We start from the raw sequence: 69,432 nt of genomic DNA, 5'->3' as shown, positions 1-69,432 counted from the left end.
AGCATATCACCCTGCATCCCACTGCTGGCTTGCTTCTGAAGCTAAGCAGGGTTGGTCCTGGATGGAAGACCAGATGCTGCTGGAAGTGGTGTTGGAGGGCCAGTAGGAGGCACTCTTTCCTCTGGTCTAAAAAAATATTCCAATGACCCAGGGCAGTGATTGGGGACACTGCCCTGTGTAGGGTGCTGTCTTTTGGATGGGATGTTAAACGGGTGTCCTGAGAGGTCATAAAGATCCCATGGCACTTATCGTAAGAGTAGGGCTGTTAACCCCGGTGTCCTGGCTAAATTCCCAAGCTGTCCCTCATACCATCATGGCCACCTAATCATCCCCAGCTTACAATTGGCTCATTCGTCCCCCTCCTCTCCCCTGTAACTATTTTTAGACAGGTGGGGACACCATTGAGACCAGGGTCTCATTCAAGGGAGCCCTCTGAGCCTGAACACACAACTCAGTACAACATAAAGCAAAATAACAACATCAATAAGATTAATCAAAACAAACACAATGATCACATCTCCCTCAAAATTGATCTAAACTGTCCAATGGTGACCAGCGACTCCAGCTTCAAGGTGGCCTGAAAGTTATTCCACGAGCTGGGGGCATAAAAACTCAAAGCATTTCCCCCCCCAGCTCAGTGGAGACCCGCGGGACCTCCAGAACCAGCCAGTCCAGAGACCTTGTCTGAACATTTCTGGATCTCCAATTAATATGTGAGCTGAGGAAGTAGGGGAGTCTCTGAAGAACTGCTTTATATACAAAATGTAGCCAATGCTGGCCCCTTCTGGTAGTCAGAGACTCCCAGCCAACAGAACTATACAAAATGCTGTGATATGTATGAAAATGGTCCCCAGTGATAAAAAGCAGTGCTGAGTCATTGACTGAGTCTAAAGGTTTTAAAACGGAGGCTGCCGCATGCATGCATGCAGAATATATCACCATAATCAAGTACTGGGAGAAGTGTTGCTTGAACAATCTTCCTTCTACTTTCCAAAGTGAGTCAGGATGTATTTCTACAAAAGAAACCAATATTAATTATCTGCTTTTTTTTCTCCGTTTTTCAATGTGTGTTTTAAAAGAGAGTTTATCGTCAATCAAAAACCCAAGTACTTATAATGGGGAACATGCTCAATTTGGGCTCCCTTTAAATAAATCAGATTTGACCTTTCAGACACAAGTCATATGATTTGTATCTGATTTCAACCCACCTACAAAGGTGTTTTGAAATAGCCGATTCGAATAGGATATGCAAAAAAATTGGATTTGAGTCACTTCACACCAATGTAAACAAGGCTTGAGTCGTTTGAGGAATGCCATCTCCATCCACATATAAATTCATTTGTAATAGACTAACGAATTATCAAATAAGCATCACGTAATTCAGCACTCTCTTAGACCTCCATACAAAAAAGGCTTTCGCGGACATATTTAGGACGGAGTAAGTCCTCTCGCTTTGCCTCTTTCTCTCTGTCCATACAATATTTTTCTCTCATTCAGACGTGAAGTGAAAAGTATGGAAGCATTTTATGACATTTCGATGTGCATGTGATTTGTATCCGGTCATGTAAAATTGTAGTTCTAGAGTGGCTATGACTGCAGAAAATAGTCAGATAGATTCGTCCTCAATCAGTAGTTTAGCTAGCTAACCAGTTAAGCTTGTTTTAAAAACCTGCGTCTGGGTTCGAATAGCTAATCATAGTGGGATAGATGTGCAGTAGCAACAATGATCGTGTGAGATGGGCTTTAAATGAATAACATTATTTAACTTTGAATCAAATCTAAGTGAAAGACGAGCAGACAAACGGATGTGTATACAATAGCACAGCAGACTTCGTTGGTTTTCAGCTTCTGATTTCACCCGCACCCCTTTCGTTTGGGATACAAAAAAAGAAAATGGCATTTGAGGACCAAGTACTGCTCCAAACAATGCAGTAGAACCGAGATGAAGAGGAGCCCCAAGATACTGATGACTACGCCAATCAAGATGCAAGACAACGCACGTTTCGAGGAAAAGCTCATTGAAGAGGGAAGAAGGTACATAAAGAAGACTACTTCTACGAGGAATGTCGAACGTTAAGGCAGCTGCACACTGGTAGTAGTGGGGAGTCGACTCAAATAATCAATTATTCGACTCCTAGCCTGTCGACTCCAATTTCTGCGTGTCAAGCTTTGATTCCGCTAGGCATCACGCCTTAACATTAATTATTTTTGCCATGCAGGTAACGATTCTATGAGAACACCATTTCTTCGTATCTTTCACAGCAAATAAATAAAAAGATGGTGGAGAGAGAGATGGGAGGGGCATAAGTAGGCATGTTGGCCACCAGGCAGTCAGTCAGAATTTAATCAAAAGATGTAGGCTATAGGCTATCGCAATGCTGTATTTCGCTGAGCTATTCTACACGCTACAGACCGAAGACCCAAACACACACTAGAGAGAGGATCGGGGCAGGCAGAGAGACACCCAGACCTGTGGATATAGGCTATATCTTGGTAATCTGTATCTATCAATGCCTTGTAAATTCACCAAAAGTATATTAAAGTATATATTAGGCTATCAATGAGTACGGCTAAGCTATTCTTCATAGTGCCAGTGAATTGAAGTTGAACATTGCCAAATGCATCAGTTTAATTAGGTCTAAATGTGCAATAACAATAATTGCCTAAAGCTTATGTAATGAAACCCTGGCTGGTGGTTGATGCCCTATGTCAGGGCTCTCCAACCCTGGAGAGTTACCTTCCTGTAGGTTTTCGCTCCAACCCCAGTTGTAATTAACCTGACTTCAGTTTATCAACCAGCTATACTGAACTAAAATATAAAAAGCAACATGCAACAATTTCAAAGATTTTGCCAAGTTAGTTCATATAAGGAAATATATTAAATTAATTAATTAGACCCTAATCTATGGATTTTACCGGGGCACACCCACGGGTGAGCCTGGGAGGGCATAGGCCCAATCACCTGGGAGCCAGGCGCAGCCAAGGATAATTAGTTCTCTCCCAAATCAAATGTATTTATATAGCCCTTCTTACATCTGCTGATATCTCAAAGTGCTATACAGAAACCCAGCCTAAAACCCCAAACAGCAAGCAATGCAGGTGTAGAAGCACGGTGGCTAGGAAAAACTCCCTAGAAAGGCCAAAACCTAGGAAGAAGCCTAGAGAGGAACCAGGCTATGGGGGGTGTCCAGTCCTCTTCTGGCTGTGCTGGGTGGAGATTATAACAGAACATGGCCAAGATGTTCAAATGTTCATAAATGACCAGCATGGTCAAATAATAATAATCACAGTAGTTGTCGAGGGTGCAGCAAGTCAGCACCTCAGGAGTAAATGTCAGTTAGCTTTTTATAGCTGATCATTAAGAGTATCTCTACCACTCCTGCTGTCTCTAAAGAGTTGAAAACAGCAGGTCTGGGACAGGTAGCACGTCTGGTGAACAGGTCAGGGTTCCATAGCCGCAGGCAGAACAGTTGAAACTGGAGCAGCAGCGCGGTCAGGTGGACTGGGGACAGCAAGGAGTCATCATGCCAGGTAGTCCTGAGGCATGGTCCTAGGGCTCAGGTCCTCCGAGAGAGAGAATTAGAGAGAGCATACTTAAATTCACACCGGATAAGACAGGAGACGTACTCCAGATATAACAAACTGAACCTAGCCCCCCGACACAAACTACTGCAGCATAAATACTGGAGGGGTCAGCCCCACAAAAGGGCTTTATTACAGACAAAATACTCAACACCCCGCTCCCCCTACCCTCAGACATTTCCGCAGGTGAAGAAGCCGGATGTGGAGGTCTTGGGCTGGCGTGGTTACACGTGGTCTGTGGTTGTTAGATTACTTGTGGAATTGTTAGATTACTTGTTACATATTACTGCACTGTCAGAACTAGCTACACTCACATTAACATCTGCTCACCATGTATGTGTATGTGACCAATCAAATGTGATTTGATTTGAGGCTGGATGGGCATACTGCTAAATTTTCTAAAATTACGTTGTATGTGGCTTATGGTAGAGAAATGAACATTGAATTCTCTAACAGCTCTGGTGGACATTCCTGCAGTCATCATTCCTCTCTCTGTGGGTCTAACTCCCAAGAAGTTCTGGAAAAAGGTTAAAGACCTGGAGAATAAACACTCCTCACAGCTGCCCATGTCCCTTAATATTGATGATGTGGTTGTTACTGAAAAGAAGTACATGGCTGAGCTCTAACTAGCAAGCACATGGTGTCGCTAACTATCAAGCTAGTTAGTACACGTGTCGCCCCAGCCACCCACTTGTTGTGCTAGCGGGAGGCAGGAACAACCTATAGACAGTGTCCTTCACCTCCACCTGTTCTGTTAACGACGGTGCCAATCAAATTTATGTTGGTTTCTGTTAAAGACAGTGAGGGCAGGCGGGAGCCAAGGACACCGTCTACTGGTGTCGCTAGCTAGCAAAGAGGACTCCGGTACACAGCAGGCAGGGGCGACACCGTCTGCTAGCTAGCTAGTACAGGTGTCGCTGCAGCCTCCCACCTGCTATGCTAGCGGTAGGCTGGGACAACGACCATGTCCTTCGCCCCGCCAGTCGGGCACAGTTTTCACCGGTACACAGCAGGTGGGAGCGACACCGTGTGCTAGGTAGCTAACTAGGGATGCGTGGGCGACCGGTACACTGTACTTTGCCTCAGCCTGTTGGGCAGAGTTTTTCCGCAGTTCTGTTAACAACAGTGAGGTCAGGTGGGAGCGAAGGACACTGTCTACCACTAGCGAGCAAGGAGGACTGTGCACAGCAGGCGGAAGGTGGGGGCGATAAGCAGTTTTGTTAACGACGGTGAGTGTTGGCTGGAGCGAAGGACACTGTCCCACTAGCTATCAATGAGGACTCTGGTAGGCAGGGGTGAAAACTCATACTTTTATTTCCCTTTTGAACCACATTCAAAAGTGTCACACAAGCATGAAGATGTCGTGCTTGGGGGGGGGGGGGGGGGGTGTTAATGAAGGAACCAATGGGATGCTCCGAGGGGGGCTTTTGGACTTTCTATACTCGGCGTTCAGACAAAGTGAAAACGTCTGCAAGCACTTTACAACATTTCAACGTGCATGACATTTGCATATCCGATAATGTTTATTTTACCTTGGTCACCACCACACAGTTGCGCACACACACCATAGAAGTATTTTTGTGCATAGGATAGACTTGTGGTTCTGAAAGGTAAGAACAAATAAACAACGTAAGCTATGCAATAGGAATATCTACACAGGAAAGAATGGCATAGCATCTATACAAGGATATTCACATAACAGCATACATACAGTATTTACAGCAGTATACATGTAAACATCTCGCAGAGAGCAAGAGAACTAATTACTTCGACAGGCGAGATTTGTGGCACACTGGTGGAGCGCTGATCTGTGTCTGGTGCCACGGAGTAATACATTTTACTGTGCATGCGGGAGTGATGAGGACAGTCTAAAACTTCTAGAATCTCTGGCCATTGCTTAACAGTAGTGTAAAGTGTGCATACAGGCTACAGGAATGAACCATCTCTAAACAACATCTACTGCAAAACACATGCAATCAATGAAATATAGGCACTTATAAACGACATGGAGTATCTGAAGTGTACATAAGCTGCAGCAGTACTATACAGCTAGAAATGTAACTACACAGGAGGATGGTGGCACCTTAATTGGGGAGGACGGGCTTTTGGTAATGGCTGGAGCGGAATTAGTGGAATGGTATCAAATAAATCAAACACCCGAGCTGTGTTCGAATACCCGTACTAACATACTGTATACTACATATTTAATGAGTATATACTACATACTATTAGTTAATTTTAGTATTCTGTAAAGGAACGGTATCGTTTCAATTGAGCGTACTAGAACTTCTCCTGTCTACCAGAGGTTGATGCTGTTGCTATGCAACCTCTTGCTAGCTTGTTAGCATAACAAATGACTAGCTAACATTTTAGGAATCGGAGTAGAAAGGCAGAATGTACAATGTCCATTGAAACGCACAACGACTATACCACGTAGCTAAGAATGATGTGAATAATCAAGTCAATAAACGTTGGGTAGTTAGTTAGATAGCAGATAGTTAATAATACTGTCTAGCAAGCCCGATGTATTAGTAGCCAACTAACGTTAGGTTGCTAGCTAACATACCAGTACCTACTGCTGTAATCCTATGCCACATATGTCAGAGTCAAGGCCCGCGGGCAAGAAGGTTTTTTACGGCCCCTGGGATGATCTTGATTTATTATTAGAACCGGCCCGCAGCAAGCCGGCAGCCCGCAGATCTTTTACACGCACCAATACTACATTTCCCACAATGCAAAGGTGACGCACCGAGCAGTAGGCTGCTTCATTTCAATATTTATTGGCACAGCAGTCGTCAGCATCACAGTAAAATTAACTTTCAGATACCCATCAAAAATGGCAAAACGGAAGGTGGATACTGAGAACCGGGGGTTTCAAACAAGGTGGGAGTCGGAGTATATGTTCACGAAGGTAGCTGGAAAACCTGTGTGTCTTCTGTGTGGAGAAAGTGTGGCGGTACTGAAAGAGTATAATCTGAGACGACATTATGAAACGAAACACGCGGACAAAAACAAGAATATGGACATGGAACAAAGGCTACAAAAGGCAGAGGAATTAAAACGAGGCCTCAAATCTCGACAGGCTCTGTTCAAAAAAGCCAAATCACAAGGCCAGGCTGCTGTCAAGGCCAGTTTTATTTTGGCAGAAGAGATCGCTAAATCAGCCCGGCCATTTACGGAGGGGGATTTCATCAAAAACTGCATGATTAAAGTTTGTGACGAAGTTTGCCCAGAAAAAAGGCAACTCTTTTTAAATGTGAGTCTGAGCAGAAACACCATTGCCGAGAGAGTAGACCAGTTGTCCATCAATCTAAAAGAGCAGCTTGTGAAAAAGGGAAAAGATTTTATTGCATATTCCTTGGCTGTGGATGAGAGCACCGACATTTCTGACATTGCCCAGTTGTCAATTTTCATCCGCGGAGTGGACTCCAACCTAAGCGTGACAGAGGAGTTTTTGGCTTTACGTCCTATGCATGGCACAACTACGGGGCATGATTTGTATGAAGAGGTGTCAAGATGTGTAAATGAGATGGAGCTGCCTTGGGAAAAACTCGTGGGTTTGACAACCGACGGAGCACCTGCGATGTGTGGACACAGGAGCGGACTGGTGGCGAAGATACGGGAAAAGATGCAAGAGGAAAACGCGACAGGTGAGCTGACAGCTTATCATTGTATCATACACCAGGAAGCGTTGTGCGGTAAAGCCTTGAAAATGGAGCATGTAATGAGCATCATCACGCGCACAGTTAACTTTATCAGAGCCAAAGGTTTGAATCACCGCCAGTTCAAGGCATTTCTGACGGAGTTAGAAACGGAGCATGGTGATTTGCCTTATCACACAGAGGTGCGATGGCTAAGCCAGGGAAAGGTGCTTCAAAGATGTTTCGAGCTTCGTGAGGAGATTTGTCTGTTCTTGGACAGCAAAGGGAAAGACACAACACAACTCCGAGATGAAATGTTTCTGTGTGAAATGGCTTTTCTGTGTGACATTACGAGTCATCTGAATGCAATAAACTTGCAGCTGCAGGGTCGGGATCGTGTCATCTCTGATATGTACAGTACAGTGAAGGCATTTAAAACCAAACTGACTCTGTGGGAGACGCAGATGCGGAAAGAAAATTTGAGCCACTTTCCCAGCTGCCAGACCATGAAAGAGAAGCTCTCTACCAGTGCGTTCCCGAGCACACAGTTGGCTGATAAAATAGGTATGCTTGCCGCTGACTTTCGACGCCGATTTGCTGACTTTGAAGCACAAAAAAGCAGGTTGGAACTGCTCGGTAACCCATTTGCTGTTGACGTGGAAAGCTCACCACCAAACCTCCAAATGGAGTTGATTGACCTCCAATGCAATGATGCACTGAGGGCAAAATATGCGGCAGTGGGTGCTGCGGAGTTCGCCCGTTTCCTCCCCGGCACAATGCCCCAGCTGCGCATCCAGGCTGCTCAAACGTTGTCTATGTTTGGCAGCACATACCTGTGTGAACAACTGTTTTCTTTGATGAACCTGAACAAAACATCACACAGAAGTCGACTTACTGCTGAACACCTCCACTCAATTCTGAGGATTTCTTCAGCTCAGAGCCTTACCCCGAACATTGATGAACTTGTGGAAAAGATGGGACACCACCAAGTATCACCCTCAACCTCAAACAAGTGAACATTACTGTGCAATCACATATTTAGAGTTTTTACTCAGTTCAAGTTTAAAAGTTAAAATTTAATATTTGTTTTCACTGCATGTTACTTCTCCTTAAACAAAGTGTTGTTTTTGATTAATAGATTTTTGCACTTTATTTTTTTGTATTTCAATCCAATTATATTTTAAAAATATTTCAGTTGAGTGGATGATAGAAAATTGCTATTATTGTTTTTTCTTTGAAGTAAATTTAGCCCACTTTTGCTAAAATAGAAAATATAGTCTACTGATGGTGCCTTGAATACCGGTTTCTTTCATTTAATGTTCATGTTATGGGGATATTTATATAAAGGAAATTTGTCTTTTGTGTCTGTTGAAAATTAAAGATTACTGACAGAGCCATAAGAAAATATTGCTTTATTTATCTGATCATATTGTAATATATTTGTTAGGTTTTCAGTAGGTTCAATTAGGTTCACTAGACTATATGCGTCATTTAAAATTTTTTCAATGAACATTCGAACAGTCCGGCCCTCGTCTTGTAGCTGATTTTTTTATTTGGCCCTCCGTCCATTTGACTTTGACACCCCTGTCCTATGCGGTTTGTAAGGATAACGTAGCTAACAAATTGTCAGCCAAAATAATGTGTAACGTAACTTATTTGAAAAGTCATTACTTTATCACATTGCTCAACATTTTCTTAACATTTTTCATAATTAGTTAAAGCAATGAATTTCTATCTGCTTTCGTCAGACTTCGGCTGCATATTTTCCACCATTTTCTTCAAATCTGAAAACGTTGTGAAGCCACTCCCATTTTCGAAAGAATTGCATTATGGGCCCTAAAAGCACGGAAATAATGTCCACTGCATGTATACTTCATATTTCGACGTATTTAGTACGACATCCGGGCATACTAAATATATCCATACTATGACCAATAAGCATACTAAACTCAGCAAAAAAAGACACGTCCTCTCACTGTTAACTGTGTTTATTTTCAGCAAACTTAACATGTGTAAATATTTGTTTGAACATAACAAGATTCAACAACTGAGACAAACTGAACAAGTTCCACAGACACCTGACTAACAGAAATTGAATAATGTGTCCCGGAACAAAGGGGGGGTCAAAATCAAAAGTAACAGTCAGTATCTGGTGTGGCCACCAGCTGCATTAAGTACTGCAGTGCATCTCCTCCTCATGGACTGCACCAGATTTGCCAGTTCTTGCTGTGAAATGTTACCCCACTCTTCCACCAAGGTACCTATAAGTTCCCGGACATTTCTAGGGGGAATGGCCCTAGCCCTCACCCTCCGATCCAACAGGTCCCAGACGTGCTCAATAAGATTGAGATCCAGGCTCTTCGCTGGCCATGGCAGAACACTGACATTCCTGTCTTGCAGGAAATCATGCATAGAACGAGCAGTATTGGTGGCTGGTGGCATTGTCATGCTGGAGGGTCATGTCAGGATGGCCCTGCAGGAAGGGTACCACATGATGAAGGAGGATGTCTTCCCTGCAACACACAGCATTGAAATTGCCTGCAATGACAACAAGCTCAGTCCGATGATGCTGTGACACACCGCCCCAGACCATGATGGACCCTCCACCTCCAAATCGATCCCGCTCCGAGGTACAGGCCTCGGTGTAATGCTCATTCCTTCGGCGATAAACGCGAATCCGACCATCACCCCTGATGAGACAAAACCGCGACTCGTCAGTGAAGAGCACTTTTTACCAGTCCTCTGGTCCAGCGACGGTGGGTTTGTGCCCATAGGCAACATTTTTGCCGGTGATGTCTGGTGAGGACCTGCCTTACAACAGGCCTACAAGCCCTCAGTCCAGCCTCTCTCAGCCTATTGCGGACAGGCTTAGCACTGATGGAGGGATTGTGCTTTCCTGGTGTAACTCGGGCAGTTGTTGTTGCCATCCCCTACCTGTCCCGCAGGTGTGATGTTTGGATGTACCGATCCTGTGCAGGTGTTGTTACACGTGGTCTGCCACTGCGAGGGCAATCAGCTATCCGCCCTGTCTCCCTGTAGCTCTGTCTTTAGGCGTCTCACAGTACGGACATTGCAATTTATTGCCCTGGCCACATCTGCAGTCCTCATGCCTCCTTGCAGCATGCCTAAGGCATGTTCACGCAGATGAGCCTGGGCATCTTTCTTTTGGTGTTTTTCAGTCAGTAGAAAGGCCTCTAGTGTCCTAAGTTTTAATAACTGTGACCTTAATTGCCTAAGCTGTTAGTGTCTTAATGACCGTTCCACAGGTGCATGTTCAATAATTGTTTATGGTTCATTGAACAAGCATGGGAAACAGTGTTTATTAAACCCTTTACAATGAAGATCTGAGAAGTTATTTGGATTTTTACAAATTATCTTTGAAAGACAGGGTCCTGAAAAAGGGACATTTTTGTTGTTGTTGCTGAGTTTAGTTAATGTACTAGCAAGTTTTATGTATTAGTAGCCAAGTAACGTTATACTACCAGTACGTACTGCTGCAATTATATGCTGTGTGGTTCATAAGGATAGCGTAACTAACAAATTGTCAGACAACATAATGTATAACTTATTTGAAAAGTAGATTTTATTTTATTTTTTTTTGCAATGGGGAAAGTCTACTTAATTTAGTCCACTCTATTTATAACAGATGCTATTTTTTTGGAACAGAAAAGAGTATTGAGATCAAATATTTAATTGATGAAAAATCCAAAATAAGCCAAAATCCATCTGGTTCCATCTTCTCCCGCTGCCCGGCAGTGGGCTTCCACTCACTACCATAAATGCCAGGGGAATGCTAAAAATAACATTAGGCAAATCAACAACTGAAAATCATTTAGTTGACGTTGGCACAGCAGATCGAATGGTAATGGGGTTCGGCACAACAGCAGTCCTTGCATAAACTGCATCATTAACACCAATCACCTGAGGCTTGTCGGACAGGAAGAATGGATGTATTACAGGAAGAGTCTGGACAAGGCCCAATAGCATCTCTTTCTACATCTGTCTTAGCTACCGAAACATGTGGCAACCTCAACTAAATAAATTCAACAAACTGTTCTTTAGTCAATTTAATACTGAGTGAGTGCAAAATTTGTGGAGGCATATCAGTTCCCAGCTTGGATTTGTCACGTTCTGACCTTAGTTCCTTTGTAATGTCTTTGTTTTAGTATGGGTCTGGGCGTGAGTTGGGTGGGTTGTCTATGTTCCGTTTTCTATGTTGTGTTTTTGCGTTTGGCCTGGTATGGTTCTCAATCAGAGGCAGGTGTCGTTAGTTGTCTCTGATTGAGAATCATACTTAGGTAGCCTTTTCCCACTTGTGCTTCGTTGGTGTTTATTTTCTGTTTAGTGTTGTGTTGGTCGTTTGTTGTTTTTTTTCTCCAGTGTTCATTAAAATATTTAAAATATGAACACTTACCACGCTGCGCATTGGTCCGATCCTTGCGACTCCTCGTCAGAAGAAGAGGACGAGCGTTACAGGATTGGAATTTGTGACTTGCAAGCAGTAATAGATCTCTGCATGCAGGCAGCCTGCTTGCTGGAGTGCATCAGTCAACATTCCATACAGCAGTTGGAACAGATCACAGGTAGTCGACACAACAAAACAGCTGGAAAGCAAAGACAGTTTCTCAAAATGTACACAAAAAACGAAGAAAAGATTTGACTGCTGTGACAGTCCATGTTCTCCTGCAATCTTGTTTTACATTTGTAAGTAAAGCAGCGTCATGTTGGGGAGAAGAACATCAAGGGAAGATGTTCTAAACAGATATCGAAATGGATTATGTTCATTGTAGTTAATTACCACGTTTGAGTTAGACTAGATTGAATATTTGCTTAATAAAAACTACAACTCAGCATCCCAAAGTTCCTGACTTGATTTCTGACTTGAATTATTTGATATCTTTAGAGAAACAGTGCGTTGGGCTCACATACACAAAAAAACTAACTGCTTGTAGTGTATATCCATTAGGTGGCTTGGTGAGCCAGAGTAGCTTACCAAGCAAGAGGGGACGAGGTACTATGTTTTTACTCTAGCTAGCGACAATATTTGAACCTCTGGATCCGGTGTTATATACTTTTTTATACAACGGGTGGTTCTAATCCTGAATGCTGATTGGTTAAAACCGCATTCCAGCCAGTGTCTATTCCACAAAATGATCTTCTCTGCAGATCTGACTCTTCAAGAGGGCCACTATGCTCCAGATCGCCTTCTGTGCTCAGAGGTCCTTGATGACGATCTACCCCATCACACCACTCCTATTAATCCACTAAAACAATGGGCATTTATATACTGTGTCCCAGTATTTCTATGCATGTAATGTCTGTGAGTGAATTATGAAACATTTACTATATGCAGATGTGCAAAAAATTGTGATGTAGATTTGTTCTTGCCATTGCTTGATATATTTTGAATAAGAATATGTTGCAGACTATGGTTGCTATGGAAACACATAGAAATGTAACGAACAATGTTGTCAATATCCAAATATAATCTGCAATACTTTTTACAGTACACTCTTAGAAAAAAAGGTGTCATCTAGAACCTAAAGGGGTTATTCGGCTGTCCCCATAGGAGAACCCTTTGAAGAACCATTTTTAGTTCCAGGTAGAATCCCTTCCACAGAGATTTCTACATGGAACACAAAGGGTTTACGTGGAACCGAAAAGGGTCCTCTTATGAGGACAGCCAAAGAACCCTTTTGGAACCCTTTTTTTCTAAGAATGTTGATAATAGGTTGTAGTCAGGTGGTCATTACCAGATTATGATTATGTATTTACTATGATGACGTCTTATCTATGACCAGTAAGCTACATAATATAGTGGTCAGAATTATCACAAACTGGTGGTCGTAAAAAATTAAATGTAGTTTTCAACCAGAATAAGACATAGTAAAAAAAACATCATACTGAGGTCTTTTTAACCAGTTTTTACCCACTGGGTCGTTCTCCCCTGTTTTCTCTTCTGCACACTTTTTGGGGTTGCCACTAGTTACCACAGCCACAAATTCAAATTGTCTAGAGTTAAAATTCATAAAACAAAATGTACTTTTTGGTCCTATTTTATGGTTAGGTTTAAGCAAAATGTTGTAAGTGTGGTTAAGTTTAGGTATAAAATCAGATTTTAAACATATAAATGTTTTAAATAGGCGGGGTTTAGACATCATTTTGACTTTGGGTGTGGTAACTAGTGATGACACACTTATTGGCCCCTTTGACTTTCCATACTCGGCATTGAGACGTAAAGTGAAACGTCTGCATGCCTTTTACGACATTTCGCCGTGCATGTGATTTGCATATCGGATCATGTAAAATGCCAACTCTCAAGTGCCAATGATTGCAGAAAATAGTTAGCTAGAGTCGTTATCGTTTTTTTTTTTAGGTGCTTGTGTTTGTCTTGTTCCTTTCTAAACCTGATCACACTGCGTCTGGTGTGGAGAGAGGAATAGCAGACCGTAGACAGTGGGATAGGTGTGCAGTTGCAACAACAAGCTTTGGATCGTGTGAGATGTTTTTTTTCTCTTTATATCAAATCAAACCAACAGCTTCAATTGCTACCTGCAGAAGCAAACAAAACTGTTGTTCATAGAATAACATAACAGACTTCGTTGGTTTGCATCCTCTGGTTTACACCGCACCCTTTCTGTTCAGATACAGTTCAGAGAAAATGGCGGAACTTGAGAAGGAAGGACTGAACCAAACAATGCATGAGAACCGAGATGAAGATGAGCCCCATTATACTGATGACTCTAAAACAAGCAAGATTCAGGACGACGCAAGTTTCGAGGAAAAGCTAATTGAAGAGGTCAGAAGGTACAATCATTTGTACAACACCTCATTGAAAGACTATAAAGACTTCACAATAACCAGCAACAGCTGGAAGGAGATAGCCCAAACTCTGAGAGTAGAAGAACAGGTTTGCAGGACGAAATGGAAGAAATTGAGAGACAGATATGTCAGACTGAGGAGGAAAATTAAGGGGAAGAGTGGGGGTGCAGCATCAGGAATACAAACACAAATACTCACCACACTGTCCTGGCTGTCTGGCTTCATAAAACACAAGGAGACGAAGTCAGACTATCCACAGGTAAAGATACTACTTCTATTGTCAATTAACCTTTTCTAGCCTAGATCACTACCCAGTGGGCCAAACCTGGATGAAAAGACTATGACGTCTTATTCTGGTCGCAAACTGAATGTTTTTTTTGTTACGTCTTTTTGCTGACCATAGTATGACGTATTTTACTGACCACCATAGGACCAGTTGGTCATAAATATGACCACTATATTATGTGCTATAGTTAAAACCATCAACCTGGTAATGACCACTTGACTACAGTTTATTACCTACTGTAAAAAGTATTTCTGAGGATAAAGTTGGATTATTTTTTTTGTTCATTACATTTCTATTTGTTTCCATAGGCACCAATTAAAGTTAAATTCTGCAACATATTCTTGCATTTTAAATTAGATCAAGAAATGGTGAAAACAGATCAATTTTTTTGCAAATCTGCATACAGTAGTTGTATCATAATTCACCCACAGACATGAGTAGAACGACTGGGACACAGTATATAAAGGCCCATTGTTTTATCTTCTTAATGATTAATAAGAGCTGTGTGATGGGGAAGATCCTCATCAAGGACCTCTGAGCACAGAAGGCGATCTGGAGCGTAGTGGTCCTCTTGAAGAATCGTGTGATGGGTCAGATCTGCAGTGAAGAGAATCAGCACATTACAACTTTATCCATTTGAGATTTAAAAATAACTAGAAAAGGACCTTTCTGAATAAACTTTGTAAACTCAGCTGGCTAAAACTATTTCCATGGGACTAGTTAAAGACGTTTGTGGCTGTTATAGCTTAGTGAGAAAGAAAATAGCAACTTTGCGTCCTACTCCACCACGGAGGTCAGTGGCACATTTTAGGACTTTCCAGAGGGCCGGCAACACATCAACCTTGTGAGTTTTCTGGCTTTTCATGACACTTACTGTAAGCATTAAACGAGATGAAAATAAATGAACGATTGGCATAATGTGGGCATGCAGGACAGAACAGTAACACCCAGTAAAATATCTTTAACAGGCAGAATCTGCTAAACCTGTCTTGTTGTCTATGTCAATGTCTCAACTGCTCACATTGTCTTACCAACTACAATGGAACACACACAAGTGGTAGCAAAGGCTTGTTTTCTCCTCTGTCCATTCATATTGAAGTGGGACGTTCATTCATTGGTCATCAGTCTGAAACATTTTAAAAGAGGATATCAAAATTAGACAGTAGTTGGATAATAAATGTGTACCTCATCTCTAAAGGATGAAATTGTGCTTAATCCTCCTTATACATGTTGTAATATTCAAACAACTTTTTCTAAACACAGCGCTCCATTAATCCTGAGGACATTGTCCCGGATGGAGGTTCCCCCCAATTGTGGACAGCTTGGCAGTCTTAAAAAAAAGAAGGGTAAATGCAAAACTTTAAGTATGTGTAAAGAGACAATAAAATGTTTTTTCTTTTATATTTCAGTGAAGTTTATTCTCAGTGTCAATACACACACACAAATCCGCATACATTCCTTCTCACTGAGGGATCCACAAACAAAACACTACTGAAAACATTTAATCCCAAAACAAACTGCTATTCAGAAACAACAACACAGAAACATAACACCCGCTATGCAGCACATTTTCTAAGATGGTCAACATACGGTTTCCAAATTCTGTCATATGTCTGGTTTATGTTTTGATTTTATAATATATAGCCTAGTCTAATGGGATGTAGCTAAATAGTTCAGTCCTCCAGTTTGTTACTGAGGGTGGATGTGAGGCTTTCCAATTAATGGCTCTAAATTTTCAGACCTAGATTACAAAACTTTCTGATATTGATCACCAATATTAAAATTTACCAACGGACTTAATGGAGATGTGAGACCTGATGCAGAGAAAAAACGTTAATGATCATCAGCATAGCTAGTACAAGAGGTGGGACCAAGTCACTATTATTCAAGTCACAAGCAAGTGATAAGGTCCGAGTCCCAAGTTTAACAGGTTTTTTCAAGTCAAGTAAAAAAGTCGAAGTTTACATACACCTTAGCCAAATACTCAGTTTTTCACAATTCCTGACATTTAATCGCCCAAAAAATTCCTTGTCTTAGGTCAGTTAGTATCACCACTTTATTTTAAGAATGTGAAATGTCAGAGTAATAGTAGAGATAATGATTTATTTCAGTTTTTTTTTTCTTTCATCACATTCTCAGTGGGTCAGAAGTTTATATACACTTAATTAGTATTTGAGATTCTGAAAGATTGGAAAGCTGCCTCTTCAAAGGGGGTGACACTCTAGACCCAAACTGCTACAGACCTATATCTATCATACCCTGTCTTTCTAAGGTATTCGAAAGCCAAGTTAACAAACAGATTACCGGCCATTTTGAATCCCACCGTACCTTCTCCGCTATGCAATCTGGTTTCAGAGCTGGTCATGGGTGCACCTCAGCCACGCTCAAGTTCCTAAACGACATCATAACCGCCATTGATAAGAGACATTACTGTGCAGCCGTGTTCATTGACAGAGTCGAAAGCCTTGGCCAGGTCGATCACCACATCCTCATCGGCAGACTCGATAGCCTTGGTTTCTCAAATGATTGCCTCGCCTGGTTCACCAACTACTTCAGTGTTCAGTGTGTCAAATCGGAGGGCCTGTTGTCCGGACCTTTGGCAGTCTCTATGGGGGTGCCACAGGGTTCAATTCTTGGGCCGACTCTCTTCTCTGTATACATCAATGATGTCGCTATTGCTGCTGGTGAGTCTCTGATCCACCTGTAGGCAGACGACACCATTCTGTATACTTCTGGCCCTTCTTTGGACACTGTGTTGGACACAACCCCCCAGACGAGCTTCAATGCCATACAGCTCTCCTTCTATGGGCTCCAACTGCTCTTAAATACAAGTAAAACTAAATGCATGCTTTTCAACCGATCACTGCATCACTACTCTGGACAGTTCTGACTTAGAATATGTGGACAACTACAAATACCTAGGTGTCTGGTTAGACTGTAAACTCTCCTTCCAGAATCACATCAAACATCTCCAGTCCAAAGTTAAATCTAGAATTGGCTTCCTATTTCGCAACAAAGCATCCTTCACTCATGCTGTCAAACATACCCTCGTAAAACTGACCATCCTACCGACCCTCGACTTCGGCGATGTCATCTACAAAATAGCCAATACCCTACTCAATAAGTTGGATGCAGTCTATCACAGTGCCATCTGTTTTGTCACCAAAGCCCCATATACTACCCATCACTGCGACCTGTACGCTCTCGTTGGCTGGCCCTCGCTTCATACTCGTCGCCAAACCCACTGGCTCCAGGTCATCTACAAGACCCTGCTAGGTAAAGTCCCCCCTTATCTCAGCTCGCTGGTCACCATAGCAGCACCCACCTGTAGCACGCGCTCCAACAGGTATATCTCTCTGGTCACCCCCAAAACCAATTCCTACTTTGGCCGCCTCTCCTCCCAGTTCTCTGCTGCCAATGACTGGAACGAACTACAAAAATCTCTGAAACTGGAAACACTTATCTCCCTCACTAGCTTTAAGCACCAGCTGTCAGAGCAGCTCACATATTACTGCACCTGTACATAACCCATCTATAATTTAGCCCAAACCTCTTCCCCTACTGTATTTATTTATTTTGCTCCTTTTCACCCCATTATTTATATTTCTACTTTGCACATTCTTCCACTGCAAATCTACCATTCCAGTGTTTTACTTGCTATATTGTATTTGCTTTGCCACCATGGCCTTTTTTTTGCCCCTACCTCCCTTCTCACCTCATTTGCTCACATTGTATATAGACTTATTTTTCTATTGTATTATTGACTGTATGTTTGTTTTACTCCATGTGTAACTCTGTGTTGTTGTGTGTGTTGAACTGCTTTGCTTTATCTTGGCCAGGTCGCAATTGTAAATGAGAACTTGTTCTCAACTTGACTACCTCTTTAAATAAAGGTGAAATAAAATAAATACATTTGGTAGCATTGCCTTTAAATTGTTTAACTTGGGTCAAATGTTTCGGGTAGCCTTCCACAAGCTTCCCACAATAAGTTGGGTGAATTTTGTCCCATTCCTCCTGACAGAGCTGGTGTAACTGAGTCAGGCTTGTAGGCCTCCTTGCTCGCACATGCTTTTTCAGTTGTGCCCACAAATATTCTATAGGATTGAGGTCAGAGCTTTGTGATGGCCACTCCAATACCTTGACTTTGTTGTCCTTAAGCCATTTTGCCACAACTCTGGAAGTATGCTTGGAGTCATTGTCCATTCGGAAGACCCATTTGCAACCAAGCTTTAGATGTCTTGATGTTGCTTCAATATATCCACATACTTTTCCTGCTTCATGATGCCATCTATTTTGTGAAGTGCACCAGTCCCTTCTGCATTAATGCACCTCAACAACATGATGCTGCCACCCCCGTGCTTCACGGTTGGGATGGTGTTCTTCGGGCTTACAAGCCTCCCCCTTTCTCCTCCAAACATAACAATGGTCATTATGGCCAAACAGTTCTATTTTTTTTTTCATCAGACCAGAGGACATTTCTCCAAAAAGTACGATCTTTGTCCCCATGTGCAGTTGCAAACCGTAGTCTGGCTTTTTTTATGGCGGTTTTGGAGAAGTGGCTTCTTCCTTGCAGAGCAGCCTTTGAGGTTATGTTGATATAGGACTCGTTTTTACTGTGGATATAGATACTGGAGGAAACGGGTACAAAAGTATCTTCACAAGGTCCTTTGCTGCTGTTCTGGGATTGATTTGCACATTTCGCACAAAAGTCTGTTCATCTCTAGGAGACAGAACGCGTCTCCTTCCTGAACGGTATGACGGCTGCGTGGTCACATGGTGTTTATACTTGCGTACAATTGTTTGTACAGATGAACGAGGTACCTTCAGGCGTTTGGAAATTGCTCCCAAGGATGTACCAGACTTGTGGAGGTCTACAATTTTTTTTTTCTGAGGTCTTGTTTGATTTCTCTAGATTTTCCCATGATGTCAAGCAAAGCGGCACTGAGTTTGAAGGTAGGCCTTGAAATACATCCACAGGTACACCTCCAATTGACTCAAATAGCCCATCAGAAGCTTCTAAAGCCATTACATTATTTCTGGAATTGTCCATGCTGTTTAAAGGCACAGTCAACTTAGTGTATGTGAACTTCTGACCCACTGGAATTGTGATACAGTGAAATAATCTGTCTGTAAACAATTGTTGGAAAAATGACTTGTGTCATGCACTAAGAAGATGTCCTAACCGACTTGCCAAAACTATAACTTGTTAACAAGAAATTTGTGGAGTGGTTGAAAAATGAAATTTAATGACTCCAACCTAAGTGTATGTAAACTTCAGACTTCAACTATATGCAATGACTTGTTCAACGACAAATCTTTGTTTATTTATTGACCTGACAGCCCTTTTCATTATTTTGTTTACAACACATTTTGATTATGTAATTGTCAAAAATAAAATAATATGGACCATGTACCAGTCTTAAGGGGCATGAGATCAGCATGGCAGGTTGATGGGCTCAGTGTACATTTATTTACAGGTTAAAGCACCATATTATACCAAATATACAAGTAGATTTATCAAATGTACACAGGCAATAGCCCAAAATAAATAGGACAGGTTAAGCTTGATACAGAGGCTATCTGAACGGACACTGGAGGGCAAGACTGCACAGCCTCCCCTTGAGAAACCAAATAGAATCTTTCTAACAGCAGCTCAGAGGTACATGCATTCGGAAAGTATTCAGACCACATGTCTTTTTCCACATTTTCTTACGTTACAGCCTTATTCTAAAATGGATTACATCGTTTTTTCCCCTCAATCTACACACTACCCCATAATGATAAAGCAAAAACAGGTTTTTAGTTTACATTTTTTTAATAAACTGCTATCACATTTACGTATGTATTCAGACCCTTTACTCAGTACTTTGTTGTAGCTCCTTTGGGAGCGATTACAGCCTTGAGTCTTCTTGGGTATGACTCTCCAAGCTTGGCACTCTTGCAATTGGGGAGTTTCTCCCATTCTTCTTTGCAGATCTTCTCAAGCTCTGTCCGGTTGGATGGGGAGCGTTGCTGCACAGCTATTTTCAGGTCTTTCCAGAGATGTTCGATCGGGCTGGGCCACTCAGGGACATTCAGAGTCTTGCTCCCGAAGCTACCCCTGTGTTGTCTTGGCTGTCTGCTTGGGGTCGTTGTCCTGTTGGAAGGTGAACCTTCGCCCCAGTCTATCATCAAGTATCTCTGTACTTTGCTCCGTTCATCTTTCCCTCGATCCTGACCAGTCTCCCAGTCCCTGCCGCTGAAAAACATCCCCACAGCATGATGCTGCCACCACCATGCTTCACCGTAGGAATGGTGCCAGGTTTCCTCCAGATGTGGTGCTTGGCATTCAGGCCAAAGAGTTCAATCTTGGTTTCATCAGACCAGAATCTTGTTTTTCATGGTCTGAGAGTCCTTTAGAGTCCATGTGCCTTTACCTAGGAGTGGCTTCTGTCTGGCCACTCTACCATTAAGGTCTGATTTGGTGGAGTGCTGCAGAGTTGGTTGTCCTTCTGGAAGATTCTCTCATCTCCACAGAGGAACTCTGGAGCTCTGTCAGGGTGACCATCGGGTTCTTGGTCACCTCCCTGACCAAGGCCCATCTCCCCCACGTTTGCCCAGCCAGCTCTTGGAAGACTCTTGGTGATTCCAAACTTCTTCCATTTAAGAATGATGGAGGCCGCTGTGTTCTTGGGGACCTTCAATCCTGCATAATTTTTTGGGTACCCTTCTCCAGATCTGTGCCTCAACAAAATCCTGTCTCGGACCTCAACGTACAATTCCTTCAACCTCATGGCTTGGTTTTTGTTCTGACATGCACTGTCAACAGTGGGACCTTATATAGACCGGTGTGTGCCTTTCCAAATCATGTCCAATCAATTGAATTTACAACAGGTGGACTCCAATTAAGTTGTAGAAAGATCTAAAGAATGATCAATGGAACAGGATGCACCTGATCTCAATTTCGAGTCTCATAGCAAAGGGTCTAAATACAGTTTTTTTAAAATAAATTTGCAAACATTTCTAAAAATCTGTTTTTCGCTTTGTCATTATGGGCTAGTGTGTGTAGATTAAATAAGGCTGTAATGTAACAGAATGTGGAAAAAATCAAGGGGTCTGAATACTTTCTGAATTCACTGTATATGCACTTCCCAGCAAACATGACCCCATTCGGTGGGCAAGGTGGCCAACGGCTAGCCCACACCAAGCCCACCCGACACAGGCTAGCTCACAACAAGCCCAACTCCGGTTATCCCGCACCAAGCAGATCGCGGGCCGGCCCGCACCAAGTCCAGCATGGGCTAAAGGCATCCGCATGCTTCCCAGGCGATACAGTTCGGTAGAGTTTGTGCATATATTATTTTGTGACGTTTTGGACTTCGGTGAGGTTTCATTCGGCTGTTTGGGCACACAAATGTTTTTCTAGAGGCAAGCTGAAGCTCTGAGCCGACGTCTACGCCCTTTCGTCTGCGATTGGTCAGCAGTGGGGATTCTTCAATAAAGTCTTTGTTGTCATTCAACGAGAGACTACTTGTTTTCATGCTCATTTTTTAATTGCAAAATACTGCACCAAACATCTTAGATGTAAAATTGCATGACTAAGATCTCTGACTATTTTTGGGTGTCTGAAAATGGACAAACAGTACTATTGTTGCTTTTTTTCTTGTTTTTCAAGCGAATGTCTTTTTAAGGGAGTATGCAAGCACACTGGTTCGGCTAGCCGGGTTCGGCTAGGTGCCAGCCGAACTGAAGCTGACGTCTTAGCCCACACCAAGCCCAGCTAGAGGCGGGGGCTCATTATAATATTTGGGGATAGGGTTTGCGCACAGTTATTTTTGGGCAACTGTTACTGAGGGTTGTTCCAGTTTAAGTATTATGTTGTGTGATAGCCAAAAATGTTGTATCTTGTACACGGCAAATTATAGTCTATTTAAAAAGACTTAAATAAGTGCATGTGACACATCTGAAACCTAACAGTTTCTCACTTAAAAATATATGTAAGATAGTAACAACTTGGTTGTCTTTCTGATGCAATATATCATGTTCCCTAAATACCTATAAGGCTTTATGCATTTAATTAAATTGTAATAAATACATTCTAATTTAAAGAGCAAGGTGCACCTCCCGATTGGTGCAGCGTTCTAAGGCACTGCATCACAGAGTTGTGGTGTCACTACAGCCTGGGGTTAGATCCCAGGTGGTGTCACAACCGGCCGTGACCGGGAGTCCCATAGGGTGGCGCACAATGTAGAAAATAGTAAAAATAAAGAAAAACCCTTGAATGAGTAGGTGTGTCCAAACTTTGTGTGTGGGGCTCTGCCAAAACGGGTGGGTCTCTGCCAAAACTTAAGAATGGGAAGCATGGAAATGGTGCACATAGAACATATCTACCTCTTTTTTTAGACTTGCTTTGAATGAGAATTACAGATCTATAACTCACATTTCTATGTGAATTTGGTTGGGTTGACCAAAAAGTGACACACAGCAGCTTTAACAAAAAATACAAAATGCAAGCTTCATAAGTAAATAATCAATTTCAAGCAATTTTCGCCTACCATGCTAGTAGGCCTAACTGTTGCTTGATGCCACATTGCTGGTGAGCTTGCAAAGTAAACAGTTAATATTCTCTGCATATTTATTTATGGCAATCCTCTCTCCCTACAAATTGACGTTTGACTGCCCCCGATCCAATAGCTGTACAGCAATCTGTTCACTAGCTCACCTGACCTGTGCTAAGTTTGCTGGTCCAATCAGAGGACCAAGTGTGCGTTTCAATAGCCAATCTGTTGCACATTTTGTTGCTAGGGGAATCCATGGAGACTCTGCCACAAAATTAGTGACAAAATGTTACAAAACCTGGCCAGATAATTTCAAGTCATCAGTCTCAAGCCAAGGTCCCAGGTATTGAGCCTCCAAGTCAAGTCTAGTTATTTTATATCAAGTTGAGTCTCAAGTCATCAAATTTGTGACTCAAGTCCGACTCGAGTCCAAGTCATGTCACTAGAGTCCACAACTCTGACTAGTACAAACCTAGCTCTTACCAAGCTGGTTAGTAGGAATCATCACACATTGAAGATCAGAGTATCAGAGAAAAAAACATTTGAAACTTACTGTCAATGACTATGGATTTAAGGAGGGGTGGTTCTGTTCTCTCCTTTCGCTGGGATGTGGCTGAAAAGGTCACCGGTAACTGAGTGGGTGGCCAAGCACTGGAAAACATCTCCACTTCGCTGACCCTCAACACTGGGGCCCCACAAGGGTGCGTGCTCAGCCCCCTCCTATACTTCTTGTTCACCCATGACTGCGTGGCCATGCACACCTCCAACTCAATCATCAAGTTTACAGATGACACAACAGTAGTGGGCTTGATTACCAACAATGACGAGACAGCCTACAGGGAGGAGGTGAGAGCACTCGGAGCGTGGTGTCAGGAAAACAACCTCTCACTCAACGTTAACAAAACGAGATGATCGTGGGCTTCAGGAAACCGCAGAGGGAGCACCCCCCCTATCCACATCGAAGGGACAGAAGTGAAGGTGGAAAGTAAAAAAATAAAATGTTTTTTTAAGTTCCTCGGCATCTGTATGGCACAGCCGTTAACAGGCTGCTCCGTGAACTCTCGCGTCAACAAACAAACTGAAATGGTCCACTCATACAAACAGTGTGGTGAAAAAGGCGCAACAGCGCCTCTTCAACCTCAGGAGCCTGAATAAATTTGGCTTGTCACCTAAAACCCTGACAAACTTTTACAAATGACACAATTGAGAGCATCCTGTCGGGCTGTATCACAGCTTGAAGGTGCTGTGGGATTCGAAATGGTCGATAATCTGTTTGTTGACTTGGCTTTCAAAGACCTTAGAAAGGCAGGGTAGGATAGAAATAGGTCTGTAGCAGTTTGGGTCAATAGTGTCCCCCCCTTTTGAAGAGGGATGACCGCAGCTGCTTTCCAATCTTTGGGAATCTCAGACGACACGAGAGAGGTTGAACAGGCTAGTAATAGGGGTTGCAACAATTTCGGCAGATCAATTTAGAAAGAAAGGGTCCAGATTGTCTAGCCCGGCTGATTTGTAGGGGTCCAGATTTTGCAGCTCTTTCAGAACATCAGCTGACTGGATTTGGGAGAAGGAGAAATGGGGAAGGCTTGGACGAGTTGCTGTGGGGGGTGCAGTGCTGTTGACCGGGGTAGGGGTAGCCAGGTGGAAAGCATGGCCAGCCGTAGAAAAATGCGTATTGAAATTCTCAATTATAGTGGACTTAACGGTGGTGACAGAGTTTCCTATCCTCAGTGCAGTGGGCAGCTGGGAGGAGGTGCTCTTATTCTCCATGGACTTTACAGTGTCCCAGAACGTTTTTGAGTTTGTTGCAGGAAGCAACTTTCTGCTTGAAAAAGCTAGCCTTGGCTTTTCTAACTGCCTGTGTATATTGGTTTCTAACTTCCCTGAAAAGTTGCATATCACGGGGCTGTTCGATGCTAATGCAGAACGCCACAGGATGTTTTTGCGTTTAAGGGCAGTCAGGTCTGGAGAGAACCAAGGGCTATATCTGTTCCTGGTTCAAAATTTATTGAATGAGGCATGCTTATTTAAGAAGGTGAGGAAGGCATTTCTTTAAATAACCAGGCATCCTCTACTGACGGGCAATGAGGCAGTGATCGCTGAGGTCTTGGTTGAAAACAACAGAGGTGTATTTAGAGGGAAAGTTGGTTAGGATGATACAGTGCCTTGCGAAAGTATTCGGCCCCCTTGAACTTTGCGACCTTTTGCCACATTTCAGGCTTCAAACATAAAGATATAAAACTGTATTTTTTTGTGAAGAATCAACAACAAGTGGGACACAATCATGAAGTGGAACGACATTTATTGGATATTTCAAACTTTTTTAACAAATCAAAAACTGAAATTGGGCGTGCAAAATTATTCAGCCCCCTTAAGTTAATACTTTGTAGCGCCACCTTTTGCTGCGATTACAGCTGTAAGTCGCTTGGGGTATGTCTCTATCAGTTTTGCACATCGAGAGACTGACATTTTTTCCCATTCCTCCTTGCAAAACAGCTCGAGCTCAGTGAGGTTGGATGGAGAGCATTTGTGAACAGCAGTTTTCAGTTCTTTCCACAGATTCTCGATTGGATTCAGGTCTGGACTTTGACTTGGCCATTCTAACACCTGGATATGTTTATTTTTGAACCATTCCATTGTAGATTTTGCTTTATGTTTTGGATCATTGTCTTGTTGGAAGACAAATCTCCGTCCCAGTCTCAGGTCTTTTGCAGACTCCATCAGGTTTTCTTCCAGAATGGTCCTGTATTTGGCTCCATCCATCTTCCCATCAATTTTAACCATCTTCCCTGTCCCTGCTGAAGAAAAGCAGGCCCAAACCATGATGCTGCCACCACCATGTTTGACAGTGGGGATGGTGTGTTCAGCTGTGTTGCTTTTACGCCAAACATAACGTTTTGCATTGTTGCCAAAAAGTTCAATTTTGGTTTCATCTGACCAGAGCACCTTCTTCCACGTTTGTGTCTCCCAGGTGGCTTGTGGCAAACTTTAAACAACACTTTCTATGGATATCTTTAAGAAATGGCTTTCTTGTTGCCACTCTTCCATAAAGGCCAGATTTGTGCAATATACGACTGATTGTTGTCCTATGGACAGAGTCTCCCACCTCAGCTGTAGATCTCTGCAGTTCATCCAGAGTGATCATGGGCCTCTTGGCTGCATCTCTGATCAGTCTTCTCCTTGTATGAGCTGAAAGTTTAGAGGGACGGCCAGGTCTTGGTAGATTTGCAGTGGTCTGATACTCCTTCCATTTCAATATTATCGCTTGCACAGTGCTCCTTGGGATGTTTAAAGCTTGGGAAATATTTTTGTATCCAAATCCGGCTTTAAACTTCTTCACAACAGTATCTCGGACCTGCCTGGTGTGTTCCTTGTTCTTCATGATGCTCTCTGCGCTTTTAACGGACCTCTGAGACTATCACAGTGCAGGTGCATTTATACGGAGACTTGATTACACACAGGTGGATTGTATTTATCATCATTAGTCATTTAGGTCAACATTGGATCATTCAGAGATCCTCACTGAACTTCTGGAGAGAGTTTGCTGCACTGAAAATAAAGGGGCTGAATAATTTTGCACGCCCAATATTTCAGTTTTTGATTTGTTAAAAAAGTTTGAAATATCCAATAAATGTCGTTCCACTTCATGATTGTGTCCCACTTGTTGTTGATTCTTCACAAAAACATACAGTTTTATATCTTTATGTTTGAAGCCTGAAATGTGGCAAAAGGTCGCAAAGTTCAAGGGGGCCGAATACTTTCGCAAGGCACTGTATCTATGAGGGTGCCAGTGTTTACGGCTTTGGGGTGGTACCTGGTAGGTTCATTGATAATTTGTGTGAGATTGAGGGCATCAAGCTTAGATTGAAGGATGGCTGGGGTCTTAAGCATGTCACAGTTTAGGTCACCTAGCAGCACGAGCTCTAAAAATAGATGGGGGCAATCAGTTCACATATGGTGTCCAGAGCCCGGCTGAGGGCGGTCTATAGTAGACGGCAACGGTGAGAGACTTGTTTTTAGAGGTGGATTTTTAAAAGTAGAAGTTCAAATTGTTTGGGTACAGACCTGGATAGTAAGCCTGCAAAGTTATGTCCATCTCTGCAGTAGATTGCAACACTGCCTCCTTTGGCCGTTCTATCTTGTCTGAAAATGTTGTAGTTAGGGATGGAGATTTTAGTTTTTGGTGGTCTTCCTAAGCCAGGATTCAGACACGGCTAGGACACCCGGGTTGGCAGAGTGTGCTAAAGCAGTGAATAAAACCAACTTAGGGAGGAGGCTTCTGATGTTAACATACAGGAAGCCAAGGCTATTACGGTTAAAGAAGTCATCAAAAGAGAGCGCCTGGGGAATAGTAGTGGAGCTAGGCACTGCAGGGCCTGGATTCACCTCTACATCACCAGAGGAGGAGTAGGATAAGGGTACGGCTAAAAGCTCTGAGAATTGGTCGTCTAGGACGCCTGGAAGAGAGAGTAATAGGAGCAGGTTTCTGGGGGCTATAAAATAGCTACAAGGTATAATGTACAGACAAAGGTATGGTAGGATGTGAATACAGTGGAGGTAAACCTAGGCATTGAGTGATGATGAGAGAGATATTGTCTCTAGAAACATAATTGAAACCAGGTGATGTCATCGCATGTGTGGGTGGTGGAACTGAAAGGTTGGATAAGGTATAATGAGCATGGCTAGAGGCTCTACAGTGAAATAAGCCAATAAACACTAACCAGAACAGCAATTTACAAGGCATATTGACATTAAGGAGAGGCATGCTTAGCCGAGTGATCATAAGGGTCCAGTGAGTAGTGAGGTCGTTTGGGGTCACGGCGATTCAGACAGCTAACCGGGCCATCGGTAGCAAGGCTGGCAGAAGATGGAGGTCTGTTTTTAGCCACCTTGTGCGTTTCCGTCAGTAGATTAGTGGGGTTCCGTGTGGTAGAGGGCACCAATCCAATTGGCAAAATAGTTATAGTGGCCCAAGAGAATTGTCTGATAGACCTATTCAGATAGCAGCCGATAAGACAGCTAACGATTAGCGGGCTGCAGATGGGCGTTCAGGTTACGTCGTGACGGAGGAGCCAGTTGGATAACTCCCTCGGGCAGATAACGTTGGTAGTCCAGTCGTGATGGCCAGGTGGGGCTCCGCATCGACAGTAAAACGGGTCCGGATAGGTGATTGTAGCCCAGGAGTGACTGATGGAACTATTCAGCTGGCTAGCTCCGGAATAGTTGATGTTTGCTCCGGGACCGACGTTAGCCAATAGTCACTCGGATAGCAGCTAGCTAGCTGCAAGATCCAGGTGTAAATGTCCAGAGCTTGCGGTAGAAATCAGGGGATATGGAGAGAAAATAGGTCCTGTATGCTCTAGTCTGAGTCGCGTTATACCATCTATTGTACCTGCCAATGCCGCTTGGCCATCGCTCATCCATATACTTACATGTACATATTCTCATTCACCCCTTTAGATTTGTGTATTAGGTGGTTGTTGGGGAATTGTTAGATTACTTGTTAGCTATTACTGCACTGTCGGAACTAGAAGCACAAGCATTTCGCTACACTCGCATTAACCTCTGCTAACCATGTGTATATGGCAAATAAAATTTGATTAGATGTTTAACCTACAATTTCTATCGACTCCACAGATTGCGAGTTGAAGATAAATACTTTTACTAAGAGTATTAGTAATTGACTGACCCGGTCTCTCCAAATCTATTATGCATTTTAGCCATTCCTGAGACGAGAAACAGGCTACCAGAGGGCAGAGCTTCAATGATTGTATGCCCCAAATATTCAACTTTTTGTTGGTGGCAAGAATACTATATAATAATTTTAGCTGGAAAGCACGAAGTCTTGAATCTTGCGTGGTTTTATATATCAACTCATACACCCTGTACCATGGAATCGGTACCTCAAAAATCTCTTCCCAGCTATTTTGTCATCTGTATGGCACAGCCGTCAACATCCTGTAATTAACAGGCTGCTCCGTGAACTCTCGCGTCAACAAAGCTTTGGTTTTCTATAGTATGTAAAGTTGGCTAGTTAGCTGATAAGCAGCTCATTCTACTCCGCACCTACTGGACCGCTGCATCAGAGAGTCAGACAACTCTATTCTTTCAAACACACGGTTCTTTCTAAACAAGTCTGCTCTGGGCTTCAGATACTGACCACAAATAGGAGATTTGATGTGTAATGTAATAAGCAGTGGTGTCTGTGTGCTTAGCTAGCTACCATCCCATAGCATACATTGCATTTGAAGCGTGACTGGCTCATCTGTGGATGTACGGAGACAATTTCCTATTTTTCCTTTTTGTTCTCAGTCCTGTTGGTCCCCCAAGTGGGGATTCATGCTCTCCGATTGGGTTAAAGTCAAGTTGTTGGCCACTGACAAGTATTGCGATTCTACAAGTAGAAACGATAGGTTTGTCGCTACCGGGATGGCACGCAGCAGGTGCCGCTTTTGTTCTTGCAAGAGAAGGCCTCCCTCAGTGATACATATCTATCGGCAGTGAGATTCTCAGTTTGTTTCATGCTTTAGATAACTGGTCAGTAGATCAGTCAGATTTCAACCCAAATAAGAATAATTTTTCATGACGTCAAAAAAGATGCCATGAAAAATATGTCCTGACCAAATTTCAAACAGGAAAAAGACGTCTTTATCATGTCATATGCCCACTGGGTAGCCTATGCTATGGTGAGCTCTAGACCTAATGAAAAACAACAAACAAATGATTAGAACTAGCTACTACTGTAAAAATGTATAGACCGAAGTTATTTGTTTAGCTATTTATTGAATGCTATCTATTCTAATTTGGACCGTATTGAAAAGTAGACTATATCTATTACAAAATGATGTTTTAGAGAACACAGATGATACTAGGCCTACTGGTAATTATGCCATTTTAAAATGTTTTTCCAGGAAGAGGAGATGGACACCTCAGAAGACCTGCAAGATGACAACCTGATCGAGGGGGAACACTTCCACAGTTCTAATAATGAGCAGCAAGATGGACATTTGGCAGTTAGGAGGAATGTAATATTAGAACGAACAAAATTCAACCAAAGACAACAAGAAGCAGGAGAGACAGCTGATGATTTTATCTCTGCACTTCATTGTTTGTCAGAACATTGTGGTTATGGAGCTCTGCTCAGTGAGATGATAAGAGACAGACTAGTCGCAGGCTTACTTGACAGGAGACTGTCCAAGCAATTACAAATGGACCCAGAACTCACACTGGATAAAGCTGTCACACGCATTCGTCAAACTGAAATTGTGGAAAAGCAACAGGACCTGCAGGAGAATATCTTCAAAGCTGCCAGCAGCACGGAAAATGAAGACCGTGTGCTTTCATGTAGAAAACATCAATGCCCAGCCAATGTCCAGTGCCAATCAGAGAAGAATCAAAACTCAGAAAGACCACAACAACACCAAACAATGCAGAAGAATGCAGAAGATCCCCTAGATACTGATGACACTGATGGCTTCAGTACTGGAGGAGAAAAGCCTCACTACTGCGCCTACTGCGGTAGGAGCTTTCAAAAAGTGAGGGATCTTATAAGACACCAGCGAACGCATACCGGAGAGAAACCTCACCACTGCCCTGATTGCGACAGAAGTTTTGCTCGATTAGATAAGCTTAAATTACATCAGCGAACACATACTGGAGAGAAGCCTCACCACTGCCCTGATTGCGACAGAAGTTTTGCTCGATTAGATAAGCTAAAGATCCACCAAGAAATACATATAGGAGTGAAGCCTCACAACTGCCCTGATTGCAACAGAAGATTTGCTCGATTAGATAAGCTTAAGTCACACCAAAAAATACATGCAAAAGACAAACACATATTTCATTCCTCTGACTGTGCGAAAAGCTTTGTCTTATTGGAGAAGCTTGAAAAACACCAGCTGGACAATACCTTCAAAGCTACCAGCAGTGCATCCAATGTAGATCGTGTGCTCACACAGCAGGGAACATTCAGCAAAGTCAGAGAGAGTAAAAGGCAGCAGAGTAAAATACGAGCTAGAGCTCCAGGAAAGAGAACACCAACACATAGCAAAAAAATGCAGGAGAAGGAAGAGGAGCCCCTAGATACTGATGACTCTGATGAGTGGATCGAAGGTTTCAGTCCTGGAGGAGAGAAGCCTCACTACTGCTTTGACTGCGGTAAGAGCTTTAGAAAAGTGAGGGATCTTATAAGACACCAGCGAACGCATACAGGAGAGAAGCCTCACCACTGCCCTGTATGTGACAGAACTTTCGCTAGATTAGACAAACTTAAATTACACCAAGAAATACATACAGGAGTGAAGCCTCACCACTGCCCTGATTGTGAGAGAAGTTTTGCTCGATTAGATAATCTTAAATTACACCAAAAAATACATATAAAAGAGGAACATAATGTTACACTGAACCATCAAACTGAAATGAATGTAGACTGTGTGCACACACAGCAGGGAACAGCCAGCAGAGGCAGGCAGAAGAGTAAAATGCGAGCTAATGCACCAGGGGAAAAAATGGGCCAGTCACATCCAGGCAAAGACTCCCCTTACGAAAGTTCAGTTCGAAAGAATCGACACTCAGAAAAACTGCGACTACCCCAAACAACGCAGGAGAATGAAGAGGATCCTGAAGATACTTCTGATAACTGGACAGAGAGTTTCAGTACTGTAGAAAAGCCATACATCTGCTCCGACTGCGGTAAGAGCTTCAGACTAGAGAATCGTCTTATAAGACATCAGCGAACACATACAGGAGAGAAGCCTTACGACTGCCCTGACTGTGACAAAAGTTTTGCGCGATTAGATCATGTTAAGTCACACCAAAAAACACATATGAAGGAGGAACGTAATTTCCGCTGCTCTGACTGTGTGAAAAGCTTTGTCCGATTGGAACAGCTTGAAAAACATCAGTTAACACACAAGAAAAGTTACCGCTGTTCAAAGTGTGATGAAAGGTTTTCAGACCTGGTTGACTGGAAAGCACACTTTTTAGTACACCGAGAGATCCTCCACTGTCCTGACTGTAACAAGCAGTTCTTGTACAAGGGACTTTTTGAAAGACACAGGAGAACACATTTGAGAAAAAGAGAGAAATTTCTCTGCACAATATGTGGAAAGGAGATTCACAACTTTAAAATACACATGCGAGTACACACGGGAGAGAAACCATATCACTGCACTGAGTGTGGGAAGAGTTTTGCATATACAAAATCGTACAAATCACATATACTAACACATACCTCTGGTGAAAGAGCAACCTATCCTTGTTTGGAATGTGGAAAGACTTTTACTCGCATAGATGGCATGGTGAGACACGTGAGGAGGGTTCATACTGGAGAGAGAAATCATCAGTGCGGAGACTGTGGAAAACGATTCTTTCGAAAAGAGTCACTGAAGAGACACAGTCTTGTTCACACTGGAGAGAAACCATACCAATGCTCTATCTGTGGGCAACGCTTCTCCCAAGATGGCGACAGAAAACGCCACGAGAAGAGGCACTACTCTGGTGTCTCAGAGTTCCTCGATCTATAATGCAGAAGTGGTGTTTGGTATTGCAGGAACCCACCCAGTCAATGTGATTTCTAACCAGGTGGGCTGGAATTGCCACCACAGACTAGAAAATACACAAAGACAGACTTTTGCTGATACACAAGTCTGAGTATTACTGTTTTCATTGAAGTATTTCTTTTTTTCAAAAGTCTTATTTTAAATGTGTTTTAATATTTTGTTTCAACAAGTATACTATCAATAGCGGTCATTGTTAAATTATGGGCCTTCCCCATTGGAGATTTTTAGTCAGCTATATTGTATTAAAGATGCACAATGCAGAAATCTCTCCACCATTTTCCTGGTTGCTGAAATTCAAATAGTTTACCTAATTTCAATGTATGTGACAAAACAAGCAAGTATAGTGTACAATGGTACCATCTATACCGTTGTGAAATATATTTTCCAGAACAAAAAATATTGTACTTTCAGCCGGTGTACAAAAGTGAAAGACAGAACAGGAAGCATAGAAATGGCGCACATAGAACATATCTACCGCTTCTTAGACTTGCTTTTGATGAGTGACAGATCTATAACACACATTTATATGTGAATTTGGTCAGGTTGCTCAAAAAGTTATATATTGCAGCTTTAATGTTGATATTTTGTTTATCAGCTACTTTGAAAAGATGCCAATGAAAGGTTCCCAACTACAACCTTCGGGTGAATACATTTGTCTGAAATTTGCTCTTAAGGTGCAGAGGTCAAACAAATTCTCCAGCTGGCTGCCACCTATAAGGGATCAGCGACCCGTAGTTAGGACAAGGCAGGGTGGGCATCTACAGATCAGATACACCATTGAACTCTACAGACAAAGCCCAATACCTTGCCTGGCTACCCATTTACATCGATCCAGCCAACTGACGTTTCTTCTCCACGATGAGTCTGGATTTGCCTTAGAATGTGAACACATTCTGACCTTTCTGATTGGTCCCAGAAATTGATAGGTTGGGCCAGCATGATGACGTTATCAACTTTTATACTTTGCGTGGTTAAGATTTGTTAGACTATCCAATCACTGATGTATTAGTTTGTACAATTCTTCTAATTTTGAAGTCACACAAATAACTTCTAGGATGGCAATGCCTTCAGAAAGTTCATACCCCTTGACTTATTCCACAATCTGTTGTTACAACCTGAATTCTAAATTGATAATTTTTCTCATCCATCTACACACATTACCCCATAATGACAATGTGAAAACATGTTTTTTTAAATGTTATCAAATTTATAGAAAATTAAATATCAAATCTACTTAAGTATTCACACTCCTTTGCGATGACACTCCAAATTGAGTTCATGTGCATCCGATTTCCTTCGATCATCCTTGAGGTGTCGCTGCAACTTAATTGGAATCCACCTGTGGCCAATTAAATAGTTTGGACATGATTTAGAAAGAAACACACCTGTCTATATAAGGTCCCACAGTTGACCGTGCTTGTCAGAGCAGAATATATACCATGAAGTCCAAGGAACTGATGTCTGTAGATCTCCGAGAGAGAATTGTGATCAGGCATATATCTGGAAAAGGGTACTGTATAAAACTATTTCTAGAGTGTTGAAAGTTTAAGAGCACAGTGGTCTCCCTCATTGGGAAATTTAAAAAAATGTGGAACTACCCAGACTGCCGAGAGCTGGCCATCCGACCAAACTGAGCAACCGGGCAAAAAGGACCTTGGTCAGGGAGGTGACCCAATGACTACTCTGACAGAACTACACAGTTCCCTGACTGAGATGGAAAAACCTGTCAGAAAGACAATGGTCTCTACAGACTTTACCAACCTGGGATTTACGGGAGTGGCCAGACGGAAGCCACTCCTGAGAAAAAGGCACATAACAGCACCCCTGGAGTTTGCAAAAATGCATGTGATTCGACTGAGAGAATAAGTCAAAAGATGCTCTGGTCTGATGAGACAATTTTTACTCTTTTGACCTCAAATGCAAAGCGCTATGTCTGGAGAAAACCAGGCACAACTCATCACCCATCTCTACCGTGAAGCATGAATGGCAGCATCATGCTGTGGGGATGCTATTCAGCGGCAGGGATTGGGTGACTTGAAAGGATGGGGGAGCAATGAATGGAGCCAAATACAGGCAAATCCTTGATGAGAAGCTGTGCAAATAACCTTAGACTGGGGGCGAAGATTTATGTTCCAACAGGACAATGACCCCAAGCATACAGCCAAAGCAATGCTGGAATGGCTTCAGAACAAGACTGAAAGTCCTTGAGTGGCCCAGACTTGAATTCCATTGAAAATCTGTGGAAATACTTTAAGATTGCTGTTCAATGCCACTCCCCATCTAACTTGAGGTTGAGAAAATCTGCAAGGAAGAATGGGAGAAAATCACCAAATCCAGATGTGCCACGCTAATACATACATACCCAACACGACTCAAAGATGTAATCGCCGCCGAAGGTGCTTCTACAAGGTATTAACTCGGGGGTGTGAATTATGTAAATTAGGTATTTCATTTAATACATTTTCTAAAAACATGTTGTTACTTTTGTCATTATGGTGTATTTTGTGTAGATGGGGGTGAATTTTTTGGGGGGAATTCAGGCTGAAACACAATGTGGTCAAGTGGTATCAATACTTTCTGAAACCAATGTATGTATCGATGAATAGAGCAGTGGAATTAGGTTCAGGGTGTCGTCAGGCAACCCAATACCATCATTAGTTAGGCTTTTAAATGTCACTAGATGGGGGATATGTTCACATTAAAAAAATGTTGTGTGTGTTTTTGCTTTTAATCATGTTCATGTTCTTATTTGTATATTGTTGTTCCCCCTGTGTTATACAATCTGCCTTGCAAACTATAATTTTTAATAAAAGATAAGTGGGCATAGTTCAAATGTTGGGGAGACTCTCTTTGGCTGTGTTTACACAGGCAGCCCATTTCTGGGGTGCATTCAGTTATTTCAACAGTTTGTGCTGAATGACATGTTTTCCCAAAACGGTGCACACCGTTCAACAGCAATTCAGTACAGTACTGTTGGAGTTTAACCTCTGGGATCGGTGCCCCTGAGCGGGACGGTTAGGCTAACGTAGGCTAATGTGATTAGCATGAGGTTGTAAGTAACAAAAAAAAAATCCCAGGACATATCTGATATGGGCAGAAAGCTTAAATTCTTGTTAATCTAACTGCACTGTCCAATTTACAGTAGCTATTACAGTAGAATAATATAATGCTATTGTTTGAGGAGAGTGCACAATTATGAACTTCAAAATGTATTAATAAACCAATTAGGCACATTTGGGCAGTCTTGATACAACATTTTGAACAGTAATGCATTGGATCAGTCTAAAACTTTGCACATACTCTACTGCCATCTAGTGGCTAAAATCTCAAATGTGCCTGGGCTGGAATAGTACATTATGGCCTTTCTCTTGCATTTCAAAGCTGATGGTACAAAACTTTTTCCTTTCCCTGATGGTACAAAACTGTTTCCTTTCAAATGGTATCAAGAAAATGCATATCCTTGCTTCAGGTCCTGAGCTACAGGCAGTTAGATTTGGGTATGTCATTTTAGACAAATTGAAAAAATGGTCAGATCCTTAAGAGGTTTTAATTAAACCACAGATTATCAGTTATATTGACAAGATACTCAAGTGACCGCTCTAACAATTAAAATAAATGTATTCAAAAATAGAAGGCTCCTGAGTCGCACAGCAGCCTAAGGCATTGCATCTTAGTGCCAGAGGCATCACTACAGACACCCTGGTTCGAATCCAGGCTGTATCACAACTGGCTGTGATTGGGAGTCCCATAGGGCGGCGCACAATAGGCCCAGCGTCATCTGGGTTAAGCCTTTGTAGGCCGTCATTGTAAATAAGAATTTGTTCTTAACTGACTTGCCTAGTTATATAAAATAAAAGGCATTTCGGGAGGAGGCAAAATCAGGTGGACCATTCTAGCCAATGAGAGGACAGATAAGCATGTCAACAGGCACAACCGATGTGTTTTTTCTAAAAGTTCCTGGGATGTCACATGTCCTGCTTATATCAGTACACTTGTAACAACTAGGGACCTAAGCATTACAAAAATTCGACCAAATAAGCTGTTAAATTTTTATGTTTGACCGCTATACAAAAACTCACCTGCTGGAGAACACCGATTTTGGGCCCAGTTATCCCTCTCGCTTTGTCTCTTCCTCTCCATACTGAACACACCCCAGAATTGGTCTGCCTATGTAAGTCCAGCCATCTGTAGTCATTCTCCAGCCATTACTGTATTCTTATAGAGGCACGGTATATAAGAGTATAATCCAAATGTCTTACCAGTAAAACAAACAGAAAGGAAACACCAACATGTAGAAGAGGGATCGGCGTCACTAAATGACAAGTGTTGGGTTCCTTGGTTTTTATTACAAAATAATGATTTCCCACAATTAACAGTACATATTTAGCCAAAACAAAGAACGGAAACAGCCAGCGGTTGGCAATGGATGACTAACAGTGTTTACTCCAGAACAGACCACAGCGGAGAAAACAGGAGTTAACTACAGCAGGGGTGGCCTATCTGACCCTAGGCTTTGTTCCAGTCAAGCAGTCTGATTCAACAAGCCCATGAATCATGATCTTCATTAAAGACTGACTAGATGAAATGGGTGTATTGCTAGAAAAAAAAAATGCACCCACAGACCTTTTGTGGATAAGATTGGCCACCCTGATCTACAACATTCTAGTCATATGCCTGCTGCCTTTCAAGTCGCTGTTACAATCAATTTGAGTGATCACGGAACTCCCAGTGCCGTCTGTTGCTGATACGTCCCCACCAGTCCTCACCCACACATCCCTTAACTCCACATCACGCTCACAAGGATGCAACGCTCTGAATGTTGCATGTAAATTGTATTGTAGCGATATGAATCCCTATTTTACTACATGACAGAACTAATGTCTGTTTCACATTAAATAAAATGTTGCTCCAGTCCTCTTTGTATTGTCATTAGGAGATTGAATCAGATCGATTGGCCAAAACCATCTTTCCCTGAGTTTGACACAGGCCATGGACAACTGAAGTCTAAAGCACAGAAACAGAAGGCATAGAACAGGACAAAACTCTCATCTCATAACTTAAGCTGCTATTTATCAGTGTGGTTTAACTCCTAAGCCCAAACCTCTACCCACAGACAGTTGTTTAATAAGGTGTCCTAATCAGTACAAACATGGATGGATCAAAAATATTGGAGGTGGGAACTGTTGGAATAGTCCGATTTTTCAGACCCACACCATCCACTAACAGTCACCCCATATCATCCCCACCCAGCACCCCTTCCCTATCCCGTATCCCCGCCACTCTCAACAGAGAAAATACAAATAAATGGAAAATGAATGATTGAATGGTTATTGGTTTGCAGTCCGTCTATCATTGCTGTTCCAAAGGAGAACAGCATTGTCTATTAACATGGTTCCATCTTTTGTTGCTGCTACAGCCACATCTTCCATCCACTGGCCTCACAACTCTGTATGTGTATCATCTGGGAGAGAGAGGGGAGGAAGAAGAGGGATTAGTCAACTGTATATGTTTGCCAATCAGTTGTTGTAATGTAATGTATGTATGTATGTTTTTGTATACTACCGTTCAAAAATTTGAGGTCACTTAGAAATGTCCTAGTTTTTGAAATTAAAGCACATTTTTTTGTCCATTAAAATAACATCAAATTGATCAGAAATACAGTGTAGACATTGTTAATGTTGTAAATGACTTGTAGCTGGAAATGGCTGATTGTTTATGGAACATCTACAGAGGCCCATTATCAGCAACCATCACTCCTGTGTTCCAATGGCAAGTTCTGTTAGCTAATCCAAGTTAATCATTTTAAAAGGCTAATTTATCTATAGAAAACCCTTTTGCAATTATGTTAGCACAGCTGAAAACTGGTGTTCTGATTAAAGAGGCAATAAAACTGTCCTTCTTTAGACTAGATGAGTATCTGGAGCATCAGCATTTGTGGGTTCGATTACAGGCTCAAAATGGCCGATAAACTCGAATCCGACCATCACCCCTGGTGAGACAAAACCGCGACTCGTCAGTGAAGAGCACTTTTTGCCAGTCCTGTCTGGTCCAGCGACGGTGGGTTTGTGCCCATAGGCGACGTTGTTGCCGGTGATGTTTGGTGAGGACCTGTCTTACAACAGGCCTACAAGCCTCTGTCAGCCTATTGCAGACAGTCTGAGCACTGATGGAGGGATTGTGCGTTCCTGGTGTAACTCGGGCAGTTGTTGTTTCCATCCTGTACCTGTCCCGCAGGTGTGATGTTTGGATGTACCGATCCTGTGCAGGTGTTGTTACATGTGGTCTGTCACTGCGAGGGCGATCAGCCTGTCCTGTCTCCCTGTAGCTTTGTCTTTAGGCGTCTCACAGTACAGACATTGCAATTTATTGCCCTGGCCACATCTGCAGTCCTCATGCCTCCTTGCAGCATGCCTAAGGCACGTTCACGCAGATGAGCAGGGACCCTGGGCATCTTTCTTTTGGTCTTTTTCAGAGTCAGTAGAAAGGCCTCTTTAGTGTCCTACGTTTTCATAACTGTGACCTTAATTGCCTACCGTCTGTAAACTGTTAGTGTCTTAACGACCATTCCACAGGTGCATGTTCATTAATTGTTTATGGTTCATTGAACAAGCATGGGAAACAGTGTTTAAACCCTTTACAATGGAGATCTGTGGTTATTTTGATTTTTACAAATTATCTTTGAAAGACAGAGTCCAGAAATGTTTCTTTTTTTGCTGAGTTTATATGTACCTGGCTTGTCCTTCTGTGTGGTATGTTTCTCTGCTCCTCTCTCCTGGACTCTGTTCTGCAGGCGTTTGATCTCCTGGTCGTAGTCGCTCCACTCTGCTACGATACGAACAGCTGCCTGCAACTTGGGCTCCTTGGTCTGGGGGTTGTTACACTGGAGGAAGGGTGAAACATTTTAGCTTCACCGTCCAAATAAACACAGTGGAGTGTAAAAACACAGACATGACTAGAATCTGCACACACTTCGTACCAGATCTATAGTCTTGGCCTTTTTCTTAGAGTTGTCGTCACACCAAGTCTCACACCAGAGCCACTCCTGAGGTAGAGACTTGATAGGCACCTGGTGGATCATATTATTAGGCAGATCCTGGAGAGAGAGAGAGCGAGAGAGAGACAGAGAGAGTATAGGAAAATATTAGACAAATAAATACACAGAGTTGAAGCTAATTTAACTTCACAAAGGTTGTTTGGGAATATCAAATGTTAGGAAAATCTAAATGTTATACACCCATATTCACTTTTAATACACACACACCTGGTCGAGGTTGGACAGGCTGTTGGGGTCTTGACTCAGGCCTTGGTATTGTCCTCTCAGTCTGTCTCCTGCTGCTATCTTACGGAACCTCTTCAGATCTACCACATACAGAGCACTGGAGAGACAGAGGGTTACACACACATATCCCTCTACCACCCCCCCCCCCCCCCCACACACACACACACTCAGTTACCTGATGTGATATTTGCGTCCAGCGAGGTGACTCGCCCAGTAGCCGGACTTCCAGAAGCGGAAGCCGTCCATCTCTCTCCGGCTCTCACAGAACGGTGTGTAGCCATACGGCGCTCCTTCAAGGTCAAGGTCACGGAGCTCCTTCAGGTCGGTACGCACTATCTGTAAGAGGAGAGAGGAAAGAGAGTTCTCAGCTTAACGCAAATCAGAGACAAGGACATTCAGAGTGTGTGTGTGTGTGTGTGTGTGTGTGTGTGTGTGTACCTGATCTGCGTCCACGAATAAGAACTTGTCGACGGACAGAGGGAACAAGACATCCAGGAAGAGGATCTTGTAACCCCAGATAATTCTCTGTTTCTCGGTCTGCTGGTGTAACCACCGCGGCCACTTATACTGGACGAGTTCATACTGGAAACCATACTGCTCTGCCATGTACGGGATAAACTCCTGTGGGAATAACATTTATTCTGGAGTAAACTCGATATTGGAAACCCTATTCATGGCGCCACATTCAAAGTAAACTCCTAGAGGAGAGAATAACAGATTATATTTATATTTTATACTTAACTACCTTAAATGCCGGGGACAGGTAGTTTTTGAGGAACCAGAACTTGACTGGTGTTTTGGTGTTCTTTAGAACAGACAACATCATGATCCTAAGAGAGAGAACAAATTGTGGGATTACAACAGACAAACATTTGGAAAAACCACACACGCGCACACACACCGCACACACACACACACACGTACCTGAGGAAACGTTCGTAGAGGTGTCCAGAGGCCAAAGAGAATATGTTGATGACATCATCCTTCTCCTGTTTACTCTCCTCTGTCTTCACACCTCCTGTAAACCCTCTGGGGAGAGAAAGACAGGGAGAGAATAAACACCATCAGATTCAGCAGAGATCAAATAGGTATGAAACAGTAGATGTAAAGGGTGGAGCTCCATGCTTAGAGAGAGACACCTGGTGAGTGACTCCCAGAAGCCCGAGTCATTCTCCTGGGTTCCATCACTCAACAGCTCCTCACTGAACTTCTCTGGCCTCTTCTGGACCTGATCAACAACAATAACACACGACCAATACATTACTTAGCAATGGACTTATTGATCAATTCGAATACAACCTAAGCTTTATTGGGACCTGACATCAACCAACAATATGAAAGCTGTACTCTACAGCTGGGATCAGAGCAGCACCTTGACTTTGATGATCCGGCTCTTGAAGTTATTCAGCACCACGATGAGATCATCAGCGTCTGCTGGAGAGTCTGTTCCATCATGACTGGAAGAGAGAATGTGACGTCAGAGAGAGGAACAAGAGGGTGTGCATTGTGCAGGCTTTTGTTCCAGCCCAGCACTAACACGCCTGGTTCCACTAGTCATGTGCTAAACTGAAGACGGCGTGATATGTCGAGATGTGATCTTCCGTACCTGTAGATCTTGTAGATTTCATCAGACCGTCCTTTCCTCAGCTTCAGGATCCAGGCTCCTGGGTTAGCCTTCAACTGGAAATAACCCTGAGGACGACGACAACACAAAGCCCTCGTTCAACCACAACAACGGAGAATAGAAAGGTGTCTGCCTATCGACAGAGGTTAGGGTTCGAGGTCAGGGTTGGCCATGACGACAGAGTCAGACATTAGGGTTAGAAGTCAGAGGTGACTCACCAGGTTGGCCATGACGATGGTGTCGACGATGACAGGGTCGGAGGGGGTTCCCAGGGTGAACTGGAGTCCTCTGGGGGGCTGACCTGTACTCACGTCAAAACAGTGACCCTCCAGCAGCAGATGTTCCAACTCGTATTCTGCTGCTACTATACTGTCCACCTAGACAGGGAGAATAGAGAACCATTATTAAACCTTTTTTTTTATTATTACTTAGACAAATACCAGAATACTCCGTCCACAGTCACTACACTCTCCAGCTGAAGAGGTGAAGGACAACATTAGCCAAGGCAACCGTGCTATAAATAGAACACAATCCTAAAAACAAAACAGCACAGAAAACACACCTCTTCCAGGTAGATATTGTCCAGGTCATATCTAGTGCGTATAGACTCCACCATCCAGCTCTCAGGGGTGTTGAGGTTGAGTGTGAAGAGGGGAGTTTGAGGCATGTCCAGGAACTTAGCCAGGGGACCAGGGGAGAAACTACCATCAGTCTGGAACAACACCTCAGGCTCCAACACATACCGGTAGAAACTGGGAGAAGAGAGGAGGGTTTAGAGAAACACACAGGAAAACCCCTCAGGTACTACCAGGGACCTCTAAGGGTAAGGAAAGTAAGACAACAGAAACGAGGTCCCAGCAGTTAAAACAGGATGACCTGCATGTAGCTGGGGTCTTGCTCACCTTTTGAGAGGCAGGTCTGAGAGTTTGGACTGGCAGTTCATAAACACACGCAGGTTCACATTGACCAGCTTCTTCAACACCTGGTGGGGAGAAACAGAAACATGGAGAGATAGAGTACTTGGAGTCAGACAGAACTCCTAAGTGACAGTTATTAGAAGCGGTACGAACCAATAGGAGCGGGGCTAGTTTCTGGGCGTCCCTGGTTACGGGGTCTACCACGGCAACCATGTCAAAGTAGACTTCTCCCTCTGTGGGCCGGATCTTTACAGCACTGTGGACCAATCATAGACCAGAGAGGTAAACAGAATGTATATAGGCAATGAATAAAAACATGAAGTAAAACGTTTGATTAGTTCCAGTACCTGTATCGGTCATCAGCAAAGGCATGTTCTATCCTGGCCTCTCCTTTGGGCTGAGAGGAGAGCAGAGAGTCAATCTTCATCACCAGGTCACTGGCCCGGTCCTCCTCCACCCCAAACTGCTGGACCTTGCTTTTGATTCGCTCTCCCGAGGTCTTCAAAATGATACTCTCCAATAGGAGGAAGTCATCTTGGTTAAAGACCTCCCCTTCCTCTAGCGGACCAATGAGCTGTCGGCAGAGAGAGACAAACACCATTGTGACACTTCGATCACAGTAGGAAGCGTTCTAGTGTGTGTGTGTGTGTGTGTGTGTGTGTGTGTGTGTGTTGCCCACTCACCCGTCCGTTGCTGATGACTGCTCTCTGTCCTTTCCCCAGCTTGAGAACATCTCGGCAGTAGACAGCGTGAGACAGCAGGAAGTCAAACTTAGGACCTTCAAACGCACTCTTAAACAAGGCAACGTCCATACCCTGGAGAGATGAAAGAAAAACAGGACTGTTCTTAAAGAACAGGACAGTATAGTAAAGGGTGAGACAGAACGGTGTATAACGGGTGTGTATGTGTGTATGCGACTGTGTGTAAACTCTTTACCCCGACAGTGAACTGTGTGACGTCGGCCCCAGTCTCCAGTGCCTTAGCGGTCTCTTCTTTAGCCAGCTTGGTGATGTAGTTTTTAGCGTTGTTAGCTGTCTGGGTCTGCATGGCGGCCCATATCGCCCTGGCAACATGACTGTTCTCCTTGGATGGGCTGTCGCTAGGGTTGTTGATCAGGCCCAATCGCACGTTGTTACTGGTTTTCTGTTGAAGGCAGATTTAGGAGAATCGTTCAGATGGTAGTTTTTTGGTCGTGTTATAGTGACATCGTATCAGTGTGACATCATCATACCATGTGTCTGATGGCATCGTATAGTAGCTGGCGTCCGGAAGGTTGGTCAAAATCTCCCACAACCCAGAACGTGACTGGACGGATGTAGCCATCATCTAGAGGAGGGAGAGGGAGTTGAAGAGGAGGAGATGGGGAGAGTAAAGGGTCACAGACCTCCTTAATCCTGTAATGTACGCGGTTTGATGTTGCAGTGCCATCTCAATACTTAGTATTTGAGAAAGACTCAAAAAAGACACAAACACATCCAAGCATGTCATCTCACAGAGATGCAAGATGGTGTGATAATATTGACGAGGAGTGAGATATGGTGGATTCACAGAACTATGGATCGTAATACTGTCTGTTGAGAGAGAAAGAGAGAAAGTGCAGGAAAATAAATAAGGGTTACCATGGTGGTCCTTGGGGGCCATCCCTGACGAACAAAAACACAGAGGAGAAAGAACAGAATAGATAGACAAGAGATTTAGGGCTGAAAAGTAGGAGCACATAGTGTTTAGCTCAATAAGATGAAGCTCTGTATGTGTAGCTGTGTGTGTGTGTATATATATCTTACCCTTCTTGGTCATGTAGTTCATGCTGTTAGCCACAGCAGTGCTCTTCTCTTTGCTGTCCAGGAACAGAAAGCGAGCGTACTCATCTATGAAATGGTTATCTGTCAGGAAAGAGAGAGGTGGTTAAGATGGTTCCGTGTGTGTGTGTGTGTGTGTGTGTGTGTGTGTGTGTGTGTGTGTGTGTAAAACTCACTAGTATTAGATAGGTCCAGGTACGTCCTGGCAGTCGACAGGATTCGAGGGTTGATACGAGGGACAACGTTGGGTTGGGTCATGATGAAATCCACCACATCTTGATCAGTGGCCAGCTCACCCTAGGAAGACACAACAAGAGAAGGTCAGTGTGTGTGTGTGTGTGTGTGTGTGTGTGTGTGTGTGTGTGTGTGTGTGTGTGTGTGTGTGTGTGTGTAAAATTCACCATGTAGACAGCCCGTTGGTAGAAGCTGGTTGTCTCCAGTATTTTGTGCATGGTGACAGTTTCTAGCTCCTCTGGGTCTAGCTGTTCTCGCTGATACGGCATTCCGTTGTACATCACCACTGGCAACGGACCTACACCCGTCTGCAAGTAGTAACCACGCCCTTCCTGGCGGAGGTAGATAGGGAAACGATACATGAAAAACATACCGTTCTGTCAAGAAACATAACGGCACATAAAAGCAGAACCATACCTTCCGGTTGTCGTCGTAAGTGGAGTCTGGTCCAAGAATGCTGCCGACCTCCACATAGGGAAACTTCTTCTCCAACACCTTGACGACATCACCTACACTTAGCTTACCACCGCTAGGCACACGGTTAAACATCTAGAGAGGGAGAGAGGAGATTCAAATATAGCATTTCCATCTGATTGGTCAGGCTGATGTTCCAGATCACTGGGATTGGTCAAAAGACTCATCAATGATTCTCATTGGTCAGACCGACTCACCGAGATTATGGTGTCGAAGGCGGCGGGAGCGTCCAGCTCTTCTGTGATGTAGTTAAAGGCCCGGAGCAGAGCCACACCTGCATCCTCCATACCATCGATCTCATCAACATCAGACACCACAAACACCAGCCCAATCCTACAACACACACACAGCAGGGTTATTAGGGATGGGAATTGCCAGGGACCTCACGATACTTAGGTGCCGATACGCTATGTATTGCGATTCGATACTGTGATTTTATTGCGATTCGATGTTCCAGACATATTGCTCACCATGTCTGCTGCAGGGAGACGAGAGACAAGAGCCATGAGAAAACCAAATAAAAGTCATGGAAATAAAAGTGCTGAAAACAAATTGGATCTCAATTTAGAAAGATTGAGAAGGAGCTATGAAGGAAAAATACGGGAGTTAAAATATTGCGATAGTCAAAAGGATGCAATACGTCATCAAAAATATTACCCCGATATGTAACTGTATCGATCGCCCCCCCCGCCCCGCCCCTCACTAAGGGTTATACACAGTCACTCACATTCACATAGACTATTGTCGTGGAAATTTCCTCTATTTACCAAATCATGAGAGCAAACCACACACACGTCAGAGTTAGTTATCACAAAGTCCATTTTTAATTATATGAGCTCTATCACAACCCTGTGACTCTCAGATCAATTCAGTGTCTATCAATGAATTCTCTGAGAGTCCCTTCCACATTTCAACTGAGATCCTTTATAGCAAAGACACACAGGATAAGACAGCATCGGCATAATTCATCGTTCAGCTTTGTCTCCCTTCTCAAACTCAGAACCATAAACCAATCCTCCATATCAACAGGCAAATATCAAATCCATCCTATCTTGACAAGATCACAGAGACACACTGACTGGCACACAGACATTGTGGAGCCAAGAGATACACGCTTGACCTCTCCCCTCTCTCCGGCCCAAGCAACTTAGTCTTGACATAGAACAGATACTGCAACCCCGCCACAGTATTATACAAAAATACCATTCTGATGAGAAGTAACTTACAAACATATGATGAATATAAAACATCTTACCTATGTTACCAACCAATTCTGATTATTCCCCAACACTATACGGCAGAATTAGAACCAACGTGGCCTTGGAGGGCCGCAGGTAGCCTAGTGGTTAGAGTGTTGGGCCAGTAACCAAAAGCTTTCTAGATCGAATCCCTGAGCTGACAAGGTAAAAATCTGTCATTCTGCCCCTGAACAAGGCAGTTAACCCACTGTTCCTAGGCCGTCATTGTAAACAAGAATTTGTTCTTAAAACTGACTTGCCTAGTTAAATAAAAACAACTATTTTTGCTAGAAACACACACCCCTACCTGAGTGGGATGTTATTGCTGTAGAACATCTCAGCAACATTCAACAGCTCAGCAGAACTCTCATGGGTCGGGTCCAGAATCACCACCTAAAACACAAGACATCATTGGTTTTTGCTGTCAGTTCCAAAAATGTACGCGATACACTTCGTGTAGCTGCACGACACTGCAGACTCATCACACGAGTTCATGCCAATACGTTTGGTGTCGCGGTCTAACACACGTATCATCTACTCACGAGGTTGTGAAAGTTTTTCCGGATCTGTCGTATGACTCCGGGGAAGGTTGGTCTGAGGAGCTCCTGGACATTGTAGGGCCATGAGCCGTACCTGCTGTCTGTCTCCAGGTTATTAATCCACTGAGAAGAGAGAGATTAGATTATCATCAAAATGATCCATGCAAAACAAGAGTTGGGTTATATACGTTTAAAGACTTGACTGTATACTGAACAAAAATATAAAAAACGCAACATGCCACAATTTCAACAATTTTACTGAGTTACAGTTCACAGAAGGAAACCAGTCAATTGAAATAAATTCATTAGGCCCTAACCCACTGGGGAGCCTGGCCCAGCCAATCAGAATGAGTTTTTCCCCACAAAATGGCTTTTTTTACAGACAAAAAATACTTGTCAGTGTCACCAGCTGTCTGAGTGGCTGGTCTCAAACGATCCCGCAGGTGAAGAAGCCGGATGTGGAGATCATGGGCTGGCGTGGTTATACGTGGTTTGCGGTTGTGAGGCAGGTTGGACGTACTGCCAAATTCTCTAAAATGACATTGGGGGCGGCATATGGTAGAGAAACTAACATTCAATTTTCTGGCAACAGTTCTGGTGGAATGTCCTGCAGTCAACATAACAATTGCATGCTCCCTCAAAACTTGAGAGACATCTGTGGCATTGTGTTGTGTGACAAAACTGCACATTGTGGCCTAGTGTCTCCAGCACAAGGTGCACCTGTGTAATGATCATGCTGTTTAATCCGCTTCTTGACATGTCACACCTGTCAAGGTGGATTGATTATCTGGCAAAGGAAAAATGCTCACTAACAGGGATGTAAAGAGATTTGTGCACAACATTTGAGAGAAATACACTTATTGTGGGTATGGAACATTTCTGGGATCTTTTATTTCAGCTCATGAAACACGACACCAACACTTTACATGTGGCGTTTATATTTTTGTTCAGTATATATACGGATGACATAGTTGGATGGTCAGGGTTAAATAAAGGGGTAGGTGTGTCTTACGTTGACAGCAGGATTGCGGATGTCCACAGCGTAGTCCGAGTCAGAAGGCTGTACGTTGAGTTTGAGGATGTCGTGGATGAAGGGAGTCTCGATAAGGAGAGAACGCAGACCTTCCATCACCCTGGCCTCACTACGGAGAACCTCAAACACACTGGAAACACACACACAGTCAGTATCTGACCTGGTACTGTTTGTGTAATTGAATTTTTCAATTTCCTGAAGACGTCCTCTGTGTGTGTGTGTACCTGAAGATGTGTGTGTGTGTGTGTCTGAAGGTGTGTGTGTGTGTGTGTGTGTCTGAAGGTGTGTGTGTGTGTCTGAAGGTGTGTGTGTGTGTGTGTGTGTGTGTGTGTCTGTGTGTGTGTGTGTCTGAAGGTGTGTGTGTGTGTGTGTGTGTGTGTGTGTGTGTGTGTGTCTGAAGGTGTGTGTGTGTGTCTGAAGGTGTGTGTGTGTGTGTGTGTGTCTGTGTGTGTGTGTGTCTGAAGGTGTGTGTGTGTGTGTGTGTGTGTGTGTGTGTGTGTGTGTGTGTGTGTGTGTGTGTGTGTCTGAAGGTGTGTGTGTGTGTGTGTGTGTGTCTGAAGGTGTGTGTGTGTGTGTGTCTGAAGATGTGTGTGTGTGTCTGAAGGTGTGTGTGTGTGTCTGAAGGTGTGTGTGTGTGTCTGAAGGTGTGTGTGTGTGTGTGTGTGTGTGTACCTGAAGATGTGTGTGTGTGTGTGTGTGTGTCTGAAGGTGTGTGTGTGTGTGTGTGTCTGAAGGTGTGTGTGTGTGTATGTGTGTCTGAAGGTGTGTGTGTGTGTGTGTGTGTGTCTGAAGGTGTGTGTGTGTGTGTGTGTGTCTGAAGGTGTGTGTGTGTGTGTGTGTGTGTGTCTGTGTGTGTGTCTGAAGGTGTGTGTGTGTGTGTGTGTGTGTCTGAAGGTGTGTGTGTGTGTGTGTGTGTGTCTGAAGGTGTGTGTGTGTGTGTGTGTGTGTGTCTGAAGGTGTGTGTGTGTGTGTGTGTGTCTGAAGGTGTGTGTGTGTGTGTATGAAGGTGTGTGTGTGTGTCTGAAGGTGTGTGTGTGTGTGTGTGTCTGAAGGTGTGTGTGTGTGTGTGTGTGTCTGAAGGTGTGTGTGTGTGTGTGTGTGTGTGTGTGTCTGAAGGTGTGTGTGTGTGTGTGTGTGTGTGTCTGAAGGTGTGTGTGTGTGTGTGTGTGTGTGTCTGAAGGTGTGTGTGTCTGAAGGTGTGTGTGTGTCTGAAGTGTGTGTGTGTGTGTGTGTCTGAAGGTGTGTGTGTGTGTGTCTGAAGGTGTGTGTGTCTGAAGGTGTGTGTGTGTGTGTGTATGTGTGTGTCTGAAGGTGTGTGTGTGTGTGTGTGTCTGAAGGTGTGTGTGTGTGTGTGTGTGTGTCTGAAGGTGTGTCTGAAGGTGTGTGTGTGTGTGTGTGTCTGAAGGTGTGTGTGTGTGTGTGTGTGTGTCTGAAGGTGTGTGTGTGTGTGTGTCTGAAGGTGTGTGTGTCTGAAGGTGTGTGTGTGTGTGTGTGTGTGTGTCTGAAGGTGTGTGTGTGTGTGTGTGTGTCTCTGAAGGTGTGTGTGTCTGAAGGTGTGTGTGTGTCTGAAGGTGTGTGTGTGTGTGTGTGTCTGAAGGTGTGTGTGTGTGTGTGTGCGCCTGAAGGTGTGTGTGTGTGTGTGTGCGCCTGAAGGTGTGTGTGTGTGTGTGTGTGTGTCTGAAGGTGTGTGTGTGTGTGTGTCTGAAGGTGTGTGTGTGTGTGTGTGTGTCTGAAGGTGTGTGTGTGTGTGTGTCTGAAGGTGTGTGTGTGTGTGTGTCTGAAGGTGTGTGTGTGTGTCTGAAGGTGTGTGTGTGTGTCTGAAGGTGTGTGTGTGTGTGTGTGTGTGTCTGAAGGTGTGTGTGTGTGTGTGTGTGTCTGAAGGTGTGTGTGTGTGTGTGTCTGAAGGTGTGTGTGTGTGTGTGTCTGAAGGTGTGTGTGTGTGTCTGAAGGTGTGTGTGTGTGTGTGTGTGTGTGTGTGTGTGTGTCTGAAGGTGTGTGTGTGTGTGTGTGTGTCTGAAGGTGTGTGTGTGTGTGTGTGTCTGAAGGTGTGGGTGTGTGTCTGAAGGTGTGGGTGTGTGTCTGAAGGTGTGTGTGTGTGTGTGTGTGTGTGTACCTGAAGATGTGTGTGTGTGTGTGTGTGTCTGAAGGTGTGTGTGTGTGTGTGTGTGTGTCTGAAGGTGTGTGTGTGTGTGTCTGAAGGTGTGTGTGTGTGTGTGTCTGAAGGTGTGTGTGTGTGTATGTGTGTCTGAAGGTGTGTGTGTGTGTATGTGTGTCTGAAGGTGTGTGTGTGTGTGTGTGTGTGTCTGAAGGTGTGTGTGTGTGTGTGTCTGAAGGTGTGTGTGTGTGTGTGTGTGTGTGTCTGTGTGTGTGTCTGAAGGTGTGCGTGTGTGTGTGTCTGAAGGTGTGTGTGTGTGTGTGTGTGTGTGTGTGTGTCTGAAGGTGTGTGTGTGTGTGTGTGTGTGTCTGAAGGTGTGTGTGTGTGTCTGAAGGTGTGTGTGTGTGTGTGTGTGTCTGAAGGTGTGTGTGTGTGTGTATGAAGGTGTGTGTGTGTGTGTCTGAAGGTGTGTGTGTGTGTGTGTGTCTGAAGGTGTGTGTGTGTGTGTGTGTGTCTGAAGGTGTGTGTGTGTGTGTGTGTCTGAAGGTGTGTGTGTGTGTGTGTGTGTGTGTCTGAAGGTGTGTGTGTGTGTGTGTGTGTGTGTCTGAAGGTGTGTGTGTCTGAAGGTGTGTGTGTGTCTGAAGGTGTGTGTGTGTGTGTGTCTGAAGGTGTGTGTGTGTGTGTCTGAAGGTGTGTGTGTCTGAAGGTGTGTGTGTGTGTGTGTATGTGTGTGTCTGAAGGTGTGTGTGTGTGTGTGTGTCTGAAGGTGTGTGTGTGTGTGTCTGAAGGTGTGTCTGAAGGTGTGTGTGTGTGTGTGTGTGTCTGAAGGTGTGTGTGTGTGTGTGTGTGTGTGTGTCTGAAGGTGTGTGTGTGTGTGTGTGTCTGAAGGTGTGTGTGTCTGAAGGTGTGTGTGTGTGTGTGTGTGTGTGTGTCTGAAGGTGTGTGTGTGTGTGTGTGTGTCTGAAGGTGTGTGTGTCTGAAGGTGTGTGTGTGTCTGAAGGTGTGTGTGTGTGTCTGAAGGTGTGTGTGTGTGTGTGTGAGACTGAAGGTGTGTGTGTGTGTGTGTGCGACTGAAGGTGTGTGTGTGTGTGTGTGTGTCTGAAGGTGTGTGTGTGTGTGTGTGTGTCTGAAGGTGTGTGTGTGTGTGTGTGTGTCTGAAGGTGTGTGTGTGTGTGTGTGTCTGAAGGTGTGTGTGTGTGTGTGTGTGTCTGAAGGTGTGTGTGTGTGTGTGTGTGTCTGAAGGTGTGTGTGTGTGTGTGTGTGTCTGAAGGTGTGTGTGTGTGTCTGAAGGTGTGTGTGTGTGTGTGTGTGTCTGAAGGTGTGTGTGTGTGTCTGAAGGTGTGTGTGTGTGTGTGTGTCTGAAGGTGTGTGTGTGTGTGTGTGTCTGAAGGTGTGTGTGTGTGTGTGTGTGTGTGTGTGTCTGAAGGTGTGTGTGTGTGTGTGTGTCTGAAGGTGTGTGTGTGTGTGTCTGAAGGTGTGTGTGTGTGTGTGTGTGTGTGTGTGTGTGTGTGTCTGAAGGTGGGTGTGTGTGTGTGTGAGTCTGAAGGTGTGTGTGTGTGTGAGTGTGTGTCTGAAGGTGTGTGTGTGTGTGTGAGTGTGTGTCTGAAGGTGTGTGTGTGTGTGAGTGTGTGTCTGAAGGTGTGTGTGTGTGTGTCTGAAGGTGTGTGTGTGTGTGTGAAGGTGGGTGCGTGTCTGTGTGTTTGAAGGTGTGTGTGTGTGTGTGTGTCTGAAGGTGTGTGTGTGTGTGTCTGTGTCTGAAGGTGTGTGTGTGTGTGTGTCTGAAGGTGTGTGTGTGTGTGTGTGTGTGTCTGAAGGTGTGTGTGTGTGTGTCTGAAGGTGTGTGTGTGTGTGTGTGTGTGTGTGTCTGAAGGTGTGTGTGTGTGTGTGTGTGTGTCTGAAGGTGTGTGTGTGTGTGTGTGTGTGTGTGTCTGAAGGTGGGTGTGTGTGTGTGCGAGTCTGAAGGTGTGTGTGTGTGTGAGTGTGTGTCTGAAGGTGTGTGTGTCTGAAGGTGTGTGTGTGTGTGAGTGTGTGTCTGAAGGTGTGTGTGTGTGTCTGAAGGTGTGTGTGTGTGTCTGAAGGTGTGTGTGTGTCTGAAGGTGTGTGTGTGTGTGTGTGTGTCTGAAGGGGGGTGTGTGTGTGTGTGAGTCTGAAGGTGTGTGTGTGTGTGAGTGTGTGTCTGAAGGTGTGTGTGTGTGTGAGTGTGTGTCTGAAGGTGTGTCTGAAGGTGTGTGTGTGTGTGTGAAGGTGGGTGTGTGTCTGTGTGTTTGAAGGTGTGTGTGTGTGTGTGTGTCTGAAGGTGTGTGTGTGTGTGTGTCTGAAGGTGTGTGTGTGTCTGAAGGTGTGTGTGTGTGTGTGTGTGTGTGTGTGTGTCTGAAGGTGTGTGTGTGTGTGTGTGTGTGTCTGAAGGTGTGTGTGTGTGTGTGTGTGTGTGTCTGAAGGTGTGTGTGTGTGTGTCTGAAGTGTGTGTGTGTGTGTGTGTGTGTGTGTGTGTGTGTGTGTGTCTGAAGGTGTGTGTGTGTGTGTGTCTGAAGGTGTGTGTGTGTGTGTGTGTCTGAAAGTGTGTGTGTCTGAAGGTGTGTGTGTGTGTGTCTGAAGGTGTGTGTGTGTGTCTGAAGGTGTGTGTGTGTGTGTGTGTGTCTGAAGGTGTGTGTGTGTGTGTGTGTGTGTGTGTGTCTGTGTGTGTGTGTCTGAAGGTGTGTGTGTGTGTGTGTGTGTCTGAAGGTGTGTGTGTGTGTCTGTCTGAAGGTGTGTGTGTGTGTGTCTGAAGGTGTGTGTGTGTGTGTGTGTGTCTGAAGGTGTGTGTGTGTGTGTGTCTGAAGGTGTGTGTGTGTGTGTGTCTGAAGGTGTGTGTGTGTGTGTGTGTGTGTCTGAAGGTGTGTGTGTGTGTGTCTGAAGGTGTGTGTGTGTGTGTGTGTGTCTGAAGGTGTGTGTGTGTGTCTGAAGGTGGGTGTGTGTGTGTGTGAGTCTGAAGGTGTGTGTGTGTGTGAGTGTGTGTCTGAAGGTGTGTGTGTGTGTGAGTGTGTGTCTGAAGGTGAGTGTGTGTCTGAAGGTGTGTGTGTGTGTGTGTGTCTGAAGGTGTGTGTGTGTGTGTGTGAAGGTGGGTGCGTGTCTGTGTGTTTGAAGGTGTGTGTGTGTGTGTGTGTGTGTGTCTGAAGGTGTGTGTGTGTGTCTGAAGGTGTGTGTGTGTGTCTGAAGGTGTGTGTGTGTCTGAAGGTGTGTGTGTGTGTGTGTGTCTGAAGGTGTGTGTGTGTGTGTGTGTCTGAAGGTGGGTGTGTGTGTGTGTGTGTCTGAAGGTGTGTGTGTGTGTGTGTGTGTGTGTCTGAAGGTGTGTGTGTGTGTGTGAAGGTGGGTGTGTGTCTGTGTGTTTGAAGGTGTGTGTGTGTGTGTGTGTCTGAAGGTGTGTGTGTGTGTCTGAAGGTGTGTGTGTGTGTCTGAAGGTGTGTGTGTGTCTGAAGGTGTGTGTGTGTGTGTGTGTGTGTGTGTGTCTGAAGGTGTGTGTGTGTGTGTGTGTCTGAAGGTGTGTGTGTGTGTGTGTGTCTGAAGGTGTGTGTGTGTGTGTGTGTGTCTGAAGGTGTGTGTGTGTGTGTGTGTCTGAAGGTGTGTGTGTGTGTGTGTCTGAAGGTGTGTGTGTGTGTGTGTGTGTGTCTGAAGGTGTGTGTGTGTGTGTGTCTGAAGGTGTGTGTGTGTGTGTGTGAAGGTGTGTGTGTGTGTGTCTGAAGGTGTGTGTGTGTGTGTGTGTCTGAAGGTGTGTGTGTCTGAAGGTGTGTGTGTGTGTGTCTGAAGGTGTGTGTGTGTGTCTGAAGGTGTGTGTGTGTGTGTGTGTGTGTGTCTGAAGGTGTGTGTGTGTGTGTCTGAAGGTGTGTGTGTGTGTGTGTGTGTCTGTGTGTGTGTGTGTCTGAAGGTGTGTGTGTGTGTGTGTGTGTGTTTCTGAAGGTGTGTGTGTGTCTGTCTGAAGGTGTGTGTGTGTGTGTGTGTCTGAAGGTGTGTGTGTGTGTGTGTGTCTGAAGGTGTGTGTGTGTGTGTGTGTGTGTGTGTGAAGGTGGGTGTGTGTCTGTGTGTTTGAAGGTGTGTGTGTGTGTGTGTGTGTCTGAAGGTGTGTGTGTGTGTCTGAAGAGGTGTGTGTGTGTCTGAAGGTGTGTGTGTGTGTGTGTCTGAAGGTGTGTGTGTGTGTTTGTGTGTCTGAAGGTGTGTGTGTGTCTGAAGGTGTGTGTGTGTGTGTCTGAAGGTGTGTGTGTCTGAAGGTGTGTGTGTGTGTGTCTGAAGGTGTGTGTGTGTGTGTGTCTGAAGGTGTGTGTGTGTGTGTGTGTCTGAAGGTGTGTGTGTGTGTGTGTGTGTGTCTGAAGGTGTGTGTGTGTGTGTCTGAAGTGTGTGTGTGTGTGTGTGTGTGTGTGTCTGAAGGTGTGTGTGTGTGTGTGTGTGTGTGTGTGTCTGAAGGTGTGTGTGTGTGTGTGTGTGTGTCTGAAGGTGTGTGTGTGTGTGTGTGTGTGTGTCTGAAGGTGTGTGTGTCTGAAGGTGTGTGTGTGTCTGAAGGTATGTGTGTGTGTGTCTGAAGGTGTGTGTGTGTGTGTGTCTGAAGGTGTGTGTGTGTGTGTGTGTCTGAAGTGTGTGTGTGTGTGTGTGTGTGTGTGTGTGTGTGTGTGTGTCTGAAGGTGTGTGTGTGTGTCTGAAGGTGTGTGTGTGTGTGTGTGTGTGTGTCTGAAGGTGTGTGTGTGTGTGTGTGTGTGTGTGTGTGTGTCTGAAGGTGTGTGTGTGTGTGTCTGAAGTGTGTGTGTGTGTGTGTGTGTGTGTGTGTGTGTGTGTGTGTGTGTGTCTGAAGGTGTGTGTGTCTGAAGGTGTGTGTGTCTGAAGGTGTGTGTGTGTGTCTGAAGGTGTGTGTGTGTGTGTGTGAAGGTGGGTGCGTGTCTGTGTGTTTGAAGGTGTGTGTGTGTGTGTGTGTGTGTGTCTGAAGGTGTGTGTGTGTGTCTGAAGGTGTGTGTGTGTGTCTGAAGGTGTGTGTGTGTCTGAAGGTGTGTGTGTGTGTGTGTGTCTGAAGGTGGGTGTGTGTGTGTGTGAGTCTGAAGGTGTGTGTGTGTGTGTGTGTGTCTGAAGGTGTGTGTGTGTGTGAGTGTGTGTCTGAGTGTGTGTCTGACGGTGTGTGTGTGTGTGTGTGTGTCTGAAGGTGTGTGTGTGTGTGTGAAGGTGGGTGTGTGTCTGTGTGTTTGAAGGTGTGTGTGTGTGTGTGTGTCTCAAGGTGTGTGTGTGTGTCTGAAGGTGTGTGTGTGTGTCTGAAGGTGTGTGTGTGTCTGTAGGTGTGTGTGTGTGTGTGTGTGTGTGTGTGTCTGAAGGTGTGTGTGTGTGTGTGTGTCTGAAGGTGTGTGTGTGTGTGTCTGAAGGTGTGTGTGTGTGTGTCTGAAGGTGTGTGTGTGTGTGTGTGTCTGAAGGTGTGTGTGTCTGAAGGTGTGTGTGTGTGTGTCTGAAGGTGTGTGTGTGTGTCTGAAGGTGTGTGTGTGTGTGTGTGTGTGTGTGTCTGAAGGTGTGTGTGTGTGTGTCTGAAGGTGTGTGTGTGTGTGTGTGTGTGTGTGTCTGTGTGTGTGTGTGTCTGAAGGTGTGTGTGTGTGTCTGAAGGTGTGTGTGTGTGTGTGTGTGTGTGTGTGTGTGTGTTGTCTGAAGGTGTGTGTGTGTGTGTCTGAAGGTGTGTGTGTGTGTGTGTGTGTGTCTGAAGGTGTGTGTGTGTGTGTGTGTGTGTGTGAAGGTGGGTGTGTGTCTGTGTGTTTGAAGGTGTGTGTGTGTGTGTGTGTGTCTGAAGGTGTGTGTGTGTGTCTGAAGAGGTGTGTGTGTGTCTGAAGGTGTGTGTGTGTGTGTGTCTGAAGGTGTGTGTGTGTGTTTGTGTGTCTGAAGGTGTGTGTGTGTCTGAAGGTGTGTGTGTGTGTGTCTGAAGGTGTGTGTGTCTGAAGGTGTGTGTGTGTGTGTCTGAAGGTGTGTGTGTGTGTGTCTGAAGGTGTGTGTGTGTGTGTGTCTGAAGGTGTGTGTGTGTGTGTGTGTCTGAAGGTGTGTGTGTGTGTGTGTGTCTGAAGGTGTGTGTGTGTGTGTGTGTCTGAAGGTGTGTGTGTGTGTGTGTGTCTGAAGGTGTGTGTGTGTGTGTGTGTGTGTGTGTGTGTGTCTGAAGGTGTGTGTGTGTGTGTGTGTGTGTGTCTGAAGGTGTGTGTGTGTGTGTGTGTGTGTGTGTGTCTGAAGGTGTGTGTGTGTGTGTCTGAAGGTGTGTGTGTGTGTGTGTGTGTGTGTGTGTGTCTGAAGGTGTGTGTGTCTGAAGGTGTGTGTGTCTGAAGGTGTGTGTGTCTGAAGGTGTGTGTGTGTGTCTGAAGGTGTGTGTGTGTGTGTGTGAAGGTGGGTGCGTGTCTGTGTGTTTGAAGGTGTGTGTGTGTGTGTGTGTGTGTGTGTGTCTGAAGGTGTGTGTGTGTGTGTCTGAAGGTGTGTGTGTGTGTCTGAAGGTGTGTGTGTGTGTCTGAAGGTGTGTGTGTCTGAAGGTGTGTGTGTGTGTGTGTGTCTGAAGGTGGGTGTGTGTGTGTGTGAGTCTGAAGGTGTGTGTGTGTGTGAGTGTGTGTCTGAAGGTGTGTGTGTGTGTGAGTGTGTGTCTGAGTGTGTGTCTGAAGGTGTGTGTGTGTGTGTGTGTGTGTGTGTCTGAAGGTGTGTGTGTGTGTGTGAAGGTGGGTGTGTGTCTGTGTGTTTGAAGGTGTGTGTGTGTGTGTGTGTCTGAAGGTGTGTGTGTGTGTCTGAAGGTGTGTGTGTGTGTCTGAAGGTGTGTGTGTGTCTGAAGGTGTGTGTGTGTGTGTGTGTGTGTGTGTCTGAAGGTGTGTGTGTGTGTGTGTGTCTGAAGGTGTGTGTGTGTGTGTGTGTCTGAAGGTGTGTGTGTGTGTGTGTCTGAAGGTGTGTGTGTGTGTGTCTGAAGGTGTGTGTGTGTGTGTCTGAAGGTGTGTGTGTGTGTGTGTGTCTGAATGTGTGTGTGTCTGAAGGTGTGTGTGTGTGTGTCTGATGGTGTGTGTGTGTGTCTGAAGGTGTGTGTGTGTGTGTGTGTGTGTCTGAAGGTGTGTGTGTGTGTGTCTGAAGGTGTGTGTGTGTGTGTGTGTGTGTGTCTGTGTGTGTGTGTGTGTCTGAAGGTGTGTGTGTGTGTCTGAAGGTGTGTGTGTGTGTGTGTGTGTGTTTCTGAAGGTGTGTGTGTGTCTGTCTGAAGGTGTGTGTGTGTGTGTCTGAAGGTGTGTGTGTGTGTGTGTGTCTGAAGGTGTGTGTGTGTGTGTGTGTGTGTGTGTGAAGGTGGGTGTGTGTCTGTGTGTTTGAAGGTGTGTGTGTGTGTGTGTGTGTCTGAAGGTGTGTGTGTGTGTCTGAAGAGGTGTGTGTGTGTCTGAAGGTGTGTGTGTGTGTGTGTCTGAAGGTGTGTGTGTGTGTTTGTGTGTCTGAAGGTGTGTGTGTGTCTGAAGGTGTGTGTGTGTGTGTCTGAAGGTGTGTGTGTCTGAAGGTGTGTGTGTGTGTGTGTGTGTGTGTGTGTGTGTGTGTGTGTGTGTGTGTGTGTGTGTGTGTCTGAAGGTGTGTGTGTGTGTGTGTGTCTGAAGGTGTGTGTGTGTGTGTGTGTGTGTCTGAAGGTGTGTGTGTGTGTGTGTGTGTCTGAAGGTGTGTGTGTGTGTGTGTGTGTGTGTGTGTGTGTGTGTGTGTGTGTGTGTGTGTGTGTGTGTGTGTGTGTGTGTGTGTGTGTGTCTGAAGGTGTGTGTGTGTGTGTGTGTGTGTGTCTGAAGGTGTGTGTGTCTGAAGGTGTGTGTGTGTCTGAAGGTGTGTGTGTGTGTGTCTGAAGGTGTGTGTGTGTGTGTGTGTCTGAAGGTGTGTGTGTGTGTGTGTGTGTGTGTGTGTGTGTGTGTGTGTGTGTGTGTCTGAAGGTGTGTGTGTGTGTCTGAAGGTGTGTGTGTGTGTGTGTGTGTGTGTCTGAAGGTGTGTGTGTGTCTGAAGGTGTGTGTGTGTGTGTGTGTGTGTGTGTCTGAAGGTGTGTGTGTGTGTGTGTGTCTGAAGGTGTGTGTGTGTGTGTGTGTCTGAAGGTGTGTGTGTGTGTGTGTCTGAAGGTGTGTGTGTGTGTGTCTGAAGGTGTGTGTGTGTGTGTCTGAAGGTGTGTGTGTGTGTGTGTGTCTGAAGGTGTGTGTGTCTGAAGGTGTGTGTGTGTGTGTCTGAAGGTGTGTGTGTGTGTCTGAAGGTGTGTGTGTGTGTGTGTGTGTGTGTCTGAAGGTGTGTGTGTGTGTGTCTGAAGGTGTGTGTGTGTGTGTGTGTGTGTGTCTGTGTGTGTGTGTGTGTCTGAAGGTGTGTGTGTGTGTCTGAAGGTGTGTGTGTGTGTGTGTGTTTCTGAAGGTGTGTGTGTGTCTGTCTGAAGGTGTGTGTGTGTGTGTCTGAAGGTGTGTGTGTGTGTGTGTGTCTGAAGGTGTGTGTGTGTGTGTGTGTGTGTGTGTGAAGGTGGGTGTGTGTCTGTGTGTTTGAAGGTGTGTGTGTGTGTGTGTGTGTCTGAAGGTGTGTGTGTGTGTCTGAAGAGGTGTGTGTGTGTCTGAAGGTGTGTGTGTGTGTGTGTCTGAAGGTGTGTGTGTGTGTTTGTGTGTCTGAAGGTGTGTGTGTGTCTGAAGGTGTGTGTGTGTGTGTCTGAAGGTGTGTGTGTCTGAAGGTGTGTGTGTGTGTGTGTCTGAAGGTGTGTGTGTGTGTGTCTGAAGGTGTGTGTGTGTGTGTGTCTGAAGGTGTGTGTGTGTGTGTGTGTGTCTGAAGGTGTGTGTGTGTGTGTGTGTGTGTGTCTGAAGGTGTGTGTGTGTGTGTGTGTGTCTGAAGGTGTGTGTGTGTGTGTGTGTGTGTGTCTGAAGGTGTGTGTGTGTGTGTGTGTGTGTGTGTGTGTGTGTGAAGGTGTGTGTGTGTGTGTGTGTGTGTGTGTGTCTGAAGGTGTGTGTGTGTGTGTGTGTGTGTGTCTGAAGGTGTGTGTGTCTGAAGGTGTGTGTGTGTCTGAAGGTGTGTGTGTGTGTGTCTGAAGGTGTGTGTGTGTGTGTCTGAAGGTGTGTGTGTGTGTGTGTGTCTGACGGTGTGTGTGTGTGTGTGTGTGTCTGAAGGTGTGTGTGTGTGTCTGAAGGTGTGTGTGTGTGTGTGTGTGTGTCTGAAGGTGTGTGTGTGTGTGTGTGTGTGTGTGTGTGTGTGTGTCTGAAGGTGTGTGTGTGTGTGTCTGAAGGTGTGTGTGTGTGTGTCTGAAGGTGTGTGTGTGTGTGTGTGTGTGTGTGTGTGTGTGTGTGTGTGTGTGTGTGTGTGTGTGTGTGTGTCTGAAGGTGTGTGTGTCTGAAGGTGTGTGTGTCTGAAGGTGTGTGTGTCTGAAGGTGTGTGTGTGTCTGAAGGTGTGTGTGTGTTTGAAGGTGTGTGTGTGTGTGTGTGTCTGAAGGTGTGTGTGTGTGTGTGTGTGTGTGTGTGTGTGTGTGTCTGAAGGTGTGTGTGTGTGTGTGTGTGTCTGAAGGTGTGTGTGTGTGTCTGAAGGTGTGTGTGTGTGTGTGTGTGTGTGTCTGAAGGTGTGTGTGTGTGTGTGTGTGTGTCTGAAGGTGTGTGTGTGTGTGTGTGTGTGTGTCTGAAGGTGTGTGTGTGTGTGTCTGAAGGTGTGTGTGTGTGTGTGTGTGTGTGTGTGTCTGTGTGTGTGTGTGTCTGAAGGTGTGTGTGTGTGTCTGAAGGTGTGTGTGTGTGTGTGTGTGTGTTTCTGAAGGTGTGTGTGTGTCTGTCTGAAGGTGTGTGTGTGTGTGTCTGAAGGTGTGTGTGTGTGTGTGTGTGTGTCTGAAGGTGTGTGTGTGTGTGTGTGTGTGTGTGAAGGTGGGTGTGTGTCTGTGTGTTTGAAGGTGTGTGTGTGTGTGTGTGTGTCTGAAGGTGTGTGTGTGTGTCTGAAGAGGTGTGTGTGTGTCTGAAGGTGTGTGTGTGTGTGTGTCTGAAGGTGTGTGTGTGTGTGTTTGTGTGTCTGAAGGTGTGTGTGTGTCTGAAGGTGTGTGTGTGTGTGTCTGAAGGTGTGTGTGTCTGAAGGTGTGTGTGTGTGTGTCTGAAGGTGTGTGTGTGTGTGTCTGAAGGTGTGTGTGTGTGTGTGTCTGAAGGTGTGTGTGTGTGTGTGTGTCTGAAGGTGTGTGTGTGTGTGTGTGTCTGAAGGTGTGTGTGTGTGTGTGTGTCTGAAGGTGTGTGTGTGTGTGTGTGTCTGAAGGTGTGTGTGTGTGTGTGTGTGTGTGTGTGTGTGTGTGTGTGTCTGAAGGTGTGTGTGTGTGTCTGAAGGTGTGTGTGTCTGAAGGTGTGTGTGTGTGTGTGTGTCTGAAGGTGGGTGTGTGTGTGTGTGAGTCTGACGGTGTGTGTGTGTGTGTGTGTGTGTCTGAAGGTGTGTGTGTGTGTGAGTGTGTGTCTGAGTGTGTGTCTGTAGGTGTGTGTGTGTGTGTGTGTGTGTGTGTCTGAAGGTGTGTGTGTGTGTGTGAAGGTGGGTGTGTGTCTGTGTGTTTGAAGGTGTGTGTGTGTGTGTGTGTCTGAAGGTGTGTGTGTGTGTCTGAAGGTGTGTGTGTGTGTCTGAAGGTGTGTGTGTGTCTGAAGGTGTGTGTGTGTGTGTGTGTGTGTGTGTCTGAAGGTGTGTGTGTGTGTGTGTGTCTGAAGGTGTGTGTGTGTGTGTGTGTCTGAAGGTGTGTGTGTGTGTGTGTCTGAAGGTGTGTGTGTGTGTGTCTGAAGGTGTGTGTGTGTGTGTCTGAAGGTGTGTGTGTGTGTGTGTGTCTGAAGGTGTGTGTGTCTGAAGGTGTGTGTGTGTGTGTCTGAAGGTGTGTGTGTGTGTCTGAAGGTGTGTGTGTGTGTGTGTGTGTGTGTCTGAAGGTGTGTGTGTGTGTGTCTGAAGGTGTGTGTGTGTGTGTGTGTGTGTGTCTGTGTGTGTGTGTGTGTCTGAAGGTGTGTGTGTGTGTGTCTGAAGGTGTGTGTGTGTGTGTGTGTGTGTTTCTGAAGGTGTGTGTGTGTCTGTCTGAAGGTGTGTGTGTGTGTGTCTGAAGGTGTGTGTGTGTGTGTGTGTCTGAAGGTGTGTGTGTGTGTGTGTGTGTGTGTGTGTGAAGGTGGGTGTGTGTCTGTGTGTTTGAAGGTGTGTGTGTGTGTGTGTGTGTCTGAAGGTGTGTGTGTGTGTCTGAAGAGGTGTGTGTGTGTCTGAAGGTGTGTGTGTGTCTGAAGGTGTGTGTGTGTGTGTGTCTGAAGGTGTGTGTGTGTGTTTGTGTGTCTGAAGGTGTGTGTGTGTCTGAAGGTGTGTGTGTGTGTGTCTGAAGGTGTGTGTGTCTGAAGGTGTGTGTGTGTGTCTGAAGGTGTGTGTGTGTGTGTCTGAAGGTGTGTGTGTGTGTGTGTCTGAAGGTGTGTGTGTGTGTGTGTGTCTGAAGGTGTGTGTGTGTGTGTGTGTGTGTCTGAAGGTGTGTGTGTGTGTGTGTGTCTGAAGGTGTGTGTGTGTGTGTGTGTGTGTGTCTGAAGGTGTGTGTGTGTGTGTGTGTGTGTGTGTGTGTCTGAAGGTGTGTGTGTGTGTGTGTGTGTGTGTGTGTCTGAAGGTGTGTGTGTGTGTGTGTGTGTGTGTCTGAAGGTGTGTGTGTCTGAAGGTGTGTGTGTGTCTGAAGGTGTGTGTGTGTGTGTCTGAAGGTGTGTGTGTGTGTGTCTGAAGGTGTGTGTGTGTGTGTGTGTCTGAAGGTGTGTGTGTGTGTGTGTGTGTGTGTGTGTGTGTGTGTGTGTGTGTGTGTCTGAAGGTGTGTGTGTGTGTCTGAAGGTGTGTGTGTGTGTGTGTGTGTGTGTCTGAAGGTGTGTGTGTGTGTGTGTGTGTGTGTGTGTGTGTGTCTGAAGGTGTGTGTGTGTGTGTCTGAAGGTGTGTGTGTGTGTGTCTGAAGGTGTGTGTGTGTGTGTGTGTGTGTGTGTGTGTGTGTGTGTGTGTGTGTGTGTGTCTGAAGGTGTGTGTGTCTGAAGGTGTGTGTGTCTGAAGGTGTGTGTGTCTGAAGGTGTGTGTGTGTGTCTGAAGGTGTGTGTGTGTCTGAAGGTGTGTGTGTGTTTGAAGGTGTGTGTGTGTGTGTGTGTCTGAAGGTGTGTGTGTGTGTGTGTGTGTGTGTGTGTGTGTGTGTGTGTGTGTGTCTGAAGGTGTGTGTGTGTGTGTGTGTGTCTGAAGGTGTGTGTGTGTGTCTGAAGGTGTGTGTGTGTGTGTGTGTGTGTGTCTGAAGGTGTGTGTGTGTGTGTGTGTGTGTCTGAAGGTGGGTGTGTGTGTGTGTGTGTGTCTGAAGGTGTGTGTGTGTGTGTGTGTGTGTGTGTCTGAAGGTGGGTGTGTCTGAAGTTGTGTGTGTCTGTGTGTTTGAAGGTGTGTGTGTGTGTGTGTGTCTGAAGGTGTGTGTTTGTCTGAAGGTGTGTGTGTTTGTCTGAAGGTGTGTGTGTGTGTGTGTGTGTGTCTGAAGGTGTGTGTGTCTGTGTCTGAAGGTGTGTGTGTCTGAAGGTGTGTGTGTCTGAAGGTGTGTGTGTTTTTGTGTGTGTGTGTGTGTGTGTCTGAAGGTGTGTGTGTGTGTGTGTGTGTATGTGTGTGTGTGTGTGTGTGTGTGTGTGTATGTGTATGTGTGTGTGTGTGTGTGTGTGTGTCTGAAGGTGTGTGTGTGTCTGAAGGTGTGTGTGTGTCTGAAGGTGTGTGTGTGTCTGAAGGTGTGTGTGTGTCTGAAGGTGTGCGTGTGTCTGAAGGTGTGCGTGTGTCTGAAGGTGTGCGTGTGTCTGAAGGTGTGTGTGTGCGTGTGTCTGAAGGTGTGTGTGTGCGTGTGTGTGTGTGTCTGTGTGTGTGTGTGTCTGAAGGTGTGTGTGTGTGTCTGAAGGTGTGTGTGTGTGTGTGTGTGTGTTTCTGAAGGTGTGTGTGTGTCTGTCTGAAGGTGTGTGTGTGTGTGTCTGAAGGTGTGTGTGTGTGTGTGTGTCTGAAGGTGTGTGTGTGTGTGTGTGTGTGTGTGTGTGAAGGTGGGTGTGTGTCTGTGTGTTTGAAGGTGTGTGTGTGTGTGTGTGTGTCTGAAGGTGTGTGTGTGTGTCTGAAGAGGTGTGTGTGTGTCTGAAGGTGTGTGTGTGTGTGTGTCTGAAGGTGTGTGTGTGTGTTTGTGTGTCTGAAGGTGTGTGTGTGTCTGAAGGTGTGTGTGTGTGTGTCTGAAGGTGTGTGTGTCTGAAGGTGTGTGTGTGTGTGTCTGAAGGTGTGTGTGTGTGTGTCTGAAGGTGTGTGTGTGTGTGTGTCTGAAGGTGTGTGTGTGTGTGTGTGTCTGAAGGTGTGTGTGTGTGTGTGTGTGTGTCTGAAGGTGTGTGTGTGTGTGTGTGTCTGAAGGTGTGTGTGTGTGTGTGTGTGTGTGTCTGAAGGTGTGTGTGTGTGTGTGTGTGTGTGTGTGTGTGTGTGTGTGTGTGTGTGTGTGTGTGTGTGTCTGAAGGTGTGTGTGTGTGTGTGTGTGTGTGTGTCTGAAGGTGTGTGTGTCTGAAGGTGTGTGTGTGTCTGAAGGTGTGTGTGTGTGTGTCTGAAGGTGTGTGTGTGTGTGTCTGAAGGTGTGTGTGTGTGTGTGTGTCTGAAGGTGTGTGTGTGTGTGTGTGTGTGTGTGTGTGTGTGTGTGTGTGTGTGTGTGTGTGTGTGTGTGTGTGTGTGTCTGAAGGTGTGTGTGTGTGTCTGAAGGTGTGTGTGTGTGTGTGTGTGTGTGTCTGAAGGTGTGTGTGTGTGTGTGTGTGTGTGTGTGTGTGTGTCTGAAGGTGTGTGTGTGTGTGTCTGAAGGTGTGTGTGTGTGTGTCTGAAGGTGTGTGTGTGTGTGTGTGTGTGTGTGTGTGTGTGTGTGTGTGTGTGTCTGAAGGTGTGTGTGTCTGAAGGTGTGTGTGTCTGAAGGTGTGTGTGTGTGTCTGAAGGTGTGTGTGTGTCTGAAGGTGTGTGTGTGTTTGAAGGTGTGTGTGTGTGTGTGTGTCTGAAGGTGTGTGTGTGTGTGTGTGTGTGTGTGTGTGTGTGTGTGTGTCTGAAGGTGTGTGTGTGTGTGTGTGTGTCTGAAGGTGTGTGTGTGTGTCTGAAGGTGTGTGTGTGTGTGTGTGTGTGTGTCTGAAGGTGTGTGTGTGTGTGTGTGTGTGTCTGATGGTGGGTGTGTGTGTGTGTGTGTGTCTGAAGGTGTGTGTGTGTGTGTGTGTGTGTCTGAAGGTGGGTGTGTCTGAAGTTGTGTGTGTCTGTGTGTTTGAAGGTGTGTGTGTGTGTGTGTGTCTGAAGGTGTGTGTTTGTCTGAAGGTGTGTGTGTTTGTCTGAAGGTGTGTGTGTGTGTGTGTGTGTGTCTGAAGGTGTGTGTGTCTGTGTCTGAAGGTGTGTGTGTCTGAAGGTGTGTGTGTCTGAAGGTGTGTGTGTTTTTGTGTGTGTGTGTGTGTGTGTCTGAAGGTGTGTGTGTGTGTGTGTGTGTGTATGTGTGTGTGTGTGTGTGTGTGTGTGTGTATGTGTATGTGTGTGTGTGTGTGTGTGTGTGTCTGAAGGTGTGTGTGTGTCTGAAGGTGTGTGTGTGTCTGAAGGTGTGTGTGTGTCTGAAGGTGTGCGTGTGTCTGAAGGTGTGCGTGTGTCTGAAGGTGTGTGTGTGCGTGTGTCTGAAGGTGTGTGTGTGCGTGTGTCTGAAGGTGTGTGTGTGCGTGTGTCCGAAGGTGTGTGTGTGCGTGTGTCTGAAGGTGTGTGTGTGCGTGTGTCTGAAGATGTCTGTCTGTCTGTCTGTCTGTCTGAAGATGTCTGTCTGTCTGTCTGAAGATGTCTGTCTGTCTGTCTGTCTGAAGGTGTGTGTGTGCGTGTCTGAAGGTGTGTGTGTGCGTGTCTGAAGGTGTGTGTCTGAAGGTGTGTGTCTGTCTTAAGGTGTGTGTCTGTGTCTGAAGGTGTGTGTCTGTCTGAAGGTGTGTGTCTGTCTGAAGGTGTGTGTCTGTGTCTGAAGGTGTGTGTCTAAAGGTGTGTGTCTGAAGGTGTGTGTCTGTGTCTGAAGGTGTGTGTCTGTCTGAAGGTGTGTGTCTGTCTGAAGGTGTGTGTCTGTCTGAAGGTGAGTGTCTGTCTGAAGATGTCTGTCTGTCTGTCTGAAGATGTCTGTCTGTCTGTCTATCTGAAGATGTCTGTCTGTCTGAAGATGTCTGAATGTCTGTCTGTCTGTCTGAAGATGTCTGTCTGTCTGTCTGTCTGAAGATGTCTGTCTGTCTGTCTGTCTGTCTGAAGATGTCTGTCTGTCTGTCTGAAGATGTCTGTCTGTCTGTCTGTCTGAAGATGTCTGTCTGTCTGAAGATGTCTGTCTGTCTGTCTGTCTGAAGATGTCTGTCTGTCTGAAGATGTCTGTCTGTCTGTCTGAAGATGTCTGTCTGTCTGAAGATGTCTGTCTGTCTGTCTGAAGATGTCTGTCTGTCTGAAGATGTCTGTCTGTCTGAAGATGTATGTCTGTCTGTCTGTCTGAAGATGTCTGTCTGTCTGTCTGTCTGAAGATGTCTGTCTGTCTGTGTGTGTGTGTCTCTGTCTGTCTGTCTGTCTGTGTGTGAAGATGTGTGTGTACCTGAAGATGTCCTGTGTGTCCAGGTCTATGTGTAGTCCGTTGATGAATAGAGCAGAGTCTCCAGGCTGCAATCCCAGAGTTCCCTTAAAGAACTGGAGAGAAGAAGAGCGGTACAGTCATTACATGTTAATGGCTAGTAGAGTGAGACAGGGAAGGAGAGCTATGGATGACTGAGCTCTTACCTTCTGGTTCTCTTCCATCTCTTTACGTATCTCAGAGCTGACCACTGTTTGAGTGATCGACCTGAGAAGGGGAGAGAAACCACCAGAATCACACACTACACAGAGATATCAAAAAACATGTGTGTGTGTGTGTGTGTGTGTGTGTGTGTGTGTGTGTGTGTTTACCTAGCCTTGGTAGGGAAGTTCTGACTGAGGTCTCTCATGACGTTCAGGGCATCTGAAGATGGAGCAGCCAGGATCCGAGCTGCAGTCTGGAAACTCAGATCTGACACATGAAGAGAAAAAAAATATATATATAGTGGGGGGAAAAGGAGATGATTACTGTAGTTACAGTTGTCTTGATGCAGGAGAAGAGAGGCAAAGAAAAAATAAAGTCCCGCCCACCTTGCATCTGCCAGACTTTAAGGGGAGCCATCTCATTGGTGCTCTCCACCAGGTGTTTCCTTAGCTCCTTCAGCTGCTCCTTCAACTCAGGGTACAGAGTCCTGGAGAGAGGAGCGGTACGGAGAGGAAAATGAGAGGGAAGAAGAGAGGGAAAGATGACACGTTTCTCCACCCATAACGCTCCAAAGCAGAGTGGGTTTGTGGAATAGCATTTCATTTTGGTAGGTTGGTTACTTCAGTTTTCCAAAGAGGAATCCCTGGACCTCATCCACTGGGTCATTCTCCCCCATCAGTGTAGCATTCACTTCCGCTCCCTGGACCTGTGTATCGTCCTTAGCCTTGTATTCCTGGTTCTTGATGGCCAGCTCCACTCCATAACCAGACAAATACACTCTACGACTGCTGGGAGACTGGCAACGAGAGAAAGAGGAAAAGATTAACACGAAATTATGTCTTAATTATGTTTCCCATCATGTGTATTCCTGTGTTTTTCTTACAGCCAGGTAGTGACGAAGCACATAGGTGGCCAGTCCCTTGTTGGCTTTGGACAGCATCAGCTGATGGAACATTGTGAAATCCGAACTTCCAATCTCGGCATACAGGATAACAACCGGAGTGTCGGGATTTGATCCTGGGAACCTGTGATCGCTTTTGAATAGGTAGGGCTTGGGCCTGGGACAAAGAGGGATGAGATAAGGTCTATTTAATGAATTATTATCACTTCAACAGGTCTTTATCAATCAAAGTGGATATTCACAGTTTGTGTGTGGGTGTCTCCCAGTGTGTTTGTACCGTTCTGCTGCGGTCTCCATCAGTGCAGACAGTTTCTCCGTGTCACATGACTTCTCTCCGTGGACATTGAAGAAGGCTGAGCAGCCGGATGGAGGGGGCTCGTTGGTCGCTATCTACAGGAGAGAGAGGCGAGAAACAGTGATTACACACACATAGCGAGGGAGAGGGTAGTCATCTAGTAGTATTGTAGTAATATTACTTGTTGGAAGGAGTGTACAGTAGCGGAGTAGGCCCTGAGAGAGAGGGCAAACTTGAGCATGTTGAGTTGGACTGTACTGAGCAGAGCACTGGCTCTCTTCACGATCAGGTCGTAGTACGCCTGGTCTGTATCTGTAATAGAACAACACTTTAATAGATCTTCCAGAGACCAAGTGCTACATAAATCAACATTATCAGTGAAATAAAACATTAAGGCTACCATCATGTTCCCCTTTGATGTTCTGATTTGCTTCGACGAAATCCCAGAACATCTCCTGACTCTCTTCTGCCAGGAACTCACTGAGAAAGAGAGGGAGTGGGGGGTGGGGGGAATGAAGAGAAAGAGGGGATGAAGAGAAAGAAAGGATGTGTTTTGTCTTGTGTTTGTGTTGAGCATAATGTTACCTGGCCTCCAGCAGCAGAGGGGTAGAGGCCCACTTGGTGGTGAGACTGGTGGTGACAGCCTTGGAGTCAGCTTCTCCAGGTACCACTGGTAGCAGGGACAGGAACAGGAACAGGGCACATTGCTGCCACATCCTGGGGCCTGGAGAGGAGGGACAGTTTAGTTTGGAGAGAGGAGGAAAGGAGAGAAGGATGAGGGAGAGTTTAGTTTGGAGAGAGGAGGAAAGGAGAGAAGGACGAGGGAGAGTAGTAGGAGGAAAGAGAACAGGGTCAATGGAGATCTGTATTGTATCAGTGCTGAGACTGAAAGACTGGTAGCCATGCAAGTAATGCTGTTGCCTTCCCTGTTTTATGTGTTTGAGATAGTATAGCAGTATATTTTCTATTGTAAACTGGGTGGTTCAAACCCTGAATGCTGATTGGCTGACAGTCATGGTATATTTAAGCAATACGCACGAGGAGGTGTGGTTTATGGCCATATATCACAAACCCAAGGTACCTTATTGCTATTATAAACGGGTTACCAACGTAATTAGAGCTGTAAAGATAAATGTTTTGTCATACCCGTGGTATAAGGTCTGATATACCATGTCTGTCAGCCAATTAGCATTCATGACTCGAACCACCCAGTTTATAATTTGTTTTTGAATGCTGATTGGCTGACAGTCGTGGTATATTTAAGCAATACGCACGAGGGGTGTGGTATATGGCAAATATACCACAACTAAGGGCTGTTCTTATGCACGACACAGTCCTTAGCCATGGTATATTGGCCATATATCACAAACCCCGAGGTGCCTTATTGCTATTATAAACTGGTTACCAACGTAATTAAAGCAGTAAAGATAAATGTTGTCATAGCCATGGTATAGGTCTGATATGCCATGGCTGTCAGCATTCAGGGTTCGAACCACGCAGTTTATAATGGCCATATAACACACAGCCCCGGGCATTATATCTTAATTCTAATCGGCCCAAAATTAGCTGTGCAATTAGTACACCTGCCGTGATTGTAAACACTGCGCCACTAACTCTAACCAATTAGAGCGCTCAGCGTGGCTGTTAGAGGGAGAAATATCCAATGAGCAACTTGACAGGACTTCCGGATTGTTTCAATAAAATCCGATATGGTCAGCTAGCTGGCAACTTAAAACCGAAGGGTTAGCAATACTTTAGCTATTTAAATTACGTGTCAGAAGTTGACACCCTGCGTGTTGGTTTTGCTCTGTGTGATGTTTAAGTTAACTTGCTATCTCTTCGTTAGAATAACTGCAGACTTCATTGGTTAGCTTGCTAGCACATAGGATAACCTAGCTAGTTAGTTCGCGTCAGAATACGTGCAAATTTACAAACAATTTGTGGTGCAACCTCTGACAAATAGCAGCTAGCGGTGACACCTTATAGAATGTTTTGCTAACATTAAATGAATGTAAACGTACATACCGAAACCGGCTTGGTAACTTCCCGCATCTGCCATGATCAGAGGGGAGTGGGTGGGGTCCTGGCAAGTTCATTGTAGGTAGACTGCTGTGTTTGCCTGTTCAAAATCTAAGTAAAAAGTATTGTCTGTATGTTTACGTTTGATTTGATATTTGATTACCCCTTGTTGTATGTAATGGAATTATGTTTTATCACTTAAATTAAGCAGTGTAAAAAATATTTGCTACATTACCCGCCGCTTCAAGTTGGCAATTTTGGCGCCATGTTGGCTCAAAGGGGCCAAGATTTCGTTAGTTTCATCAGTATATATAGGTTTTTAATGCATTTTGTGGCACTGCAATACTGTTCAAAGTATGAACAGAGATGTTAGAAATAGTTCCTTCTCTGCATCTAATGTACCAAAACCAAGCCAACTCAACACTCCACGTATTCAGATAACTTCCAATGAATTGCTAGACTTTCTACTTGTATTTCATCATCAGAATCATTGATTTGTAATTGAATGGCCTTATAGAGTAGGTGCCATTGTACATAAGAATTTCTTCTTAACTGACTTGCCTAGTTAAATAAAACTAAAGCAATATTATTCCCATGTCCCTATACACCATCTTCTCTCTGGACCATAATTGACTGAATCAGGTGGGTTACTGCAAGGCTGGAATGAAACCCTGCACACCCAGTAGCTTTCCAGAACCAAAGTTGTTGGAAAACCCTGACCTATAGAGGACGTTTCCACCACGAGGGGGAGTGATTGAGCCAAGTGCACACCATAGAGATAGTTACAGAGGACTCAACATTGTAGCTGTCATATTATGGCTTCTGTGAGAGAACCGGTAGTGCTATTGAAGCC

The 69,432-nt window shown here is 44.9% G+C and overlaps 2 protein-coding genes across 3 annotated transcripts; one reads left to right on the top strand and one right to left on the bottom strand.

Annotated features, from left to right (window-relative positions):
* Positions 1–13,487: 13,487 nt before the first annotated feature.
* LOC139373127 (zinc finger protein 271-like) lies at positions 13,488–35,243 on the top strand. The gene is made up of 3 exons (XM_071113257.1): positions 13,488–13,720; positions 13,869–14,304; positions 29,777–35,243. Exons 2-3 carry the CDS (start codon positions 13,885–13,887, stop codon positions 32,387–32,389), a joined length of 3,033 nt encoding a protein of 1,010 aa, XP_070969358.1. The 5' UTR covers positions 13,488–13,720; positions 13,869–13,884; the 3' UTR covers positions 32,390–35,243.
* Positions 35,244–36,751: 1,508 nt separating this feature from the next.
* Positions 36,752–68,647, bottom strand: LOC139373126 (UDP-glucose:glycoprotein glucosyltransferase 1-like). Of its 2 annotated transcripts, XM_071113254.1 has the most exons (39): positions 68,586–68,640; positions 67,146–67,284; positions 66,961–67,040; positions 66,742–66,872; positions 66,543–66,655; positions 66,248–66,422; positions 65,985–66,160; positions 65,751–65,851; positions 65,532–65,631; positions 65,367–65,427; positions 65,185–65,276; positions 47,542–47,692; positions 46,533–46,652; positions 46,298–46,383; positions 44,950–45,085; positions 44,696–44,827; positions 44,446–44,610; positions 44,221–44,341; positions 44,030–44,128; positions 43,865–43,888; positions 43,477–43,571; positions 43,182–43,388; positions 42,929–43,060; positions 42,593–42,819; positions 42,399–42,501; positions 42,231–42,310; positions 41,891–42,080; positions 41,547–41,705; positions 41,311–41,396; positions 41,077–41,161; positions 40,844–40,932; positions 40,629–40,733; positions 40,450–40,534; positions 40,143–40,325; positions 39,880–40,040; positions 39,687–39,801; positions 39,402–39,518; positions 39,155–39,305; positions 36,752–37,886 (listed from the first exon to the last, which is right to left on the bottom strand). In XM_071113254.1, the coding sequence occupies exons 1-39, from the start codon at positions 68,617–68,619 to the stop codon at positions 37,864–37,866; spliced, it is 4,629 nt and encodes a 1,542-aa protein (XP_070969355.1). In that variant the 5' UTR covers positions 68,620–68,640; the 3' UTR covers positions 36,752–37,863. The 2 variants fall into 2 exon arrangements, with proteins under 2 accessions (XP_070969355.1, XP_070969357.1); XM_071113256.1 differs by lacking the exon at positions 43,865–43,888 and having other exon boundaries at positions 68,586–68,647.
* Between the last annotated feature and the right edge of the window lie 785 nt (positions 68,648–69,432).

Source organism: Oncorhynchus clarkii, chromosome 18 (genome assembly GCF_045791955.1).
Source record: "Oncorhynchus clarkii lewisi isolate Uvic-CL-2024 chromosome 18, UVic_Ocla_1.0, whole genome shotgun sequence".
Lineage (NCBI taxonomy): Eukaryota > Metazoa > Chordata > Actinopteri > Salmoniformes > Salmonidae > Oncorhynchus > Oncorhynchus clarkii.
Note: the sequence above shows the minus strand (reverse complement) of the source record. Positions and strands in the feature narration are given on the sequence as shown.

Excerpts from the sequence above, each read along its gene's own strand:
- LOC139373127 (XM_071113257.1), top strand. The coding sequence starts at position 13,885 with ATGGCGGAACTTGAGAAGGAAGGACTGAACCAAACAATGCATGAGAAC. Across the intron at positions 14,305-29,776 it reads CGAAGTCAGACTATCCACAG|GAAGAGGAGATGGACACCTC; the intron begins GTAAAGATACTA and ends ATGTTTTTCCAG.
- LOC139373126 (XM_071113254.1), bottom strand. The coding sequence starts at position 68,619 with ATGGCAGATGCGGGAAGTTACCAAGCCGGTTTCG. Across the intron at positions 65,852-65,984 it reads TTCCTCTTTGGAAAACTGAA|GACTCTGTACCCTGAGTTGA; the intron begins GTAACCAACCTA and ends TCCTCTCTCCAG. Across the intron at positions 42,502-42,592 it reads TTTGCTGATGACCGATACAG|TGCTGTAAAGATCCGGCCCA; the intron begins GTACTGGAACTA and ends ATTGGTCCACAG.